Source organism: Rutidosis leptorrhynchoides, chromosome 10, assembly GCF_046630445.1.
Source record: "Rutidosis leptorrhynchoides isolate AG116_Rl617_1_P2 chromosome 10, CSIRO_AGI_Rlap_v1, whole genome shotgun sequence".
NCBI classification, from domain to species: domain Eukaryota; kingdom Viridiplantae; phylum Streptophyta; class Magnoliopsida; order Asterales; family Asteraceae; genus Rutidosis; species Rutidosis leptorrhynchoides.
In genome coordinates, this window is record NC_092342.1 from 340,341,554 (window position 1) to 340,413,642 (window position 72,089).

The 72,089-nt window shown below is 34.6% G+C and overlaps 3 protein-coding genes across 4 annotated transcripts; 1 reads left to right on the forward strand and 2 right to left on the reverse strand.

Annotated features, from left to right (window-relative positions):
- Nucleotides 1–39,215: 39,215 nt before the first annotated feature.
- Nucleotides 39,216–39,827, reverse strand: LOC139871409 (uncharacterized). The gene has a single exon (XM_071859125.1). The coding sequence runs from the start codon at nucleotides 39,825–39,827 to the stop codon at nucleotides 39,216–39,218; it is 612 nt and encodes a 203-aa protein (XP_071715226.1).
- Nucleotides 39,828–42,455: 2,628 nt separating this feature from the next.
- LOC139872120 (bifunctional purple acid phosphatase 26-like) lies at nucleotides 42,456–47,773 on the forward strand. The gene is made up of 10 exons (XM_071859940.1): nucleotides 42,456–42,634; nucleotides 43,534–43,765; nucleotides 44,272–44,475; nucleotides 44,573–44,684; nucleotides 44,794–45,020; nucleotides 45,118–45,256; nucleotides 46,036–46,256; nucleotides 46,340–46,461; nucleotides 46,583–46,744; nucleotides 47,366–47,773. Exons 2-10 carry the CDS (start codon nucleotides 43,592–43,594, stop codon nucleotides 47,445–47,447), a joined length of 1,443 nt encoding a protein of 480 aa, XP_071716041.1. The 5' UTR covers nucleotides 42,456–42,634; nucleotides 43,534–43,591; the 3' UTR covers nucleotides 47,448–47,773.
- LOC139872119 (calmodulin-binding receptor-like cytoplasmic kinase 3) lies at nucleotides 47,731–52,054 on the reverse strand. Of its 2 annotated transcripts, none has more exons than XM_071859938.1 (8): nucleotides 51,932–52,054; nucleotides 50,916–51,311; nucleotides 50,625–50,827; nucleotides 50,088–50,350; nucleotides 49,125–49,290; nucleotides 48,942–49,031; nucleotides 48,381–48,679; nucleotides 47,731–48,285 (listed from the first exon to the last, which is right to left on the reverse strand). In XM_071859938.1, the coding sequence occupies exons 3-8, from the start codon at nucleotides 50,737–50,739 to the stop codon at nucleotides 48,076–48,078; spliced, it is 1,143 nt and encodes a 380-aa protein (XP_071716039.1). In that variant the 5' UTR covers nucleotides 50,740–50,827; nucleotides 50,916–51,311; nucleotides 51,932–52,054; the 3' UTR covers nucleotides 47,731–48,075. The 2 variants fall into 2 exon arrangements, with proteins under 2 accessions (XP_071716039.1, XP_071716040.1); XM_071859939.1 differs by lacking the exon at nucleotides 51,932–52,054 and adding an exon at nucleotides 51,846–51,929.
- Between the last annotated feature and the right edge of the window lie 20,035 nt (nucleotides 52,055–72,089).

Here is a 72,089-nt window from a genome sequence, read left to right on the forward strand (position 1 = left end):
GACACAAAAGAGGGTAAAGCTCTAAAAAAATACTACTTGGGATGAACTTTTAGAATTGGTTTTGTAAAATTTACTTCTTAATGAATCCATAGCAATTTGATTCACTTTAAACGGAGTTGTAATGAATATTTGGCGAGCAAAACAAAATCTGCTAAAATTAACGTTGTATGGACAAAATTTATATTATAAAAACTATATTAACCATATCCTTGTTAACTTTTCCTATATCCTATATATATTTGGATATGTTATCAGTAGTATAACAAAATATTATAATCTTGGTTAATTCTGTGAATGTATATATGTATAATAATATTCTTGGTACGTCCTAACACAATAAGTATACAATACGTTTTGATAAATCCTAAGACAATACGTACACAATACGTCTTAGATAATTCTAATACAATACGTATACAATACGTCTCTGGGTTGATGCAAAGACAATACGTATACAATACGTCGTGGGGTAATTCTAAGATTATATATATATATATATATATATATATATATATATATATATATATATATATATATATATATATATACCGATTATTGGACTGTTGGACTTTTCGAACTATTTTGGACTACTAACAAAGGACTACTAACAATGGACTACTAACATAAAATGTTAAAAATTATTATTTAAGTATTCTATGAACTTGCTTTATTTTATTCATATATCGTATTATTATCTGAATCGTTATTATTGTTATAGGTTCGTGAATCCAAGGACGACGGTCATATTTTTAATAAGTTGAAAACTTATTATTAATATACTTTTACTACTGTGAGTATATAGTCCCATTTTTAAACTCTACAAATATTTTAGGATGAGAATACATGCATTTTATGTTTTATGCCATGGACACAAGTACTTAAAATATATTCTACGTTGAGTTGTACCACCTTGCATATCTTCCCTAATAGCTTGGTAACTAATATTTACATGTTGTAAGAACATGTAAGCGCGAATCCTATTGATAGATCTATCGGGTTTGACAACCCCAACCGGGCTAGTCACTCTAGTATCGTAAACGGTTGCATAGTACTTCATTTTTACTACACTTGGTACAGTGTAGGAAGATTTCATAATAAAGGGAATATGCCACATTAATGGTTAAGTATGGTTACCGAAGCGGTCAACAACTTATAGAATACTTTTATACACTTGCGAGTGTACATATATTTATAACTATGAAATCTTGTGGTCTATATTTATATCGATGATAAACCTATATATCTCACCAACCTTTGTGTTGACTGTTTACGCATGTTTATTCTCAGGTCCTTAAGAAAGTCTTCCGCTGTTGCATTATCTGAGCAAGCTGTGCATGGAGTCTCATACTTTTATTTAAATAAAGTGTTGCATTCAATAAAACCTTTTTCATGTATTATATTCGACTGTTACGTCACGTGTGTAGTATTTGGAAACCGATGTATTTTGGGGATTATTTCTTAAATAATCGCCCACTTGTTTAAAACATGCATTATGTATAATAATGATGTGCTTTTTATGAAACGAATACAATATTTTCTAAAACGTATCATATAGAGGTCAAATACCTCGCTATGGGACCAATGAGAACGTACTGCGTTTATAGTAATATGGACGGGTCGTTTCAGATTTGGAAGGATCGTCACATCCAGTCAACTGAGTTAGGTTTTCCTTCATATAAACTTAGCCTTTCATGGGCTTCAGTCCCATTCCCACGCACGACTCATATACTAACTCTCTGCTTAAGCCTTTTGTCAGCGGATCCGCAATATTATCCTTTGACTTCACATAGTCAATAATGATAATTTTTGTAGAGATTAGTTGTCGTGCTATATATGTCTACGTATTATATTTTTATTCATACCATTACACATTGTGATATGAGCTATACCAATTACCGATTGGCTATCACAATGTATACTTATGGCCGACACCGGTTTAGGCCATCTTGGTATATCCTCAAAAAATTGACGTAGCCATTCTGCCTCTTCACCACCTTAATCTACAGCGATGAATTATGATTCCATCGTGGGTCTAGCAATAATCATTTGTTTACATGATTTCCACGAAATAGCAGCACTTCCAAGTGTGAATACATATCCACTTGTCGCTCTGGAAGTATACAACTCCAATGAGATGTACTTAGATTACTCTTGTATCTACTCAACTTGCTTACAACATATGTTAAGTCGAATCGAGTACAACTCATTAGATGCATTAGAATGCATTATCATGTATCATGTTCTTGCTATCAAAATGCAAGACACCCCCACATTTTCAAGCTACTGTGTTCATTTTACATAACCAACTAGGGTTACCGCTTATCCTTATAAAGCTTCCCCTACATGTCTTGCAACTTGATATCATAATCATATATATCTAATATGATTCTAATCAATGAAATGTTCAAATGCCCACGCATAAGATTTACATCTTTTGTGATCTATATTTTAACACATTTGAGCAATTCTTAGTCATATTCTAGGTTTGACCTAGAGACGTCGAATTTAGAAAACTTAACAAAGTTCTCACACTCAAATTATATTTTCACATCTGAATTTTGATTAGGTAATTCAAATATCAAGATAATAATATAATAAATATTAACATCTTTATATAATAATTATCTCCAATATCCTAATTCACATAACATGCGAATAATTCACATCATCAATGATGTTCACAATATACCAAATCCTTCTACTACTGAATGAAAGTGATTTTGTCTTTAAATATATTCAACGTAATGAAATATTAGTTGTTAATTGTAACAACCCGAGTTTTTTCGTTAAAACTTCCGTTAAATACTTGACGATCGTTAGTTAAATCATACAATTTTCATACGCAAATTTTTTTTTTCCAGAATAGTTAACAGTGGCTACGTGAAACTTTTTCGTATTTAAAGTAATTAAATGCGTACTTGATCCTTAGTGGATTACTTGAATTAATATGTTATATTAATTAGTGAACTTAATTCGGTTGACGAATTAAACTAGAAACGATACGATTAAAGTTAATCGCCTAGAAAACTTTTCAGTTAACGGAACTAAAAAAAACGATAGAATAATTATTCTTAATAATTATTGAACTTATGAAAGAAATTTAATTTATTATTTACTTAATGAATTAAACACGGTGATTTTGTTTCAACGACTAGTTAACGTTCCGGAGATTCGGTACGGTTAATGGCACTCAAAACGAACCACGCGCGAACGAACTTTTACACAAAACGAGCCCGAGACCCGAGCCCGAGGCCACATGGCCATGACCTCATACCTCATCATCCTTGGTCCCATGAGTAGCCAATGCATGTTGACTATTAGTTTAGGCCCATGTTTGTTGACTTTTGGTTGTTTAGGACACTAACTATATTCTCTTAATTTCTAAGTAACAAGAGAACATGTCCCATTCTTTTTCCTATCATTCTTGCTCCATGATTGCAGTCCCATACACACCAAATAATCCCATACCTTCATCCCTACAATTCTCCATCAAGTTTTGATCTCTTGTTTTTGCTTCTTTGATCAATATTGTTGCTTGGATCGTTCTCTACGCGTTTGTATAAACGATTTTGTGATCAAAGGTATAAACACATAAAATCTAATCTCTAAAATCAGATTGTTATTAAGGTTTCATGGATTAGGTTGTCTATTGCTCAAGTCTTGATGTTTGATGAATACTAGATGCGATAAATTGCTCGTCTTGATTGTTTTATGCGAAAACCGAATTTGTATTTGATGTGTACAGTAATTTTAATTTTTCAATTGTATGATATTATATTATAATTAGATTCCTTGCGAAAAACTATTGATTTTAGGCTTTGGATTCGCTTGATTTCAGGCTTTGGATTCGCTTGATTTCATTTCCGGATGATCAAGTTATGGCAATTGAAATTAACGTTGTATTTTTGTGATTGATCAGAAATCTGGGTTTGATAGACCACAAATTGGATTGTGAAATTTATACCATTGGATAGGTAATTTAAAAACACTCAGTTTACACTAGGATATCATGTCGTTTGCTTATGTAAAACCCGAGATATGCTTGAATTAGTGTAAAAGTAGTTTTATACTGCACTTGCATGAAAACGACCTTGTATGATAAAATGCTTTAGCTTCTGTGATTAAAGCTTTGCATATTTTAAATCTACACAAAAATTAATTCATCTTTCATGCAGATATCATAGGCTAATTGTATCTAGTTATTCGGCTAATCGCGTGCGAATGTGACTAGCGAAACTAGAATCGAATCTGTAAATTGCTCTCTGTTTTATACTCTGTGGATTGTGTTTATTGAATGAGCATGTAAGCTTCTGGAATATGAATTTCAACATGATATATGACTTATTGTTAGTTTATGTCAATCTCTGAAACCTTATGCATTGGGCACAATAGGGCCATACTTTATGTAAATTCTGATTTGAGCTGAAAAACTGAATGTTCAATTTGCATGAATAAACTGTACAAATTGGCTAAACCAAAATTGCTTGATTTTTGATATGTGTTAGTTTAACTTGTTTTTGAACTATGTCCACTAGTCTTGTATCGATTGCATGTTCCTAACTCTGGTTATAGCTAAAACCAAATCAGTGCGCGGTCAGAAATTGACTCGGTGAACCCCAAATGTACCCCTTCTGATTCCTGACTTTTAATTATCGTATGAGACCCTGGCCGGACTTTTTGGAATCGATTTTGAGTATACTTATGATCTGGAGTTTTCCATGTTTAATTGAATTTTTTACTATGAGATAATATGCTAAGTTTGCTACATGTACATGAACTTTGTGCACAACGATAAACTGAAATTGTGAAATTGACCAATTATGATCTAAAACGTGTTGTTTGACTTAGGTTTGATATGTTGACCAACATTTGACATGAACCTACTGATGTTGACTTTAGTTGACTACTTTGACCAAGTTTGACTTTCGGTTTGACTTCGGTTGAATTAGTTGACTGTATGTTGACTTCTACTTTGAAACGCGTCGATTCGAGCAATAAGACAACTTATACTTTGAAACCACACTTGTTTAAGACATATTTATTGACCAACCTAAATACATATACTTAGGTTGCATTACTCGGCTATAAACCGTACAAGTAAATTGTCCACTTTTCAATCCGAGCTTTATTCAAAGGTGAGTCTACAGTCCCGTTTTTTACATGTTTTCAGGGATGAGAATACACGCTATTGTTACTTACTTTTTTTTTTTTACAAATGCTTTTGTATTGACACGAGTACTATATTTATGCATATTGAGTTTGTACACAAAGCCTCTAGCTTGAATACTTTAAATACCATCGGTGTAGGCACAATTTAGATGGACGGATCCGTTAGGTTGACAACCTCACCCGCTATAAAAACTGTGGTGCATTTATTTTGAACATAATACATTCGTACAAGTGTATAACAATTTTATGAGGTAAAGGCAGGTATAGTGGATTCTATACTTGGGTCATTGCTAGTATTCAGGTGCTCATAGATTATGCAAACGTTTCGCAACTTGGAGTTGTACTTGTAAAATCTCGTGGTCAAGGAAACTAAACTATATTTCTGATAACTGTTTTTCAGATACTATACAACGTTATTTAAAACTGTGGTTTATGAACAAATGAGATAAAACTTGACATGGTATTGTCTACGAATATTTGAAACTTGACATCGTATTGTCTACAAATGATTGAAACTTGACATGATAGTGTCAACAAACTTTTGAAATGGGAAACGGAGTTGTCTAACTTTTAACATTGAACCTTGATGGTCTTCCACTAATAACCGTTTTCGAAATGTATTTCTTAAACATACTGTATTGTTTACCTAAAACATGTAGATTCACTCAACATTGTTGTTGATCCGTTTTGCGTGTTTTATTCTCAGGTATTAATTGCTTCCGTTGTAGAATATTGCTGTTACGTAGAAGTCAAGCCAAGCACTGGGACCAGAGTTAACATTCCGTTAAATGGATTTTTGACGGGGTGTTAAAGATGGTATCAGAGCTTTGAACTAGGATACATTAGTGTGTCTAACCTTAGGGCGCATTAGTGAAGTCTAGTCTATAGCCGTGTGTCTTGGATGACTTTTATACACCATACATGCACTATTTGCTTCACAATACGACATAGGGCTACACATTACATCACGTACATATACACCCTATACCCATATGATATGGACTTGAACTAAACGTTATACTACGAATCACATACGTACACGCGACACGAGATTTAACTAAATTAAGTTGATTACGCCATCTTGAACTTATGGAGTTATGTCGAATGGAAATGTGAGATAGCGTAATGTAATGACCGGATTACATTATGGTAACTCATATAGAAGTTCCGACATCGCAAAATAAGGAATTGGGAGCGAGTCAAGTAGGTTACTTGGATAAATACCGTTTAGAACATAAACCGTTTAATTTCAAATATGAGTAGAAATTTACACCGTACGTTTTAATTGTTATTATAACCTATAAGGAGCGTGTAATCACGTCACAATTCGTCACTACCCGACACTGTCCGTCACCCCTGATTTCTACTTGGCACTACGAAGACACTGCCTGGACATACGCATCATCTTATACCACTACTCCTTGCTATTTATCGTTAGTTACTACTACTCAACGCCGCCTCTCACCACTAGTCGCGATCGATCACTACTTCTCACTGCTTATCATTTTTGATCCACCGACATCTTACTGCAATTATTGTACCAATTACATATAGGCTAATCCTGTCGCTATCATACTTATTATATTAGATTTTGTCTGATATATTTCCTAAATTTCCTCCGTAAATTACGAAAATCTTTTTGCTATATACACGCATTCAAGGAGACAAACGTAGCATCCAACACTCAATTCATATCAAACCCTATTCCAAACACATAATATGGATTTCTCATCTGATTCCTCGAGCTCCATGGACAGCGTAACCGGAATGAACGAACCTATTAGCCATCATCTTTTCTGGATGAATTGGGGGTGGGTTCGTAGTCGACTTAATCAATGGAGGCTAGAAGAAGGCGATCCCTTCCACCAACCGAATTCACCTCTTGGTGAAGAACCTGAAGCACTTACCGACGAACCAATCCGGAACACCATTTTCACCCTCATTTCCAGGATATCCCGCCACGAATATCTAATATCCAGAATTCTAGATTTTATTCATCCACTTGTCCGAACCGCCAATCATCCCGGAATAGTAGAAGAAGTCAACGAGCTTCGCGCTCGAGTAGTGGCTCTGGAGAATATGGTGCGAAATCTAAGAGCATCAGCAGCACCAGTAGCATAGCCAGCACCACCAGTACCATCAACATCACCACCAACAGCATCAGCTTCACCAACAACAACATCCGCATCCCACACCTCAACATCACACTCGGTACTTCGGATATCAACATCATACACCCCATAGATACCAAGGAATATTAGTAATTGTGAGTTAAGATGTATTGACTCATTCTTCCTGGAAAAAAAATTATATATGTATACTTTATATATATATGGTTTGGAACAATAATAAATCTTTTCGTACTAAACTATTACGTGTGAATCTTAACTAGTATGTACTACTTGGTTAAATCATATCACTAATATGCTATGATGTACATCCTTCGTTAATGACTTAACAATCATTAATCACTGCTTCAGCACAATAAACTCCATTTCATAATAAACTAAGTGTATTATTCAAATACATGTTTGATTTTTCACTTCTATTTTCGATGTAATCGAAACTTTCTAGAAAACATTATTCGTGCCTTGTAAATTTCACAAGAACTTCACGAGCATCAATATCATATACTGACGTATATCAATAAACAATGAACGATGAAGTATTGATTCATAAATTCATTAGCGAAATATTTCGCGACAATTATGAAATCTCTAAGGTTTTGGAGATTATCTTCAACCGTAAATCAAATGAGTTTAATATTATATTAACTCATTAAATCCATGATTACATCTGAAGAATATATACGAATATATATATCTTCATAAAGATTGTAATTAAAAACTCTTCTGTACAAACTGTAAATTGTAAAAATATTTAACGGGTAGGTAAAACCCGAGAAATATTTATATCTCACATTAATATGTTACATTATACATTCTTCAAATTCTGATTCAATAATCAGTAACTATACTAATTACACTCACAAGATATGTGTATCCGTTCACTAAAGAACAACTACTACATATTATGATTTTGACGTATCGGAATCTAAGTAAAGCTTTAGCAAGTGTTATCTTCCTAAAGATCACTACATTCATGAATTATATTCATTTGTATTCTATGATGAATTATCACATCAAACCATGGAAATTATCATTCATTACTTTTGAAATCAACAACGCCTATTCGTCAATCATTAGATCCGTTAACGATTACAATCAGCGTTTAATCATCTAAAAATAAAATCTCTTGAAACCATCTCAGATTGATAACCAACGATTCAGATTCGTTAACCTTGAGAATGCTGACGAAGCAGCAAAAGCTATAGATGGTCTTAATGGCCAAAAGTTTGATGATAAAGAATAACGTATTGAAAAAGGCTCAGATTTGGAACTGAAAAACGGATTGATCTAACCATGAAGGAGACCAAGGATAAATACAAGGACCAAACCCTATATTCAAAGAATCCAGGTAATTCTGGATCCGATGACATCTTTAGAGAATATCTTGCTCCGAAGTCATGCTGAATTTCTAATGGAAGATGATGATTCACAGACCTTACAATCATCATGAACCATGTTACATAACTCTTTCATTCTATTTAACTTCTAAACATATCAAGAAAATATATTTCTTGATGATTCGGTCTTTTTCGGATATTCTGGTAATTTGACAAATCAAATTGTGCTATTACCTTTCCTTTCTACTTTGTATATTATGATCATTCGAAACTCCATACCTACCAATTCTGGACCATTACTTGCTTGATTTAAAGTCGAGAAGAGAAAACAAGGTGAAAACGGATACTATGACGATGAACAGCGAATGTTTCTGCATTATCACCAGCCATTGATCCGTATTATTTGACCATGTATAGAAGAACAAGTTGAAGATCTTCTTGGATAAAAAAACATGAGTCTTCGAAAAATAGGTCAGAATATAAAAGACAACAAACATGGAAGATCATAAACCATTTATATCAATAAGTATTGAAAAATAGAGGAGTGGTAGAATTAAAAATACTGTCACCACTAGAGCATTATAGAAGAACAGAGATTCTTCTGGTGGTAGACTAAAAAAAAGAATGACTGTATACACAGTCAAAATAGTAACGAAAATCAAGAGAGGATGAAGCATCTTCATAAAATTTTCGAAAATAGAATTTGAAAGTAAGAAGATTGAGGTTGAGAAAATAAGGACGCATAGATGATTAATTTATATCAAAACTTTTTACCATAGCAACGCGTCAGCCGATTAAGATAATCGTATTAAATCAAAAAGAAAAGGATTCAAATTTCCTTAATTACCGGATCCAAATCTCACAGATTTCAAACGATTATATTCAAATCCCTTAAATTTAGGAGATTCAATAGTGATTACATCGAAAAGTCAAGGCGGACAACTATTACTTCAATACATCCGTTAGTGACATATTCAGTCGTATTTTTACACGTAACCGAATCATTTCATTCATGTTCTTGATGATAAGAAATTCTATACACTTAACTCGTATTCATTACGAAACCGAACGGACCTTAGAAGTCCATTCGTATAGAGATCTCGAAAGATTATTTAATCTTATCATATTATTTGACTAAATACTCGTATATGATCAAATTCTTTTATTAAAAGAATGTATGAAGGCTTACGTCTGGAAAGACAAACTATTCAAGCCAAGTATAAACTTTATTTGCAAACTTAGTTATAGAATTCAAGCTCACGTTGAAACGTGGATTTCTAATGATACGAAAATATTTTATTTTCATCAATAACTGCCATCATCCAAATTTCGGGACGAAATTTTCAATAACAGGTGGGTAATGTAACAACCCGAGTTTTTCCGTTAAAACTTCCGTTAAATACTTGACGATCGTTAGTTAAATCATACAATTTTCATACACCAATTTTTTTTCTCCAGAATAGTTAACAGTGGCTAAGTGAAACTTTTTCGTATTTAAAGTAATTAAATGCGTACTTGATCCTTAGTGGATTACTTGAATTAATATGTTATATTAATTAGTGAACTTAATTCGGTTGACGAATTAAACTAGAAACGATACGATTAAAGTTAATCGCCTAGAAAACTTTTCAGTTAACGGAACTCAAAAAAACGATAGAATAATTATTCTTAATAATTATTAAACTTATGAAAGAAATTTAATTTATTATTTACTTAATGAATTAAACACGGTGATTTTGTTTCAACGACTAGTTAACGTTCTGGAGATTCGGTACGGTTAATGGCACTCGAAACGAACCACGCGCGAACGAGCTTTTACACAAAACGAGCCCGAGACCCGAGCCCGAGGCCACATGGCCATGACCTCATACCTCATCATCCTTGGTCCCATGAGTAGCCAATGCATGTTGACTATTAGTTTAGGCCCATGTTTGTTGACTTTTGGTTGTTTAGGACACTAACTATATTCTCTTAATTTCTAAGTAACAAGAGAACATGTCCCATTCTTTTTCCTATCATTCTTGCTCCATGATTGCAGCCCCATACACACCAAATAATCCCATACCTTTATCCTTACAATTCTCCATCAAATTTTGATCTCTTGTTTTTGCTTCTTTGATCAATATTGTTGCTTGCATCGTTCTCTACGCGTTTGTATAAACGATTTTGTGATCAAAGGTATAAACACATAAACTCTAATCTCTAAAATCAGATTGTTATTAAGGTTTCATGGATTAGGTTGTCTATTGCTCAAGTCTTGATGTTTGATGAATACTAGATGCGATAAATTGCTCGTCTTGATTGTTTTATGCGAAAACCGAATTTGTATTTGATGTGTACAGTAATTTTAATTTTTCAATTGTATGATATTATATTATAATTAGATTCCTTGCGAAAAACTATTGATTTTAGGCTTTGGATTCGCTTGATTTCATTTCCGGATGATCAAGTTATGGCCAATTGAAATTAACGTTGTGTTTTTGTGATTGATCAGAAATCTGGGTTTGATAGACAGCGAATTGGATTGTGAAATTTATACCATTGGATAGGTAATTTAAAAACACTCAGTTTACACTAGGATTTCATGTCGTTTGCTTATGTAAAACCCGAGATATGCTTGAATTAGTGTAAAAGTAGTTTTATACAGCACTTGCATGAAAACGACCTTGTATGATAAAATGTGTTAGCTTCTGTGATTAAAGCTTTACATATTTGAAATTTACACAAAAATTAATTCATCTTTCATGTAGATATCATAGGCTAATTGTATCTAGATATTCGGCTAATTGCGTGCGAATGTGACTAGCGAAAGTATAATCGAATCTGTAAATTGCTCTCTGTTTTATACTCTGTGGATTGTGTTTATTGAATGAGCATGTAAGCTTCTGGAATATGAATTTTAACATGATATGTGACTTATTGTTAGTTTATGTCAATCTCTGAAACCTTATGCATTGGGCACAATAGGGCCATACTTTATGTAAATTCTGATTTGAGCTGAAAAACTGAATGTTCAATTTGCATGAATAAACTGTACAAATTGGCTAAACCAAAAATGATCGATTTTTGATATGTGTTAGTTTAACTTGTTTGTGAACTATGGCCACTATTCTTGTATCTATTGCATGTTTCTAACTCTGGTTATAGCTAAAACCAAATCAGTGCGCGGTCAGAAACTGACTTGGTGAACCCCAAATGTACCCCTTCTGATTCCTGACTTTTAATTATTGTATGAGACCCTGGCCGGACTTTTTGGAATCAATTTTGAGTATACTTATGATCTGGAGTTTTCCATGTTTACTTGAATTTTTTACTATGAGATAATATGCTAAGTTTGCTACATGTACATGAACTTTGTGCACAACGATAAAACTGAAATTGTGAAATTGACCAATTATGATCTAAAACGTGTTGTTTGACTTAGGTTTGATATGTTGACCAACATTTGACATGAACCTACTGATATTGACTTTAGTTGACTACTTTGACCAAGTTTGACTTTCGGTTGACTTCGGTTGACTTTGTTTGACTTGCATGAATTAGTTGACTGTATGTTGACTTCTACTTTGAAACGCGTCGATTCGAGCAATAAGACAACTTATACTATGAAACCACACTTGTTTAAGACATATTTATTGACCAACCTAAATACATATACTTAGGTTGCATTACTCGGCTATAAACCGTACAAGTAAATTGTCCACTTTTCAATCCGAGCTTTATTCAAAGGTGAGTCTACAGTCCCGCTTTTTACATGTTTTCAGGGATGAGAATACACGCTATTGTTACTTACTTTTTTTTTTTTTAAAAATGCTTTTGTATTGACACGAGTACTATATTTATGCATATTGAGTTTGTACACAAAGCCTCTAGCTTGAATACTTTAAATACCATCGGTGTAGGCACAATTTAGATGGACGGATCTGTTAGGTTGACAACCTCACCCGCTATAACTGTGGTGCATTTATTTTGAACATAATACATTCGTACAAGTGTATAACAATTTTATGAGGTAAAGGCAGGTATAGTGGATTCTATACTTGGGTCATTGCTAGTATTCAGGTGCTCATAGATTATGCAAACGTTTCGCAACTTGGAGTTGTACTTGTAAAATCTCGTGGTCAAGGAAACTAAACTATATTTCTGATAACTACTTTTCAGATGCTATACAACGTTATTTAAAACTGTGGTTTACGAACAAATGAGATAAAACTTGACATGGTATTGTCCACGAATATTTGAAACTTGACATCGTATTGTCTACAAATGATTGAAACTTGACATGGTAGTGTCAACAAACTTTTGAAATGGGACACAGAGTTGTCTAACTTTTAACATTGAACCTTGATGGTCTTCCACTAATAACCGTTTTCGAAATGTATTTCTTAAACATACTGTATTGTTTACCTAAAACCTGTAGATTCACTCAACATTGTTGTTGATCCGTTTTGCGTGTTTTATTCTCAGGTATTAATTGCTTCCGCTGTAGAATATTGCTGTTACGTAGAAGTCAAGCCAAGCACTGGGACCAGAGTTAACATTCAGTTAAAGGGATTTTTGACGGGGTGTTAAATTAATTGATCTCTGCAGATGATCATCATTAACAAATCCAAGTCTAGCATTCCATAGACTTTATGTCCAAAGCATTCGAATAAAAGACGCATTATTCATATTCCCCATAACTTTTCTCACAAGAAATGTCACACCATATCCCTTGTATCATGACAAAATCAACGTCATATACTTAAACACCGTCTTAAATATACCATTTAAGAGGGTTTAAAATATCATGTACATCTTTATACATTCAGTATTAGTTCCTCTATAAGCATAATGTGTATGCCCTTTATCGAGGAAGTTCATTTAAATATACTAGTTCCTATTGAACTAGCTCATTAGGTGTCTCATCTTGAACACCTTCTCGTCTATCCTAGACGAACTTTCACGTTCATTTGTAATGTATGGAAATACATTTTCAAAGAATGAAACGTTTCACGATTCTATTATCGAACCTTTGTGTATATCTGAAATATTGGACCCATACACAAGGAAGTGATAACTGTGTTCAGCATATCCGATAAATATGCAGTCAACAGTCTTTAATCATATCTTTTGTGCCTTAGGTATTGAAACATCTACCTTTTCTAGGCACCCCCACACTTTGAGGTACTCATAGGATGATTTTCTTTTCCACCATAAATCGTATGGGGTTTCATCCCTTTTCTTTGGGGTATCTTATTTAAAATAGTTTTCCGATGAGATGACATCCCCCCACATGTTCTGATTTACACCATAACACAGCAACATGGTAGTCACCATTTCTTTCAAGGTTCTATTCTTGCATTCAGCAGTCTCATTCGACTAGGGTAAGTAAGGTGCAGTGCATTCATGTTCAATGCCATTTTGTGAACCAAATTCAGCAAAATGTGCAACATAATCACCACCGTTATCACTGCAAACAACCTTGATTTCCCGTTCAAGTTGATTCTCAACTTCGTTTTTATAAGCAATAAACGAATGTATTGCTTCATCTTTACTTTTCAACAAGTAAATATAATAATACTTCGTCTATCATCGATAACGATATAAAGTATTTGTTTTCATTCATCGTTAGAATGGATCTCAAATTACACACATGAGTGTGGATCATACCAAGGGTTTCGGTTATTCGTTCAATCGATAAGAAAAATGATCTCGTTAATTTAGAGTTCATTTTCGCAAAAATAATCTCATTGCCATTAATATCATCAATGACAGACTCATGATAACACATACATGATGGATAACCCTGGTATAAGTTCATCATTCCTTGATATTAGAACAAACCAAGTTAACTTCAGAGATCATGCATCTGAAATTTGAACTGAACTAAACCGTTTCAACAAAATAAATTGTTTCAGTTGCTAAGTTGTTAACAAAACAACAGGTACTACATGAACTGAACTAATTTGAGTTTTCAACCCAAAATTAAAGTTCCAGTTTATCGTGAACAAACTGAGTTAAACTAAGCAGGTTTCAACTCAACCAGGTTAACCAATCAGGTTTCAACCAAATAGGTAAAACAAACAGGTTTCAACCTAAACGGGTAAACCGAACAGGTTTAAACCCAACCGCTTAAACCAAATAGTTAAAACTATTTGGGTTAACCAAACGAACTAAACGGTACTAAACCATTTCAACACAAAAGGTAAACCAAACAGGTTTCAATCCAGCGGGTAACCAAACAGGTTTCACCATAATACCCTTTTAACTCAAACGGGTAAATCAAATAGGTTTCAACCCTACAGTTAAACCAAGCAGGTTTAAACACAAACAGGTAAACCAAAAGGTTTAACTAAATGGTTAAACTAAACCGTTTAACCCAAATAGTTAAAACAAACAGGTTTTAACCCAACTATTAAATTAAACAGGCTTAGAACCAGTCCAATAACAGTCAAAACTGTGTTAATAAAGTCCTGAAGACGGTCCAAAACTAGTCTTGAATACTGTCCCGAGACAGTCAGTTTCGAAACTATGTTCGAAAACAGTTCGAAAACGGTCCAAACAACTGTTCGAATACGCGTTATATAACGAATCAACTATGTCATTCAACATAGTTATGCACAAGGAATTCGAATGATTCCAAGCCTAAACCGCGCTCACAATTGAGCATTCTCTTCCCCATCAACAAAGTTGGGGAGCGGTTTTAGTCAAGAACCTCGCAAGGTTCGGTCAAGAACCTCGCAAGGTTCGGGCAAGAACCTCGCAAGGTTCGGGCAAGAACCTCGCAAGGTTTGGTCAAGAACCTCGCAAGGTTCAGTCAAGAACCTCGCAAGGTTCAGCGTGATCAGATAAAAAGAACATCTTTCACTGCCAACGCATAAAGTTCACACTTGTGAACTTTTCAGATTCCAAAACCTGTACAAAACGAGCTGCAAAATCTGGCAAAAGAAGACCAGAAAAGCTGTCCATAACCAGCCCCATGAGCTGTCCAGAAACAGCCCCATGAGCTGTCCAGAAACATCCTCATGAGCTTTCCAAAAACAGCCTCATACGCTGTCCAAAAACAATCTATAAAGCTGTCAAAACTAGTACAGAAAATTGTTAGACGCTCTTATAATTTGGGCTGTTAGAATATGTCCAGAACCTGTCAAAAATTGTTAGATTCTGTCTAAAATCTTAAAATCACAACAGATTAATAGCAATCTGAAAATAGCGAACCCTTCTTATGTAACATCCCGCATTTTTCCGTTAAATTATTTTAACGCCCGTCTTTTTCTTTCTAAATAATGCCCTTCGTATCTAGATTCGTATCCTTTGTTATGTAACGTTTTAAATATTCTCGTTATCGAATTTCAATATCTCCCGTACTCCCGTGTAACTTAAAATATTCGATCGGTTAAATCCCGCACCCGCTTTGAAACTCGAGGGACCGGAGTTGCCAAATGGGCAAACTAGTTGACTAGGTCAACTAGTCACCCCATTTTTCATTTCATCATCTCTCTCTCTCTTTCTCTCTACCAAGAACACACACACAAAAACCCATTCCATTCATTCATCATCTAAATTCAATCTTGGAAGCTCACAACAAATCCGACTACATATTCTTGATCCTCGTTTCATCCTCTTCGATTTGATACCAACCTCATCCATTTTGGGTAACTTTCTAAAATCACTAATTTTATGTGTTCTTGAGATTTTTGAGTTATAAAGTTGTTAATTAGTGTCTATGGCTCATTGTGATGTCGTGTATGTAAATTGTATGCTCGATTCGTTGTTTTTGGTGTAACTAGTTCAATATGAAAATTACTTGCTAAATCCTTGATTTTGGATGATCAAATGTTGTTAGATTGTTAAAGTGCATGTTTTAAAAGTGTTACTAGTATCATTAGCTTCGGTTTGATGTATAGGTTGATTAAGGAAACTCCAAGAATATGATTAATGATTTTGTGAACTTGGATTAGGGTTTGATAAGCTTTACATGAACTTTTGATGCGTCAAATGCTATGAGATATTGTTGTTAAGTGTTTTGTTGCAATGTGTGTTTGATTACCTTCGAAACGGCATAACATACATGTAAATTGGTTGCCCGAATCATAAAATGCGTTTTTGGAACTTGAACTTAGATTATGAATGTTTACTTTCGGTTTTTGGTTGTTATAAGTGCAAGTTTGATTGATGATATGTGTTTAGTTGCATTCCTCGTCAAATTACCTTTCCAACGATGTATGATAGGCGTTATAAGTGTTTGCGGGTCAAGAATTGTGTTAGAATTGGTTTTGGTTCGTGCATAATTAAAAAGCAGAAAAATAGCTGAAGCAGCAGGGTGGCGCGGCGCGCCATACCCCCCGCGCGGCGCGCCGAATGGCCTGGACAGATTCTGTCCAAATTGGTCAATTTTTGAATAATGTTTGGCATGCTACGCACCTCCGATTAACATGTAACTTGGCCAACATGCTCATATATGATTTCTAAGATTAGAAAAATAGTTCGGAACCCGACCCGAACGTGTTGACTTTCGTTGACTTTGACCGACCAAGTTTGACTTTTTGTCAAACTTAACAAAATAATTATGCAATCTTCCTAACATGCTTTTATACTTGTATCTTGCATGAAACTTGACAATTTGCTTCACATGCTATATTAATCGAGTCGTATCGAGCCATAGGACTAATTGAACATCTTTGACCTATCGCGTTTACCGTTATTGATACAACCTATATGTTTAGGTCGAGACTAACCTTGTCTTTGCACGCGTTTACTTGTCGAAGTACTTTATTACTCTTGCACTCAAGGTGAGATCATAGTCCCACCTTTGCAAATACTTTTATACTTTTAAATCGTGGGCTGAGAAACATATACTTTATATACATTTATACGGTTTATACTTTCATACTTTGGATACAAATGCGAATACAAGAGCAAAGATACAGACGAGTTAGAACAAAAGTCCTCAATCCAATTATCATTAGTTCCACTTGCAGGGTGTAAGTGTAAGCGAGTGATTATGTTGTGTGGCCATACGGGTTTAACAAACCCTCATTCAGACGGTTCGCTACCGTTAGTGAATGAAATATAATTTCAACAATGTATAGTGTAAGTTCTAACACTAAATTCAAAAATTCAGAGGGAAGATTCGGTTAAGCCTTGATAATTGGGTGCTCGTGATACAAATACTATTTTGGAATGTGAACGATTCTGGTTGAACAATTCTTAAAGAACCTTGTGGTTCAATACAATTTACTTGCTAAACCTATGATTTCACCAACGTTTTCGTTGACAGATTTCTATGTTTTTCTCAGGTCTTGCACGATATGTGATACATGCTTCCGCTCATTATTTGATACTTGCATTGGATGTCGAGTATACATGCTTTTCGTGGAACGTCTTTTGACTTTACTTTAAACTGTGTCGCCTGGATTTCAATCGTACTTATAACGTTGTAACATAACTTTTGGTTGAACAATTCTTGTAAACTTTGAAACAATCTTTATTTTGAAATGAAGGCGACATATTTGGTCAAACGTTATCTTAAAGACTTATAATCAGGTAATGGGACCTACGTAGCCGACGCCGTCACTTGACGATTTGTCGGGGTCGCTACAGTTGGTATCAGAGCCTTGGTTGTAGGGATTTAGAGTTCATTTGTGTCCACCCCGAGTCATAGGGTACATAGGTGAATCTAGACTACAACCGGCATATAGACTGAAGTAGGAATTACTTGACTATTTGTGCATTTATACTCGAACTCTTCTATCATATCTAACTCGTATTCGATCTTGATCTTACGTTGATAAATTTTGTTGATGCGCCACCTTGACTTTATGAAGTAATGTTAAATGCACATGAGAATCAGGGTAATATAATTTCCGGGATTATATTACGGTGATTCACATGGACGTTCCGACATTATGACATAAAGAATTTAGGGCGAGTCAAGGAAAATTTTCTCTCTATCCTTAATCCATACTCCGGTTAGTATTGTTGAAAATACTAACCAACGATATTCTTGTGTCTTGAAGGAACAATGGCTCCTCGTCGCGTACGCCGCAATGAAACTCCCGAACAAGCTCTCGAACGGATGATAGCTACCGCCGTAGATGCGGCCATGGCCGGTCACTCATCCAACAACAATAATAACAACAACAACAACAACGACAACAACAACAACAATGGAGCCGGAAACTCAAACGAGGGATGCTCCTATAAAGCTTTCATGGGGTGCAAACCTCACACTTTTGATGGGACCGGGGGACCGGTCGTGCTCACCCGATGGTTTGAGCAAACGGAAGCCGTCTTTAGCATAAGCGGTTGTCGGGACCAAGACAAGGTCAAATACTCCACTCACACTTTCTCCGGAATTGCTCTAACATGGTGGAACACCTATGCTCAATCGGTGGGTACCGATGAAGCTCATGCCCTCTCTTGGGCCGATCTAAAGGAAAAGATGATTGTTGAATATTTTCCGCGCGAAGAAACCCGAAAGCTTGAGGAAGAACTAAGAGCTTTGAAAGCGGTCGGAAACGATCTTAAGGCTTATAATCAACGCTTCGCCGAACTATCCTTGATGTGTCCTAATCTTGTTAACCCCGAATCTCAAAGGATTGAGCTCTACATGCTCGGTCTTCCAAAAAGCATCAAACAAGGGGTGATGTCATCCAAACCCACTACTCATCAAGCCGCTATGAACATGGCTCGCCAACTAATTGAAACGGTTGACGAAATCGTAGTTCCGGCACCTAAGGCCGAGGATAAATCGGGCGGCAACAAAAGAAAGTGGGAACCCTCTCAATCAAGCAACAACAACTTTGCTAAGAAGCCTTACACCTCCGACGGCAGGAGGGGTTATACCGGACACCTACCGTATTGTAACGAGTGCTACAAACATCATTTAGGCGAATGTGGCAAACCATTTTGCTTGAAGTGTCAAAGAAGTGGCCATGTAGCCCACGATTGTAGGAATACCGCTCCCGTCGCCCAAAAGGAGCACAATGCACCCAAGACGGGTGTTTGTTTTGAATGTGGCCAACCGGGACATTTTAGGAGTGCGTGCCCAAATAAGAAAATCAACCCCAACGCACGCCGTTGAACTTTCAACATCGACACCTAGGATGCCCGAGACGACGATGGACTAGTCACGGGTACGTTTCTTCACAACAAACCGTATATTTCATACTTATTTGATTCGATTACCGTTAGACGTTTTATAAACAAGACTTTGACTCGTACCCTTTGCACTCCACTTTTTTCCCCTAGACACTACTTAGGCAATTTAAGTGACCAACGGAAAAATATTGTGTACCTATAAATTTTATTGGAGGATATACGTTAAGACTTTTGACTTGACACCTATAGAACTAGGGAGCTCGAAACCTATTCGTAAAAAAAAAAAAAAAAAAAAAAAAAAAAAAAAAAAAAAAAAAAAAAAATGTTTCCCCATCATCTTGTATAGATTATTGTGAACTGAGTAATTTTCGGTTGGAAACCGATACCCTCTCCCTCGCATCCATGACCTCATGATTTCTTGCATGAATCCCGTGTGTATTCCAAAACGACCTCCGTTCCGGTTATCATCAATTGGGGGTTAAGGGAGACGATGTCTCCTAAGCCATTTCCGAACTCGCAACGTTAATTGTAAATCTCTCTTAGTACCGTTTGAGTTATTTAGGACTCCGTCCGTACTCATGAACCTCCTAAATCACGTATGCAACTTATCTAGACAAATCTGTGATCGTATTTATAGATGACGCCTTAACTTATTTAAGTAAAGAAGGAAAACGAACAACATCACTATCTTACGCTCGAACTTTTGAGAAAAGAGCAACTTTATACCAAATTCTCCGAGTGAGAATTTCTGTTGAACGAAGTCCAATTTTCTAGACCATGATGTTAATGGTCAAGGCATTACAATCAATCTCGAAATCAAGCCACATGTAATCAGGAAACTCTCCCCACTCAGACTTGTATTCGTAAAATCTTAGATCTCGTCTGTTACTACCGAAGATTCATTTCTGACTTTTCTCGTGTTACACGACTTTTAAACTCGTTAACTCACTAAGGAAAAACTATAAACCTCTCCGTGTTCGAGCCTTGAGCGTGATTCTTCACACCAACATTTCTAGTTAAATTCGTTATTTTGCACGAAGAAGTCAAATACTAAATTGTGGATCCGATCAACTTCCTCATCATCACGTACCACACTACATACCTCTGTTATTTCACCGTTACCGTCTGATATTACTGGAACTTAAGATAACACACAATCCAACGATACTTCACTCTTCTTTGACTTAACGCCCTTGTGTTTCTGATAATCGGTCAACTATTATTCAACCCCGAACTATACAACTACGTGTACTACCTCGTTTCTCTTTCAGACTTCAACTTTTGACAATTAGAGGCACGTTATGGCAACCTCGAGATGCAAGCTCATCCTATTCTAAGTCCTCATTTCACTCCTATCTTTATCGCTCGCATTTTCGTTTAAAGAAACTCCTTGAACATTTCTCCATGGATAGAGAAATTCCTCATATTACATTAGTATTCGCCATGAGGGTGAATAGTCCTAACGAACCTTTTTCGAACCCTAACTGACTTGTTCAAACACATCTTAAGAGATTCTATTCCAACCCAATGTATCTTCGACATTTATCCTGTATCGAAATCCTCGTTTCACTTCTAGTTTTACAAGAAACCTTGGAGACCCGCTTAGACATGAGTACCGCGTGCCACCCACAACCCGATGAACCAAACAAACGAACGATTTACGTCTTGGAAAGACATGTCACGACTCGTCTTGTCACCTTTAGTAGATCACTCTTACAACAGTAGTTACCACTCGTGTGTTCGCACGCACTTTCCGAAACCCTATATGACCGCTAATGTCATACCCCCGTTCATTCAACCAAGCGTCAACCACCGAAATCTGAACTCCATCAAGAAACAACAATTGAGATCATTCAAGTCCGGGAAGGGCTCGAGGCGGCCCGTAGTCGTCAAAGGAGTTATACCAAACTTAGATGAAAACCTCACAAATTCCAGTGTGTAACCGCGTAATATTGAGAAACCGCACCTTGGAAAGGTGTAATCCATTTTGGGGAAATCGAGAAAGGCTAGCCGCAATATCGAACCTTTTGAAACCTTGGGGCGTATTGGAACCGCTTCCTACCGCTTAGAACTTTCGACTCAATTAAGCTTCCGTTTACCCTACATTTCGTGTAACAAACTGGGAAACGTGTCCTGCGGAACAGGAACGTGCAATCCTGCCAGATACACCAACTATTGATGACAAATTTCTCTTCATGGGAAAACCGGTTAAAACCGAGGATCGTAAAAACCAAACCTTAATGCAACGTAAAACCCTAACTATCTAAATTCGTGAGAACACTCAAGGACGTACCTTCACTTATTCATAGCATGGGCAACGTAAAGTCTCGAATAAGAGATATCGACTACTACTTCCAACTAAATTTCGGGACGAAATTTCTTTTGAGGTGTGGATAATGTAACATCCCGCATTTTTCCGTTAAATTATTTTAACGCCCGTCTTTTTCTTTCTAAATAATGCCCTTCGTATCTAGATTCGTATCCTTTGTTATGTAACGTTTTAAATATTCTCGTTATCGAATTTCAATATCTCCCGTACTCCCGTGTAACTTAAAATATTCGATCGGTTAAATCCCGCACCCGCTTTGAAACTCGAGGGACCGGAGTTGCCAAATGGGCAAACTAGTTGACTAGGTCAACTAGTCACCCCATTTTTCATTTCATCATCTCTCTCTCTCTTTCTCTCTACCAAGAACACACACACAAAAACCCATTCCATTCATTCATCATCTAAATTCAATCTTGGAAGCTCACAACAAATCCGACTACATATTCTTGATCCTCGTTTCATCCTCTTCGATTTGATACCAACCTCATCCATTTTGGGTAACTTTCTAAAATCACTAATTTTATGTGTTCTTGAGATTTTTGAGTTATAAAGTTGTTAATTAGTGTCTATGGCTCATTGTGATGTCGTGTATGTAAATTGTATGCTCGATTCGTTGTTTTTGGTGTAACTAGTTCAATATGAAAATTACTTGCTAAATCCTTGATTTTGGATGATCAAATGTTGTTAGATTGTTAAAGTGCATGTTTTAAAAGTGTTACTAGTATCATTAGCTTCGGTTTGATGTATAGGTTGATTAAGGAAACTCCAAGAATATGATTAATGATTTTGTGAACTTGGATTAGGGTTTGATAAGCTTTACATGAACTTTTGATGCGTCAAATGCTATGAGATATTGTTGTTAAGTGTTTTGTTGCAATGTGTGTTTGATTACCTTCGAAACGGCATAACATACATGTAAATTGGTTGCCCGAATCATAAAATGCGTTTTTGGAACTTGAACTTAGATTATGAATGTTTACTTTCGGTTTTTGGTTGTTATAAGTGCAAGTTTGATTGATGATATGTGTTTAGTTGCATTCCTCGTCAAATTACCTTTCCAACGATGTATGATAGGCGTTATAAGTGTTTGCGGGTCAAGAATTGTGTTAGAATTGGTTTTGGTTCGTGCATAATTAAAAAGCAGAAAAATAGCTGAAGCAGCAGGGTGGCGCGGCGCGCCATACCCCCCGCGCGGCGCGCCGAATGGCCTGGACAGATTCTGTCCAAATTGGTCAATTTTTGAATAATGTTTGGCATGCTACGCACCTCCGATTAACATGTAACTTGGCCAACATGCTCATATATGATTTCTAAGATTAGAAAAATAGTTCGGAACCCGACCCGAACGTGTTGACTTTCGTTGACTTTGACCGACCAAGTTTGACTTTTTGTCAAACTTAACAAAATAATTATGCAATCTTCCTAACATGCTTTTATACTTGTATCTTGCATGAAACTTGACAATTTGCTTCACATGCTATATTAATCGAGTCGTATCGAGCCATAGGACTAATTGAACATCTTTGACCTATCGCGTTTACCGTTATTGATACAACCTATATGTTTAGGTCGAGACTAACCTTGTCTTTGCACGCGTTTACTTGTCGAAGTACTTTATTACTCTTGCACTCAAGGTGAGATCATAGTCCCACCTTTGCAAATACTTTTATACTTTTAAATCGTGGGCTGAGAAACATATACTTTATATACATTTATACGGTTTATACTTTCATACTTTGGATACAAATGCGAATACAAGAGCAAAGATACAGACGAGTTAGAACAAAAGTCCTCAATCCAATTATCATTAGTTCCACTTGCAGGGTGTAAGTGTAAGCGAGTGATTATGTTGTGTGGCCATACGGGTTTAACAAACCCTCATTCAGACGGTTCGCTACCGTTAGTGAATGAAATATAATTTCAACAATGTATAGTGTAAGTTCTAACACTAAATTCAAAAATTCAGAGGGAAGATTCGGTTAAGCCTTGATAATTGGGTGCTCGTGATACAAATACTATTTTGGAATGTGAACGATTCTGGTTGAACAATTCTTAAAGAACCTTGTGGTTCAATACAATTTACTTGCTAAACCTATGATTTCACCAACGTTTTCGTTGACAGATTTCTATGTTTTTCTCAGGTCTTGCACGATATGTGATACATGCTTCCGCTCATTATTTGATACTTGCATTGGATGTCGAGTATACATGCTTTTCGTGGAACGTCTTTTGACTTTACTTTAAACTGTGTCGCCTGGATTTCAATCGTACTTATAACGTTGTAACATAACTTTTGGTTGAACAATTCTTGTAAACTTTGAAACAATCTTTATTTTGAAATGAAGGCGACATATTTGGTCAAACGTTATCTTAAAGACTTATAATCAGGTAATGGGACCTACGTAGCCGACGCCGTCACTTGACGATTTGTCGGGGTCGCTACATCTTAGCACCTAAAACATGATTCAATAACCAAACAGATCATAATCTGAACCCAACCTAGGTGAACAATTACTCATGATATAAACACGAAGGGAATTATTCAGAAGTTTATAAATGAAGTCTATGTTTGTTCGGATTATTTTGCGACAACAATTTATTATGTCTTTTGAATAAGTAGCAATATCTGTCCAGAAGGGTTTATACCAACACGTTCAGCAAAATCTATAGAAACACATTTTGTAAAGCCTTTATGTCTAAGAATCAACACAACAAACAACTGCAAATTCTGATTAAATAATCTGTTAAAACTATCAAAATGGTTTATAATACAGCCACCCTTATCATCATTCTTATATGTTAATATATGAATAAAATTAAAATTAATCTATAATCCATCCATATAAATAAATAAAATAAACGATTATTTGAAACAGAATAATAACTAATCCACAAAGCAAAAGAATCAAAGTAGCCGACTATTATGCAACAACCTCTATGTCAAACGTGTTTATAAATTACAAAAATAAACTCATATTATCCTACTCCCTAAATTAAATATAGGGTTTTAGTCTCTGAATAAATCAAGAACCGTAAAATATATCAAATCATATAAGAAGCAGAATAAATATCTCATATATTTTATATCCGCATACAATATCACTTTAATCAAAAATTAACAGTAGCATGCCGGTTAAACAAATATGTTTAGTCTCAATTTCAATTTCGTACATCGAATCTGTTTAAGTCTGTAGGTAAAATATATACGAAACTGAAACGCTTATATATATTATCACAAACGTAATAATCATATTGCTAATAAATAATTAAACAAAGAGAAGGTTGAAACGATCTAATCGATATTAGGTTGAACCGGGCTTGTGTTTGACACAATTCCCTTAAATAGATTCGACGTCTGTTCCCAGGGTACACCGGTCCGAAGCAGCGTACTGCCGGACTTGACCACTTGCCTGAAAGGTAACCGGAACGGGGAGACCTTGTTGCGGCTGAGAGGAAACTCTAATCATATAAAAATGCTTATATGATTTTTGGTGTGTATTTCTACAAACTCTATAGGCCTTTATTTATAGTGGAAATCAAAGCCTTAGGTTTGCTCCCACTTTCGATGTGGGACAATTGCAAAACCTTCTAGATCTTGCATCAAACAAGTTACTTTGAGATTCGATATCTCATTCACCTTTAATCCGTTTTGGACACACTTTAAATCATTGTAAAGCCCTCGTCAAGGACTACAAACCCCACTAAATGTTTACTAATACATGTCAATTTATCATATATTAATTAGTGTCCAAAGTTGGTGAAAACAAAAATTATTTTTTACTATACATTACTAATTAAAAATTATTATTCAGTTATTTATTATACTGTGTATAACATAATATGGAGTAAATAAAGTATTTAAGTGATACGGATAATCTTTTTTTAAAACGAAAATTTTAACATCGAATTCTCTCATTTGTACTCAGAATGTTTAGATTAATTGTTTGGCGTGTACAAAATGAATGATATGCACAATCTTGAAGAAAATTCCTCCAAGATACGGATAATAATTACCGTATTAAGGCTCTAGTTATTGAGTCGACATCAAGCGTCGATTTATTGGCGACTTGACTGACTCTTAGAGCCTAAATTAAATTTCAGACATGATTTAAAACTCATGGAAATTTGATTTTACCATTTTCATGGTGTCTCAATTTTATTTTTAATTTTATTTAATTTTATTTTTAAAAACTTTTTCCTACTTATTGGTCGGAGGTTCACTCGGAAGCAATTTTCTATCCGTCGAATAGAGAGAGGGATGACTTTAAGAAACGGAAACGTTTTGTGTAAATTGATTTCATTAAATTCTAATTGATCAATATACAACAGTTTATATAGCTTCAATTTTAGCTATTAAGTAACCTAACCGACTAATGCTAATCTAGTTCAAACGTCACATTAGCGAGAAGGTTTGTTATAGGCAGTTGGAACAAGTTGTCATTTTGTCAACTTTAGTCCCTGCACTTCTACACTTTATCACGAACGACATAAACTTGTATTAACCATTATCCTCCCCTCAAGTTGGAAGATCCTGAAAACCCAACTTGGTTGACAAGTAATGGTGTTGATTCTGACCTAAAGCCTTGGTCATTATGTCTGCTAACTGTAGATTCGTTGGAATATATGCAGTTTGCACAAACCCACCTTGCACTTTATCTCGAATGAAATGACTATCAATGTCTAGATGCTTTGTTCTCTCATGATAACAAGGATTTGCTGCAATCTGCTGAGCTGCTTTGTTGTCACAGAATAGTGTTATAGGTATTTTAACATCTATATGCAGATCCTTTAGTAAATAAGCCATCCAAACCAGTTCACAAGTGGTTGCAGCCATACTTCTATATTCTGCTTCTGTGCTTGATCTAGAAACTGTAACTTGTTTCTTTGTCTTCCAAGAAACTAATGCATGCCCTAGAAAAACACAATATCCAGTCAATGATTTTCTTGTCATGAGGCAAGATGCCCAATCTGCATCTGAGAACCCTGCAATTTTAAACTGAGGTTGAACTGGATAAAATAAACCTTTTGAGACTGAACCTTTCAAATATCTCAAAAGGTATGTAGCTGCCTGCATGTGTAAATCTTTTGGATCTGAAATGAATTGACTCAAGTGCTGAACTGCATAGGATATATCTGGTCTTGTCATGGACAAATAAAGAAGCTTGCCCACTAATCTTCTATACTTATATGGTTCCTTCAATGGTACACGCTTGTTTAATGATAATTTCAGATATTGAGGCAATGGTGTTAATGTAGGTTTACTTGCAGTTAGACCAGCATCTGTTAGAAGATCTAGTATGTATTTTCTTTGGTGTAGAAATGTGCCTTTGTCAGTTCTGCACAGTTCAATACCAAGGAAGTATCTAGCTAGCCCAAGATCCTTAATAGTGAATTTGTCATCAAGTGCTTATTTGACTTCTTGAATGTCAACTGTAGAATTGCCGGTCACCAAAATGTCATCCACATACACCAATGCAATTGTGAATATGCCATTATTGTTTTTAACAAACAATGAGTAATCATGCTTGGACTGTATAAATTCTAGCTGTACCAAAAACTTTGTCAATTCATGATTCCATTGTCTTGAAGCTTGTTTCAGCCCATAGATTGACTTTTTTAATCTGCAAACTTGCCCTGACACAGCTTTCTTGTATCCTTCTGGTGGTTTCATATAAATTTCTTCATCCACATAGCCATGTAAGAATGCATTATTAACACCAAGTTGATGCAAGGGCCATTCTTTTGCAGTGGCTATAGAAATCACAATTCTTACTGTAGCTGCTTTTGCCACAGGTGAAAAAGTATGTTTGTAATCAATTCCCTCCTTTTGATTAAAACCTCTTACCACCAATCTTGCCTTCAATCTTTCTACATCCCCATTTGGTTTATATTTGATCTTATAAACCCATTTTGAAGTAATGGCTTTGTGTGTATGTAACGACCCGTCAAAATCGCTATTGACGCGGCACGTTAATCATTGATTCCACAGTGAGGTTTTGACCTCTATATGATACGTTTTGATAAAATATTGCATTCATTAAAATAAGTGACTTTCTAAACATAGAAAGTTATAAACATGTGGGCGAGTGCTTAGGTATAAGCAAAACCCCGAAATACATAAGTCTTTAATTTACAGGTTGACATCACAGTCCAGTTATTTATTACACAACGCAGTTTTATTTTGAATGCAATAAACTTTGTACAAAGCATGAGAGACTCCATGCAGGCAACAAGCACATCACAGCGGAAGCATTCTAAGGACCTGAGAATAAAACATGCTAAAAAGTCAACACGGGTGTTGGTGAGTTATAGGTTTAATTGCTCGAGTCATAAACATATATAAAGATAGACCACAAGATTTCATCAAAAGTTTATCAATAGATTCTACGTAACAGAGCACCCTGGTAACTAAACTTAACGCTATAGTGATAATTACCCCATTCGTTTTAATACACGCAAACCAACGTGTCTTAAACTCAAATAACATACGTCCGTTAAAAGGCTAGCGCTCTAGCTCGGACGGGGATGTCAAGCCCTATGGATCCATATACAATTATTCGCGCCCACCAGTCCATATCCTATGTACTGGCAGCTACTAGTTACCAAAGCTAAGGGATTTTCGGTTTAACTCAGTGTAGAATTTTGTATGTACTTGTGTCTTATTGCGTTTAAAATAAATTGCATGTATTCTCAGCCCAAAAATATTTAAAGCATTTAAAAAGGGAGACTATAACTCACAGTTCAATATTGCGATTCAATATTGTAGGCAAATTGCGTAGACGTAATGATGGTAGACGACTGTATGGTTGGTCTTGGATTCAAGAACAATACCCCGAACAATACCCAATATTTCCTTAGCTTAAAGCGGTTTGAAACCCGAATTAAAACACCCTCGAATATACTTTATTATTATTAACTTAAATTAAAATTATAATTATAATTATAAATTAAAATTTATATTACATAAGAAAATTTATTGTGAATTATTTCGTCGAACAAACTGGCCTTTTTATAGTACTTTTCGATTTACTGTAGCTCATGCGATCGCATGAGTTTTCAGTGTTTTTGCCATGCGATCGCATGGCCGCCTTTCCCGTTTTGTTTGCTAGTTCGTCGACATCAAATAGTATTTACTGTAGCAAATAGTGTTTTACTGTAGCAATAGTGTTACTGTAGCAAATAGTGTTTTACTGTAGCAAATAGTGTTTTAATGTAGCAAATCACTGTAGCAAAGTCGTTTTTACTGTAGCACTGTAGCAAAATACGGTTTCACTGTAGCAAATAGTGTTTTACTGTAGCAAATAGTGTTTTACTGTAGGAAAGTCGTTTTTACTTGTACATATATATATACATACATATAATTGTTCATGAATCGTCGAGAGTAGTCAAAGGTAATTGTATATATGAAACAGTTCTAAAATTTTTGAGACTCAATCTAACAGACTTTGTTTAACGTGTCAAAATAATAAATCGTATAGAGAATTGGTTTAAATTAGTCGAAATTTTCCGGGTCATCACAGTACCTCCCCGTTAAAGAAAATTTCGTCCCGAAATTTTTGAGTAGTACCTGTTTCATGAGCGATATCAGTGAACAAATGTGGATACTTTTGCTTCATTTGATCTTCACGTTCCCAAGTAAACTCGGGTCCTCGTCTTGCGTTCCAACGAACTCTAACTATCGGTATTTTGCTTTGTTTTAATTGTTTGACCTCACGGTCCATGATTTCAACAGGTTCTTCGACAAAATGGAGTTTATCATTAATTCGTATTTCGTCAAGAGGAATTACGACATCCTCTTCAGCTAAACATTTCTTCAAATTTGACACGTGAAATGTGTCGTGAACACTACTAAGTTCTTGCGGTAGCTTTAATCGATAAGCAACTGCTCCAATTCTTTCGGTGATTTCAAAGGGTCCTACGTACCTAGGACTTAGCTTTCCTCGTTTACCGAATCGTACAACGCCTTTCCAGGGTGACACTTTCAACATGACTTTGTCGCCCACTTGAAATTCTAGCGGTTTTCTTCTTACATCAGCATAACTCTTTTGGCGACTCATGGCCGTTTTCAATCGCTGTTGTATTTGAATGATCTTTTCGGTGGTTTCGTGAATAATTTCTGGTCCAGTAAGTTGTCTTTCTCCTACTTCACTCCAACAGATAGGAGATCTGCACTTTCTACCGTAAAGTGCTTCAAATGGTGCTGCGTTGATGCTCGTATGATAGCTGTTATTGTATGAAAATTCTGCCAACGGTAAGTGTCGATCCCAACTGGTTCCAAAGTCAATCACGCATGCCCGTAACATGTCTTCCAATGTTTGTATTGTTCTTTCACTTTGACCATCTGTCTGTGGGTGATAAGCGGTGCTCATATCTAATCGAGTTCCCAATGCTTTTTGTAATGATTGCCAAAAACGTGATGTGAATCGGGTGTCACGATCAGATATGATGGAGATAGGTACACCATGCCTGGAAACTACTTCCTTCAAATATAGGCGTGCTAATTTCTCCATACTATCTGTCTCCTTTATTGGTAGGAAGTGAGCTGATTTAGTTAGACGATCAACTATCACCCAAATAGTATCATGACTACTTGCAGTCCTTGGCAATTTCGTAATGAAATCCATGGTTATTCTTTCCCATTTCCACTGCGGAACTTCTGGTTGTTGTAGTAATCCTGACGGCTTCTGGTGCTCAGCTTTGACCTTTGCACACGTCAAACATTTGCTTACATAAGTAGCAATTTCTGTCTTCATATTAGGCCACCAATAAAACTTCTTGAGATCGTGGTACATTTTTCCATTTCCTGGGTGAATTGAGTACCTCGTTTTGTGTGCTTCATCCAGTACTAGTTGCCTTAGGTTACCATGTTTTGGTACCCATATCCTACCAGCAAAATACAGGGTTCCATCGGCTTTTACTTCAAGTTGTTTTTCTAACCCTTTGCTCATTTCGCCTTTTTCGTTTTCTTCTTTTAAAGCTTCTAACTGTGCTGCTTGAATTTGCTTTGTGAGATCAGTACGAATTGTAATATTCAAAGCTCGGACCCTAAGAGGTTTTACTCTTTCTTTTCGACTTAGGGCATCAGCTACAACATTAGCCTTTCCGGGGTGGTAACGGATTTCACAATCGTAATCGTTTAACAACTCTACCCAGTGACGTTGCCTCATATTGAGTTGTTTTTGATCAAAAATATGCTGAAGACTCTTATGGTCGGTGTACACTGTACACTTGGTGCCATATAGATAGTGTCTCCATATTTTGAGTGCAAAAACTACTGCTCCAAGTTCTAAATCGTGCGTCGTATAATTCTTTTCATGAATTTTTAGTTGTCGTGAGGCATATGCGATGACTTTTATGCGTTGCATTAATACACATCCTAAACCTTGGCGTGAAGCATCACAATAGATCACGAAATCATCATTTCCTTCCGGTAATGACAAAATGGGTGCAGACGTTAACTTCTTCTTTAATAACTGGAATGAGGATTCCTGTTCTGTGGACCAATCATACTTCTTTCCCTTTTGAGTCAATGCAGTTAAGGGTTTGGCGATTCTAGAGAAATCTTGAATGAATCTTCGGTAGTAACCAGCAAGACCTAAGAATTGGCGAATTTGTGTTGGAGTCTTCGGTGTTTCCCATTTACTAATGGCTTCGATCTTGGCGGGGTCAACTTTAATTCCATGTTTACTGACAACATGGCCCAAAAATTGTACTTCTTGTAACCAGAAATCACACTTCGAAAATTTTGCGTACAATTCTTCTTTCTTGAGTATCTCTAGTACCAGTCTTAAGTGTTGCTCATGTTCTTCCTTGTTCTTCGAGTAAATCAATATGTCGTCGATAAAAACAATGACAAATTTGTCTAAATACGGTCTACAGATGCGATTCATTAGATCCATGAATACTGCTGGAGCATTAGTCAATCCAAAAGGCATGACTAAAAATTCATAGTGACCGTAACGGGTTCTGAACGCTGTTTTAGGAACATCTTCTTCCTTCACTCTCAACTGATGATATCCGGAGCGTAGATCAATCTTAGAATAAACACTTGATCCTTGCAATTGATCAAACAAATCATCAATCCTCGGTAATGGGTACCGATTCTTGATCGTTAATTTTTTTAATTCTCGGTAATCTATGCACATTCTCATAGATCCATCCTTCTTCTTGACGAACAGAATAGGAGCACCCCAAGGTGAAAAACTAGGACGAATAAATCCACGGTCCGATAATTCTTGCAACTGGTCTTGTAATTCTTGCATTTCTGAAGGTGCAAGTCTATATGGAGATCGGGCTACAGGTGCAGCTCCTGGTATGAGATCAATCTGGAATTCTACACATCTGAGTGGAGGTAGCCCCGGTAATTCTTTTGGAAATACTCCGGGATATTCTCTTACAACCGGCATGTCATCAATGCTTCTTTCTTCAGTATCGATCTTCTTTACGTGTGCCAGAATAGCATAACAACCTTTTCTTATAAGTTTCTGGGCCTTCATACAGCTGATAAAGTTCAGTTTTGAGTTGTTCTTCTCCCCATAAATCATTAATGACGTTTCATCCTTACGAGGGATGCGGATTGCTTTCTCAGCGCAAACAACTTCCACTCTTGTTTTGGACATCCAGTCCATGCCAACGATTACGTCAAAACTTCCTAATTCTACGGGTATCAAATCGATTTTGAAGGTTTCACCAGCGAGATTCATTTCGCAACCATGGCAAATTTTATCGGCTTTTATCAGTTTACCATTAGCTAATTCAATAGTATATTTATCGTCTAGAGGTAATGATGCACATTTTAGTCTAAAACTAAAGTCTTTACACATATAACTTCTATCAGCACCCGTATCAAACATAATAGAAGCTAGTTGATTATTAACGGTAAACGTACCCGTGACAAGATTAGGATCCTCACGTGCTTTACTGGCACTAACATTAAATGCCCTCCCACGTGCGGGTTCTTTGTTCTTCTCCTTATCAGGGCATTGATTTATAAAGTGACCAGACTTTCCGCATCCAAAACATTTCTTGACATCGGTCAGTTTTGTCTTTACTTCAGAAACGGTGGCATAACAATCTTTCGCCACATGTCCTTTCTTGTTGCACTTATCACAGACCACTTGACAATAACCTGCATGATGTGTGTAACATCTTTTGCAGAACGGATGGGGTCCCTTATAGTTTGGACTTGCAGTTGCCCCATCTTGTTTACCTTTAAAAGTTTCTTGTTTCTTCAGGTGAGTACTTTTGCCCTTATAGTCTTCCCATTTCCTCTTTCCTTCAGTTGTCTTGACTTCGGTAATTGGTGCCTTAATCGAACTCTCTGTGATCTGGTCCATGATTTGGTGTGCCATTGTCATGGCTTCCTGCATCGTATTCGGTTTGGACGATGTAACATTTCCTTTGATATTGATCGATAAACCGTCAATATACATTTCTATCTTTCGTTTCTCATTTGGCACCAATTCGGGACACAACAAGGCTAGTTCCATGAAACGCTTTTCATAGTTATTGAGATTCGCGCCGATAACCTTCAGATTACGTAACTCAGATTCCATTTTTCTGATCTCGTTTCGAGGACAGTACTCCTCGATTAGCATCTTTTTCAGTTCTTCCCAAGAGATATCATATGCCGTATCTATTCCTTCTGCTTTAGCATAATTGTTCCACCAAGTAAGTGCACCATCTTGCAACGTGCACGAAGCATACTTTGACTTGTCTCCGTTCGCACAATTACTGATTTTGAAAACGGACTCCATCTTTTCAAACCATCGGGTTAGACCGACTGGTCCCTCAGTTCCACTAAATGTCTGTGGTTTGCATCCTTGAAAAGTTTTGTATGAGCATCCGTTTCGTGAATTTGTGTTTACGGCTGCTGCTTCGGATGTTGCTTTTGCTGCTTCGGTTGCAGCAATTCTTTCATTCACACGTTTCTCGACTAGTTGCTCAAACTCAGCATCCGACATTTGAGACATGTTTCTTCAATAAACACAACAGATATAATTTAATCATATAGAATATTATATGTAAAATGAGTTGTCAATAGTTAATCGTAGCATATTAATAATATGAACCGATTATTATAAAAGCCTTTTCTTCTTATTAGCATTTTATAATTATTTCTAGGGTATTACCTACCCGTTAAGTTCATACATAATAGCTAGTACAAGGAATTAACTACTAAAATCCTAATAATATTCCACTATGAAAAATTATAGCGAGTTACTACATTATTATGTAATAATAATAATAAGAAGTAGTAATAATACAAATAATCATTCCATGCATTTATTATTAATAAACCAAAATAATACAATACCATACAATACTGATATTTTACATATGCTTATTTTACATAACAAGATAGAGTAGCACACATAAGTAATAAAATAGCGCATGGAAGATTTATGGTTGCGAGGTCGTTCATTCAGAACTATCAGAAACTTCTTCCCATTTGGTTCTCTCTGCCAATTGTTTGTGTGCACATGGTCCGACAGACATTCTGGCAGTGTATTTTATTTTTAGTTGGGGTTTTGAGGTACCCGTTACCTCAGTGGGTTTAATACAATAAGGGTGGTTACGGATTGAATGGTCCTGTTCTTTTTTAATAATTAAGGACATTTTATTATTGTGGTTGTTTTTATTATCTATAGCAAGTTGGAATTTCTCCTTAGTGATCTCTTTTATTTCATTAGCGAAATCCTCCTCCTTACTGATTTCGTCTGATGACGAACTGTCTGAGTCATGTGTAGGAGAATATGATGACGAACTGCAAGAATATGTACCGGTGGTCATGAACCGAAATCTGCCAGGCGTAATCGGCACAACCCGCCCGTCGGCGGTATATCTGGACCAATGTCCATATTTGTTTAGAAATGGACGATCCTCGTTTACTCCAGGGATCATGGGTCCATGCCAACGATACTGTGGCTCCGGAAAACTAAAGCTGGGTGGAGCTGGAACCTCCTCTGGGTTTACCGGGAGTTGAGATTGCCCGGCTAACACAATTTCTTCTTTAATAGGTATTGGAATGCCCTTTTCAGTTGTGGATAGAATAGATTCAGTGTCCGATTCCGAGTCGTACAAAATGATAGGATTAGAGGAAGTCATCTATCACATAATTGAAACAACAATTACGTTAGCATATAAATATATCACATATAATGTTTTTGACCAAATAATAAGCAAAAATCAGTGACAACAGATATGGTCATAGTCCAGACTCACTAATGCATCCTAACAATTACCAGTTAAACACACTAATGTAATTTCTGGTTCCCTATGACCTCAAGCTCTGATACCAACTGTAACGACCCGTCAAAATCGCTATTGACGCGGCACGTTAATCATTGATTCCACAGTGAGGTTTTGACCTCTATATGATACGTTTTGATAAAATATTGCATTCATTAAAATAAGTGACTTTCTAAACATAGAAAGTTATAAACATGTGGGCGAGTGCTTAGGTATAAGCAAAACCCCGAAATACATAAGTCTTTAATTTACAGGTTGACATCACAGTCCAGTTATTTATTACACAACGCAGTTTTATTTTGAATGCAATAAACTTTGTACAAAGCATGAGAGACTCCATGCAGGCAACAAGCACATCACAGCGGAAGCATTCTAAGGACCTGAGAATAAAACATGCTAAAAAGTCAACACGGGTGTTGGTGAGTTATAGGTTTAATTGCTCGAGTCATAAACATATATAAAGATAGACCACAAGATTTCATCAAAAGTTTATCAATAGATTCTACGTAACAGAGCACCCTGGTAACTAAACTTAACGCTATAGTGATAATTACCCCATTCGTTTTAATACACGCAAACCAACGTGTCTTAAACTCAAATAACATACGTCCGTTAAAAGGCTAGCGCTCTAGCTCGGACGGGGATGTCAAGCCCTATGGATCCATATACAATTATTCGCGCCCACCAGTCCATATCCTATGTACTGGCAGCTACTAGTTACCAAAGCTAAGGGATTTTCGGTTTAACTCAGTGTAGAATTTTGTATGTACTTGTGTCTTATTGCGTTTAAAATAAATTGCATGTATTCTCAGCCCAAAAATATTTAAAGCATTTAAAAAGGGAGACTATAACTCACAGTTCAATATTGCGATTCAATATTGTAGGCAAATTGCGTAGACGTAATGATGGTAGACGACTGTATGGTTGGTCTTGGATTCAAGAACAATACCCCGAACAATACCCAATATTTCCTTAGCTTAAAGCGGTTTGAAACCCGAATTAAAACACCCTCGAATATACTTTATTATTATTAACTTAAATTAAAATTATAATTATAATTATAAATTAAAATTTATATTACATAAGAAAATTTATTGTGAATTATTTCGTCGAACAAACTGGCCTTTTTATAGTACTTTTCGATTTACTGTAGCTCATGCGATCGCATGAGTTTTCAGTGTTTTTGCCATGCGATCGCATGGCCGCCTTTCCCGTTTTGTTTGCTAGTTCGTCGACATCAAATAGTATTTACTGTAGCAAATAGTGTTTTACTGTAGCAATAGTGTTACTGTAGCAAATAGTGTTTTACTGTAGCAAATAGTGTTTTACTGTAGCAAATCACTGTAGCAAAGTCGTTTTTACTGTAGCACTGTAGCAAAATACGGTTTCACTGTAGCAAATAGTGTTTTACTGTAGCAAATAGTGTTTTACTGTAGGAAAGTCGTTTTTACTTGTACATATATATATACATACATATAATTGTTCATGAATCGTCGAGAGTAGTCAAAGGTAATTGTATATATGAAACAGTTCTAAAATTTTTGAGACTCAATCTAACAGACTTTGTTTAACGTGTCAAAATAATAAATCGTATAGAGAATTGGTTTAAATTAGTCGAAATTTTCCGGGTCATCACAGTGTAGAAGGCAAATCTGTTAATTCTCAGGTTTCATTTTCTTCTAAGGCATTCAATTCTTTAGCCATTGCTTCTTCCCAACCAGGATGTTTAACAGCTTCTGAATAAGAACTTGGTTCACGTGTTGTTAAGACATGAAACAATGAAATGGTATAGTCTTCTGGATACTCCTTGAATTGATCAGAATGAAATAAAGGATGAGGTACTTTTGAACTAACAGTATTTACACTATTAGTGGTGTGAACAAAATCCTTTAACCATATAGATGGTTTGTGGGTCCTAGTTGATCTCCTCAATGGTATATCTTGAATATTGTTGTTTTGTGGCATTGTGGGTTCTATGAACTCAGCTGCTATAGCTGGTGTTGCATCTTCATTTGACTTTTCATCTTCGGCAAAAACAGGCATTGGCAGATTTGTATTTGCAGGGTCAACGTTTGACTTTGACTCTTTGTATGGAAATCTGTCTTCTTTGAATACAACATCTCTGCTGCAAAAAGTTTGATGTGTCTGCAAATCATACACCTTATATCCCTTTTGATCTGGAGGATACCCTATAAAAACACACCTTATACCCCTGGACTCAAACTTGTCTTGCAATGGTTTTGGTACATTTGCATAACACAAGCAACCAATTATTCTTAAATGAGCATAACTTGGAACACTTTTATGCAGAATCTCATATGGTGATTTCCACTTTAAAATCTTCATAGGCATTCGGTTGATAAGATAAGTGGCACTAAGAATACAATCTCCCCAAAACTTGTTTGGAAGATTAGCATGTATCTTTAATGCCCTTGCAGTGTCTAATAGATGCCTGTGTTTTCTTTCAACTCTACCATTTTGTTGAGGAGTATACACCATTGATTTTTGGTGAATAATACCATTTGATTTAAAAAGATCCATACATGTCTTGTTCATTATTTCAGTTCCATTGTCTGACCTAACATACTTGGGTTTGGTGTTGAAATGAGTATTAACATATTTAAAGAAATATGCCAAAATCATACTAACAGTATCTTTAGTATGTAACAGATGTGTCCATGTGCACCTAGTGTGATCATCTACAATGGTGAGGAAGTAGTGTGCACCATTTAAAGCTGGAGTTTTGTAAGGGCCCCACAAATCAACATGGATCAATTCAAAAGGTGTTTTGGCTCTGCTTTGACTTAAAGGGAAAGGTAATCTGTGTGATTTAGCTAAAAGGCAAGTATCACAGAAAAGAGTACAAGCATTTGTTTTTCCACAACTTTGTACATGAATGAGTTTAGACATAGAAGTATGACCTAATCTTGAATGAAAAGTATCAACAGGAATATTCCTGTATTTATTGACAACATCATTATTTACAAAGGATGTCAAATCAACAAAACTTCTAGAAGGTACAGTACTGGAAGACTTGCAGATGTACAAGTTGTTGAACCCTTCTCCAGCTGCAATCACTTGCTTAATTGAAGGGTCCTGGAATAGAAACCAAGTAGGAAAAAATATGGCAATGAGGAATTTGGTTTTTAATAATTTTCCTACAGATAGCAAGTTTATATGAAACTCAAGTATATAGAAGACTTCTGTGAGTGTCAGGTTGGGTGTTATCTGTATGCTGCCTACTTGATTGACCCATTTGCTGTTACCATCAGGTAATTTAACCCTAATAGGTCTAGTTAGTCTTCTAATGGACTGAAATAAATGAACATTATGAGACATGTGATCTGATGCACCAGTGTCAACTATCCAATCAGACTTATAATCATAACCACTATATTTATCAGTCAAGATTTTAACTGAGCAGTGGAATGATATACCTGCATAGGGCTTTGATGTACTAGCCACATCAGCTACATTTTTGCCTTTGAACATTTTCATCATTTCTTGACAAACAGCATTCACCAACCTTTGATCTAAATCTGCCCTTTCATAATTGACTTCATTTTCACTTGCCATATTGAAAGGTGTATCCCTGCTCATATATGCTTCAAAATCAGTACCAACTTGAGCAGCTAATTTCACTTGTTTCTTAGCCTTCTTTCCTTTATACCAATCAGGATAACCTATCTTTTCAAAACAACCATCTGCAGTGTGCCCTTCCATGTTACAGTAGGTGCACTTCTTGTCTTCCTTGTTATCCTTAACATACTTCTTGTAGCCATTAACATTCTTGTTATGATTTGCAAAAAATGCAGTAGGATTTGGATCAAGTTGAGTAACCTATTTTTGTTTCTCAACTTGCTGCACTATATAGTAAGCCTTGTTGATTGTAGGCAAAGGATCTGTTGATAAGATTTAGCTTCTAACAGACTCAAATTCATCATTCAACTTCATCAAGAACTGCATAAGTTTTGACCTATTCTCAATTTCAAGGAACTTATCTGTAATGCCACAAGTACATTCCCTCAATTTACCACAACTGCAGGTAGGAACACCATTTAAGCTTTGTAATTCATCCCAATACCTCTTCAATTTGTTGTAATAAGCAGCTACAGTGAAGCTTCCTTGATTCACTTTACTCAATTCTCTTTCAATTTGATAGATCAATGGTCCATTACTTTGACCATATCTTTCACTTAGTTCCTTCCACAAGCCACTTGCACTCGTTGCATACAAAAATGATTCAGATAATTCTGATATCATTGAGTTCAGTATCCAACATGTAACCATATAGTCACATCTTGTCCACCTTTGATGATCTTCATCAGTGATAACAGGTCTAACTAGGCTGCCATCAATGAATCCTAGCTTGAGCTTTGCTCCTAGTGCCATCTTGACTGTTCTGCTCCATCCGAGAAAGTTACTGCCATTGAACGGAGTTGCAGTCAATGTCATACCTGGATGATCAGAGCTCGCAAGGTAAAGAGGATCGTTAATGGTGTTTTGCTGGTTTTCAGGAATTGCCATTTCTTCGTGATTGATTAATCTTCAACCGTAGTAAACGATCGTGATGAATCTGTCAGTTGACAGATTATCAGATAATCAAAGGCGAATTGTATGATTTTAGGATTCTAGGGTTTGTGTAAATTGATTTCATTAAATTCTAATTGATCAAGATACAACAGTTTATATAGCTTCAATTTTAGCTATTAACTAACCTAACCGACTAATGCTAATCTAGTTCAAACGTCACATTAGCGAGAAGGTTTGTTATAGGCAGTTGGAACAAGTTGTCATTTTGTCAACTTTAGTCCCTGCACTTCTACACTTTATCACGAACGACATAAACTTGTATTAACCATTAGACTTTCTCTACTTTTGAGGGTGTTTTCACTCTGGGTGGAGAAATGACTTGTCTTTATTCTCGGATAGGGGAAGGATTGTCTACATCTCACCTCCCCCATACACCACTTATGTGGTATTGGGTTTTGTTGTTGTTGTTGTTGTTGTTGTAGTATAAGTGACCATCATAATAATATTGTAGAGCTGCAGTCGATTTGGAATCGTAATCGTAATTCGTAAGGTCCACGCAGATCTCGTCAGCTGAATATTAGGATTTTATTACAAGCATCTTCTCATAAGTCTCATAAATCCAACTTGTCTTTATGCATGTGATTTGGCTAAAATCTTTTTTTTTTTTTTTTCGTTTGTACATATTAAATTAGATAAGTGTTGTTGCGATTCTGCGAACTACAAGCGGACAAGTGTTTTGTACATTTTGAAACGAAAATAATATAAAACGACAATTAAAATTTAAAATGAAATATAATAATAAGAATATTAATATATAATATAATATAATATAGATAAAATTGCCTAAATAGTTCCTGTATTTTTCGAATTTTGCCTATTTAGTCACTGCCATTTTATTCATGCATTATTAGTCACTGTTTTTATGGTTTTGTTCCAAAGTAGTCCCTGAAACTAACGATGAGTTGATAGTCCGCTAAGTTGGAGACATGTGAGAATCATGTGCAATATTTATAAATCCTGCGTACATTAACTGCTAGTTTCAACTTCTGTTCTATACTACGTAAACATCAGACTTACAGTTGTTTTGACCATTCACAAACTGCAACAAAAAAGTTAACACAAGATCCGTTTGCATACTACATTTGCATACTACAATTGATAATTGACATACTGTATACTCTATTTGCATACTACATTTACAGTGAATAATTGAAAACATACAATTTCATTTCATTCCAAGACACAAGATCCATATTACAAAATAAACATAACAAAAGCATAAAATAATAATAATCCAGCTAACAATTAGAAAAACCAGTTAACAAAAGCATCAAGTGAACAATTATAAAAACCAAACTAACATTAGCTTCACCTAATCAAAAAACCAATAACATATAATAATATTCCATCTTACAACTATAATCCTCTTCAACTAAAGCAATTGTGCATCTTTGTCTTTAATAGTTGCTTCCGGCTTGTTTCTATTTCGATTTTCGAAGCAATCCGGGAATAATCTCCATAGCTCTCTCACACATGGGTGGATCCACATAACGAATAAAACCACAATTATTGGAATTTCTGAACAAAGAAAGTTAATACAAACTCGTATGGAAACGAAAACATTTTATAGAAGAAAACGTTCTCCACCGAAAGATACAAACCGATAGCATAGAGGCTCGAACATAGAAAGCGTGAGCAACAAAACTATTACTATCATTCTATTAATCACTGAACCTCAAACTATGCACGAAAAGATAAAACCACGCAACACACAAAAGATAACATCTAAAACTAAAGAATGAAATGAAGACGCTACAACAAAACAACCAATCGAACGCATTAAAGGGAACACTTTCTTCATCTTTCCGTCAATAGTCTCTCTCGAACGATTCTTTTACAATTCCGGTAAACTATCTTGTAAGTCAAAACATTTGCAGAACCAACTAGTATAGCTTCGGAAGGAGCAATAACACCCCAGATATTCTAGATTTGGGAAGAAACCATTCACAACCGGTTTGCACCCCAGTTTTAATCACCCGATTGAGGAGCTCTCACCCACATCCCCGACATGATCATCAATAAACATCTTTTGAACCGCATCACCAAAGTCAATATCATTTACCTAGTCGTGTAGATTAAACAAACACGAGACAATCTCTTCCTTCTTCTTTCTAAAATTTGACTTCTTCAATCAACCGGTAAGAATATACCTCTCCGTGCAAAACCCTCACACGTTGGATCAAATCAATCGCAATATCTCCTACCTCCCCGACCAAACTCCACCAGTTTATAAACATCATCATTAATGAGATTATTCCCTCTAGAAACATCCGAAGCGGACACATGTTTAACCTTCTTATTTGACGACAGTTTCAGCTTGATGTGATCGAACTTGACAATAGGAGCCCTATCCCCTACACTTTGCAGCCCACTACCATCTTCCACATTGGGCCCATTGTGCAACCCATTAACATCCACGACTGTGTCTTCTAGCCCAGACATAACATGACCCGGGCAATCAATAGTGATGATGATGATGATGATGATGATGATGATGATTGGTGGTGAGATAAGGTGTGTTACATTTCACGTCAAAAGCTTTTTGTTTGTGGTTTAAAGAAGGTGCAGATAATAATAACGTTAATTTAAACCACAATATCATATCATATATATTCCTGCTAACGTACGCCACCTCCATCCGGCTAATTTAAACCGCCGCGACTGCTTCTTTCTAATTGCACCATCTTCTGTATCCCCTCAGTTGGAGAGATTCTGTTGTTCATCTCTCCGTTATTATCAAGGTCAGTCAATAATCACTCCTTTGATTACTGAATTAATTTAAATTCACATATGCCGCTAAATGATTTCAAAGTATTTATTTGACCTGATTTTGTTATTAGCTGAATATAAAATGTCTACTTTCTAATTGTTATAATTGAATGTTGTTACAAATTTATATGTTAATTCAAATTGTCAATTACTCTCTCCAAAAATAAATTGTTCTAGGAATTTTGACCGTGTTGATCTATCATAATAGTTTTGAGAAATAATTGATTGAAAGTAATAGATGAGGGAAAATTGGATAAGTTAATGAGACTTGAAGTATCAAACTTTCATTGTTATTGCGTATAACCAATGAGTTTTTAATCAAGTTAACCCTTTCTTTTGCTGACGTGGCTAGCACATCTGTTGCTAGATCAGCAGTTTGTAAGTGGGTTAAAGTCACAAATTGACTATATACTTTCTCAAATGTTCCGATGTCGCCCATATACCCATTTGTGTCCTAGTGTCATCTACAAACTTTCAAAAAATGTACCAATGTCAGCATTTCGTTACCGATTACCTGCTGAACTGGTAAAGCTAATTATTTAATATTTTTTTCATTTTATATGTCCTGATGTCGCCCATATACTTTCAGTTGTGTTCCGATGTCCCCCATATACTTTCAGTTTATGTTCCGATGTATCACCGACGTGTCATGACTACTTAGAAGCCACATCGTCAATTGTTTTCGTTACGGGTAAATAAAGTATAATGGGCGACATCGGTAAATTTTTTGAAAGTTTGTAGACGAAAGTGATACGCATATGGGTATATGGGCGACATCGGGACATTTGAGAAAATATATAGCCAATTTGTGGCTTTAACCCTTTGTAAGTCATTAAACTTTTGCCAAACTTGGTCCATTCTTTGTTTGCAGTTTATACTATTCGCGAATTGTAGCTGTTTGAGCAGTGCCGATTTCAAAGTATAAGAAAATGGTATACAGGATACCTCAGTTCCTGGTTATTGGCTTAATTTGGCTCAATGTTTTGAACAATGCTTATGCTGGTGTCACAAGCAGCTTCGTCCGTTCAGCGTGGCCATCAGTTGACATTCCTCTCGATAATGAAGTTTTTGCGATTCCCGAAGGTTATAATGCACCACAACAAGTAAGGTGTTGTTTATTTTTTTAAATGTTTTTGTCTGAAGATATGCTGACCGTGTCCGTAGAGAAGATGTGGCCTAAAGGTCCGTGTGTTTGTTTTTATGTCTGCAAAATAACTTAATCCCGTCTTGCAATACTAACAAGCATATTTCCAAGTCTACGAGTTTGCATATTGAATAAGACATTATATTATCTTATATTTTCAGAATAACAAATAGTCTGCGGGCGCACACACATAAGATGTAATAAGATATGCTGACTGAAAAACAAACAACACCTAAGCTTCCGAGGGCCGTGTAAATTATAAAAATTTCTTTCATTTCCACATCTTCAAGTCAAAAAAGTATGTATGCGCGATGATGCGAAAGTATCTGTTTGCCAATTTTAATGCTAAAAGTATGTATTTGGCAATGCATTTACTTATCTTACAACAATTTACTTGAAGCAAGTTTTAGAATCGAATCATTTTTGCTGTCTTACCTTTTTTTAAACCTTGTGCTCATTCTATAGGTACACATCACTCAAGGAGATTATGATGGAAAAGCTGTCATTGTTATATGGGTGACACCTGTAGAACCAGGGTCGAATCTAGTCAGATATGGAACATCAGATAAAACGTATGATTTTATTGCAGAAGGATTGGCAGTTAGAAATTATACGTTTTATAACTACACGTCTGGTTATATTCATCAGTGTCTTTTAAATGACCTAGAGGTACATGTTTACACGATGACATTTATTTATGGTTTAATTCTTGAAATTCACTTAAAAAGACATGTTTTATGTTTGATAAGTACGTCCCTTGTTGTAGTATGACACTAAGTACTATTATGAGATCGGAGAAGGTGATTCTGCTCGTTCGTTTTGGTTCCAAACACCTCCAAAAATCGATCCCAATGCTTATTACAAATTTGGGATTATAGGTAACTCTTTCTTTAATCTATATTTTCTTTTGAGAATAACATCATTAGACTGTTCTTTTTTTTTTTTTTTTTTTTTTACTATTGTATACTTATTAAGTTCTTGTTACAGGTGACTTGGGGCAAACATTTAATTCTCTGTCGACTCTTGAACATTACATTCAAAGCGGAGCACAAACTGTGTTACATGTTGGAGATTTATCTTATGCTGATAGGTATATATATGATGATATGGGTGTACGTTGGGATTCGTATGGTCGTTTTACCCAAAAAAGTGCAGCATATCAACCATGGATATGGACAGTGGGTAATCATGAGATAGAGTATGAGCCGTATATGGTAAGTGGTTGTATTAGTATTTGACCCGTTATTTCAACTTTGTTGATAATCTATTTGACTTATTTTTTATTTATTTATTTTTTTTGAATGTGTTCAGGGTGAAGTTGTTCCATTCAAACAATATTTGTATAGATACCCGACCCCTTATGCAGCTAGTAAAAGTAGTAATCCTCTTTGGTATGCCGTGCGACGTGCATCCGCTCATATAATTGTGCTATCTAGTTATTCTCCATTTGGTAAATTACCGTCTTACCCTGTGTTTTCTTATGTTGTAGACTTGTAGTATGCTCCAATATAATTGTGAGTTCTAATAACAGTCTAAGTTACATTTTTATGATTTTGCCAAATTTTTGTTATTTCGTAAATCTATGGTTTCTGCAATTTTTTCTTGTTTTTGCCAAATTTTTATATTTTAAGAAAAATTGATGTATACATATTGTATGAGTTAATTTAAGTGAAATTATGTACCTATATACGATTTCTGCCATATTTTTTTTGTACTTTTGCAAAAATCTTGATATGTAGCAAAAATTGACTTATTTCAGTTTCTATAGTTGAAGCAGTTATGAAATTAGGTTTTGATATTATTTTAAATTATATATCTATCTATATATGGTTTTCTTATTTGTTAGGATGTGGCTAGAATTAAATGATGGGCAGTTTGGGAATTTTGGCAGGTCAACAGGCTCGGGTTGAAACATGGCATTTTTAGTATAGCTAGAAATGGGCCAGGCTGGGTTGGGTCTATCTCGAAACAATTTAGTTATCCATAGACTTTGGGAGACTATCAATTCATTTAACGCAGTACTGTTTGCTTATAGCTTTTCTGACCCGTTTGAGATGATACACAGCCCAAAAGGACCCATATAACAAGAAACGGGTTAAACTTTCCACTACTAGATGAGACCCTTTGAGATCTGTATCTAGATATCAGTGTTTTTTTTATTGTATTCTATATAAACTTGCCACTACTTGTACTTATATCTGGTTTTTACATATGTATGATCTTTGACAGTAAAATATACGCCTCAATACACGTGGCTTGAAGCAGAATTTAAAAAAGTGGACAGGAAATTAACACCTTGGCTTATTGTTATTATGCACACCCCTATATACAACAGTAATAGTGCTCATTACATGGAGGGTGAAAGCATGCGAGTTGCATTCGAGAGTTGGTTTTGTCAGTACAAAGTTGACTTGGTCTTCGCTGGACATGTTCACGCTTACGAAAGATCGGTTAGTTACTTTCCTCCGTATTAATTTTAAAAGTGTATTATAGACACATGATTAACAGTTAAACACATTTTGTACAATTTCAGTACCGGATCTCGAACATACATTACAATATAACGGGTGGTGTGAGTTATCCCGTACCAGACAAATCTGCTCCCGTTTACATAACCGTTGGAGATGGTGGAAACCAAGAAGGTCTTGCATCAAGGTGACATTTTAAAAAACAAATTTTTTTTTTTTTTTTTTTTTTTTTTTTTTTTTTTTTTTTTGTTAATCGATCAGTGTTTTGTTTTAGTGATTAATTAATTTTCTGTTGATGGATTTTGTAGATTTAATGATCCTCAGCCTGAATATTCTGCATTCCGGGAAGCTAGCTATGGACATTCGACACTAGAGATAATGAACAAAACACACGCATTCTATCATTGGAATCGTAATGACGACAGAAAGAACGTTGCAGTCGACGCATTTGTGCTGCATAATCAGTACTGGTGAGTAGCACATTCACTCATCTGCTGATGCTAATTTTGTGTTCCTGTCTATGGTTGTGTTTGATTGCCTCTTAATTGAATGGTTCAACACTGAATGTTGAATCATTCAACATTTAGTGCGTTTGTTTATGACATCTGAATGACAAATGATTCTGAATCATTTAGCAACCTGGTTAAAATACTCTCTTATCCATTCAACACCTCCATTTCCTTTAACATCTTCCTTAAATTATAACCACAAAAAACAATTATATTTTTTAATGTGTTTATTTATAAGGTTAACACATTGATTTTACTTCATTCATTGAGTTCATTTAGAATGGTTATCAAATAGCTCATTGTCGTTCAAAACCAAGTTGAATCAGAACCTTTAAATCATTCAGATTGTTAGCTATTCGGCGCTTAATCATTATGTTTTATCAAACGCACCCTATGGCCCATGCCATGTTTCATAAGTTATCTTTTTTTAGCACGTGTTTAACTAGAATAATTTTTTATTATTAGTAGAGGTATATATGGGACATGTTTAAAATTAAAACAACAAAGTTATTTAATTTGTTATTCACATCAGCAAAATGCCAGTTACATGTTGGATACTAAATGACTGTACAAATTATGTAGGAACAAGAGTCTTCGGAGAAGGAAACTGAAGAAAAATTATCTGCACTCAGTTGTCCCAACTCTTGAAGTTAACAACTTATGAAGATGAAGATGTGATTCTTATATAGTTATTACTCAACAAGATTACAAGAGCCATCTCATCCCACTCGTATCCATAAAATGATGGCGTCATACATGAAGATGTGATTATGTAATAACTATGCTGTTGCACCATGATGATGTGATTATGTAATAACTATGTGTGTTGCACCACTCAAAGCTTTCATGTATTAGCTTCTACTACATCAGAATAAGAAGTTTGTAGGTATATCTCAAACATCTTCAGAATGTGTGAATTTTGAGGACACGATTGCATTGTTACAATATATCGCATTCGATTCATGGGATAATTATAATATATGATGAATTTTAGGGTCAAGAAGTATACACACACAACATAAAGGGTACCCCAACATAAATGACCTTTTAAGACAAATATTCACATACAACAAAAATGCTGTTCAACTGCATACAACTTTCTTAAACCTTGCTCAGTCATACTTCTACTGATACAACCCAGATCTTCAATTCAAGTTTATGCATCACGTTCTTGTACCATGCAAAAATCCACGCATTATACACTTGTACTGTGCATAACTTGAGTATGCAAACTCACTGCATGGTACACCCCATCAAAACAAGCACATCTAAAACTTACAAATCTACAATACTCATTCGCTTCTTCCATTTTTAATATATTTCATTCTAATCGCCCATAACCGTTCTCCTACTAACTTCATGTCTGGCCGATCAGCTCGTGTGGGGGCCGCACATTCAAATGCCAATTTCAGCATCTTCTTGAATATCTTCTTGTCCACGGCTTCCTTCATTTGTGGGTCCACCAAATCCAACATTTCGCCTTTGTTGTATTTCCCAAAGGCCTGCACAAACACATATGGGAAAACTTTTAAACATCCAGTACAAAATATCGATCGAATAAACTGTAAAACATCTAATTGTAACCTTCAAAACTTACCCATCTAATTGTGACCTTCTCATCTGGGTCCCGCCTTTTTTCAACGGGCCGACGACCCGTTAGAATTTCTATGAGTAGAACCCCGAAAGAGTACACATCGCTCTTTGGGGTTAGTTTAAAGGTTCTCATATACTCAGGGTCAAGGTATCCAATTGTCCCTTTGACTTTGGTCAAAACATGCGTGTTACCGGAGTCATTATCCCCTAGCCGAGCGAATCCGAAATCGGCCACTTTGGCTCGCATCCTTTCCGTAAGAAGAATGTTTGATGATTTCACATCTCTGTGGATTATCTGTTTTTCTGTTGAACAAATTTAATATAAAATTAACATAAAAATAATCCACCTCAGCAACTTATATAATAGCTCAAAAACAAACCAAGCCAAATAGGTCAAAGTTATCCAAAATGTATTTTTAAAGAGTAGTCAACTCAACCTGACCAATGTCAAAAATATTACTACATATTTTGACCGAGTTTAACCTGTTATCCAACCCGCCCATTTTGCCACTTCGAGCTAATGTTTGATGATCATATAGAATGTTCTTAAAGAAAAGGTTATCACCTGCATATAAATGAAGATAAGTTAAACCATGAGCGATGTCGATCGAAATCTCAAGCCGTTGACTGAAATCCAAGCAAGTTCCATGAACACCTATGAAGACAAATAACAATATAATAAAGTTTAATAGTGAGTATAACAATCAAAAATTGGAATATGATGTCTGTTTATGTTTTATGATCTTACCATCTAAGTGTTCTCTAAGTGTACCGTTAGGTACATACTCTGTAATGATAAGGCGTTCGTTTCCTTTATCAACATAACCAAGCAACTTGACGAGATTTCTATGTTCAATTTTTGCAAGTAACTCGATCTCACTTTTAAATTCACTTCGTAGGGCTTCAGAGTGTTCCTGCATATTACGTTAATTGATTTTATAAATTTGTGACTCAACACAACAACAAATATAAGGATTTTTCTAACTACATCCTTAAGTTTGTCGTTAAAGACATACTTTTTAATAAGCATTATGTAAAAGTCAACATTAACCACTTTGTAAAACACATTAATGCATGTTAAGGATTAGAAATATTATAAATATAAATATATCTTTTCTTAGAAGACATAAGAGATGAAAATTTATGTTCCATAACTTACAATTTGGAAAATGTAATGCAATTACTGACAATTCCATTATACGGAGTATAACTTAATTTGACTAAGAGCGCTCCCAACCATGACAGGGTTTCTTTCAGGACTAACCAACCATTCAGCGCCACATCAGCACCTCTATCCCACTTTCTTCCCAGGACTAAACCTGGACTAAACACTCCCAACAGTGACACTCCTTCCTCACCCACTATATTAATTAATTAATCAATTGTACAACACCTATAGCAAAAAGTACCACAAAATTTAGCCCAGTCCATCCACAAATATGCTATGAACGGACGAAGTGGGGGACGGAGGAGCTGGGCGAGACCCTGGGCGGAGGCCTGGACTAGCTCGTGCCATCAGTGCCCAGGCTGGGAGGAGCTGGGCGGCACTCCAGGACTAACCATTGGGACATAGAAGTCAAAAATGTGACCTTCTGATGTTAAAACTGATATGTTTGACTAATAAAAGTCAAAATGTAAATCTCTTTTGAAATGAAGATACGGAGTATAATATAATCTAAACTACACACATAGATTACTCCTACTCTGTTACCTTGTTTGCTCGTTTTATGGCAACCATTTGACCATCTTGCAATTGAGCTTTATAAACGGTTCCAAATCCTCCTTCACCTAGTTTCAGTGATGGTGAAAAATTCTGAGTAGCTCTTGCCACTTGATTCATGGTCAAATGAACCGATCCGACCCGATCAAGTTTTGGCGACATTGAAAATCTGCCAGGACTTGCTGGAACTCGTAAAGGACTTCCGGGAATCCTTCCATTTACGGAATTCATTTCTACAGATGACGCGTGTTCCACTACAAAATCAAACACACATGTCTAAAAAACTACAATGTTTGATGTAAGACACTAACATGTGGCTTACCATAAATGTTTGACTATTTTCTCAAATATTGTAAACAGATGGTACATTTTCACGTAACAAAGTTGACTTTCTTAGTAACTTAAATAGATTCCAAATCAATAATGCTAACTGAGCTGTAGTTACCATAATGGGATAATAGGTTAAATTGTTGACCTAACATAAAATTAAAATTGCCAAATAAAGTAATTCAGAATAAATTGACTCACATGAATCTGACTCCTTAACAAGAACGGCATCATCTGTTTCTTTCTTTCTAGATCGAAAACAACAACAAAGAAAACTGCAACATAGTAGCAAAAGTCCTGGTGCACCCATGTTCATGTATTTTGTTCTAAACACTGATTTTGTTGAGATTCTTTTATTATAAAATCACGCAAAAATCTCCTCCCACCGATTAACTGTAAACCATCTACATGATAACAGAATATACTTGATAAATCTCAATTTCAACCAATAAAAACAGAAAAAAAAACACAATTTGCATCGACGTTATCTACCTGAATATAGATTGTTTTCACTAAGTGACAATCCAGATGTATATATGATCGGCAATTGCATCAACAACAGAAAACTTGATACAACAAATTAAATTCTGATTTGAATTTGAAGACTATATGAGTTGCATATATTGTGTAGGTTGTTGCCACATTTAGCAAGATACAACTGATCAAAACTACAGGATTGTCAATTCTTCAATTGACTTTCTTCGTTTTCGGGACTATAATAATTTAATAAAAGAAGCTTTTAGGTTCAATGAACCTTGGGGAATCTTTATGGCAAATTGATATTATTTAAGTATCTGACAATTGGGATCAATGATCATGGAGTAATGCTGTTCACACTCTGAAATTATTCCATAATCACCCTTGAAGTCAACAAGAAGTCTTTGATACCTAATCAATAAATAGATCAATAAATGTAAATCACCATGTGATAACTGAATTAAAGGTACAGAAGAATATTTGTGGTAATGACTTGAAGAGAATTCAAAACAAAAAACAGAAAATTCTTTGAAACCAAATTTCTAAAATGTCAAGAAACCTAAAGCTGAAAACTTTATAGCTTAAAGGCCTAAAAGATTCAATTTCAATACCCACAACATAAAAATAAACAAAAGTTTCAAGATTTGCAGAAAGTTTCAAACTTTATGGATCACAGCCATAATTGAATCAAATCCGTGTGATGAATCAACCCAAATGACCTAAAAGTTGCAGAAAGTAAAGCGCTACTTCAAAACATACCCCCTTTAACAACCCATGTTTTTTGATACCCAAATGACCTAAAAATTGAATCTTTAATACCCACAAAACAAAAAGAAACAATCAACCGTAAATAAACACTCCCCATTTCAAGATTAATAAACTAAAAACCCCAATTTGCTCATAGAAACAATAATTCACATCAAACCCATGTAATAAACAGCATACCATGATCGGTGAAGCATTTATGAATCAACAAATCAAGAAACTAATCAAAATTTGAGTCAATATAATTGTAAAGATAAAGGTCAAACCTTTGAGCTTAATTGAATGATTACAACTGTTGGAATTTAAAATTATTCTCTAAATGAAGATTCGTTTGCAGTGAGTGGAAGCACCTGCGAAGGCAGATAGTAAAGAGAAAAAAGTGAGGTGTGGTGGGCTTGATGATAAAACTGCCAAATTATGCAAACTGCCAATTTATAATGTCACCTTGCTCGTGTAAACAACAAAACAAGAATGTAACTCTTGATTTTGGTGTGTTCACATTTGAGGTATCAGTTTTAGAAATGTGGTAAAATTTGGTCAGTTTATTCTACTTATTTTGGTCAAGCTATTTTAATAAATCTTATGTTCACATAGTCACTTTAGTTATTAACTTATTATTATTATTATCGTTAAATTTTAGTTATTTAGTTACTTCATTTATTTAAGTTATTTACTCTCTTTTGTAAGTTGGTAAACCGATTTTTCCAAGGCGGATTATACTCTACTTTTGTAAAACTTGATTTTGAAGACACTTAAACTACAAACTTGATGATTTTTTGTGTAGTTAAAATGAATATAAGACTCTTATACACATAGTTAGGTATAAAACTAATATGTGATAACCATTCAGGCTTGCCTGAGTGGCTACCGAGTTGCTCAATGAAGCACATCATCCGGGTTCAATTTCTGGCTATGCAAAATTGTTCAAAAAGGAGTGTGACTAGAGGGTGCACATAATGCGCAATTCACCCGATACCAGGTCTCGCGCTCGGGAGGCTTGATTACCGGAAGTTTTACCTTATATGGGGGAGCTAATGTGCTCGTTCATAAGAGGGTTTCCTCGCTTACCAAAAAAAAAAAAAAAAGAGCTAATATGTGATTGATTTCTATGATAATAAAAAATTAAAACTTTGAGAATTGTGTCTTTGACTTGTTTTTTAACCAATTATATGTTGGTCTATACCCAACTTATATGTATGATAACCTCGTACTCTCCAACCTCTTTTTTGTATTGCTTGATAAAAAAAATTGATTAAAAACATTATTGATACATTCAAATATTGGATCCGACACTCGCTGCAATTTAACAAATTTTATGTTCACATAATCATTTTAGTTATTAACTTATTATCGTTGAATTTATTAAGTTATTCGGAAATTCGGTTACTTGTCATGTTACAACTTGAAGGAGGAAATATTATTACTCGTATACTCCGTATATGAGAGTTGATTCAGAATAATTTATTCAGATGATTAAATCATTCACATAACAATTAAGTTTTATCACATGTAATCTAAGCAGACCAATATTGTAACTGTTTCTGACTGTTAGTAAATATATGATGCTTGAAAAATTTGAACTTTTATTTGTCAAAATATTCGAACTCAAACCAGTAGATTATATTGGTATAGTTTATCTATATATGTTGTAAATGATAAGTTTAGGTAATATTAACAGGACGTTTTTTCTTTATAACTCGCTAAGACGATGTTATGATACACGAAATCAAAATAATTGGATATATAATATCATATACATAACTTGTATCGCATATTATCATATCATTGTTTATTACGAGTAATATGTAAGAAGATTGGTGTTGATGATTATGAAACGTTGACCCTTAATCTCTTATCTTATTTTTCAAATTATATTACAACGAGAATCAATTAAATGCAGTTGCTTAAAATATAGAAAGTTGAAATTAAGTTGTAGTAATAATAAACTGTATATAAAATATTAATTATTACTCGTAAGTTTTTGTTAGAACATTGATTTTCTTTCTTCTGAAATTGCTAACTACGGCCCTTAAAAGCTATTGTTAAGATGCATAAATAACTTATAGACGGTGGTTATGTTTGACCTTAATGTGATGGTTATTGAATTGTACAAACTTTTTATGTATCTTAACGACAATCATTAGGATTGTCGTTAGCATTTATCTTTCTTTGATCGTCTTAGGGTCGAGTGGCAGCCTCGACCCGAGCAAAAATGTTGAAAATTATATATATATATATATATATATATATATATATATATATATATATATATATATATATATATATATATATATATATATATATATATATATATATATATACATATACATATACATACAGGGCCGGTCCTGTGATTTTAGATGCCCTGTGCGAGTCGATGAAAAGATTCCCTGTCCGTATATCACCTAAAACGATGTCATTAAGCTTTTTTTGAGGTAAAAACATCAATTATCTTATCGTATAGTCAATATCCGATAAAAACTTATTCTCAATAATTAAAATTGGTAGAGTGAGTGTGTGTATAATATGTTTTTTTTTCTTTCTAAATAGCTACAGTTTGCACATCCCTTTGAGTAGTTGAAAACTAGAAATGATTAATTTAGTAAATTTGTAAAAAATACGCAGTACGCCAATGGGGCTTTGCCTCATTGGTCACCATGTTAACATGGTGTTCGAGGAGACCAGGGTTCGAGTCTCGGGGGGGGGGGGATTTTCGTGAATTAACTCTAACCACTAACATTGCCTTTCAAAAAAAAAAAAAATACGCAGTACAATAATTAAAGTAGAACAATTCTAATGTTTGTAATTTACGATGTATCTGTATTTATACTTTTATATAAGGCGCTAGATTGTTAATGATAAAATTTTGAGAGACCTTAATTATCATATTTAATAAAACACTATACTCTGTAAAATATTTAAACCCTATATAACCTGCATGTAAATGTAAATGACTCAAATATGTCGTTGGAAGCTAATGGCTTTTTCATCCCACATCGGTGGGTGAGGGAAACAAGTAACTCTATAAATATAAAGGCCCTTGTTTAAAGGTAAATTAAAAGTAAGTTGGACCTGATTCTTAGATCATGTTTATCTTTCTTCTAAGATTATTGGGCTTGCTAACTTCATTTTATTTATATATACAATTATTGGGCCCCATAATTATGCTAACTTCATTTTATTTATATATACAATTATTATTTATATATACAATTATTGGGCCCCATAATTATGCTAACTTCATTTTATTTATATATACAATTATTGGGCCCCATAATTATTTAGGCCCTGTACAAGTGTACTACTTGTACCCTCATTGGGCCGGCGCTATATATATATATGAACATTGAAAATGTTATATATAGACTACTAATCATGAGCTAAAAAATTACAAAAGCTTCTTAAGCTCATAGTTCTAACAAGTAAAATTGTTAAGTGATTGATTGGTTAAATTATGTATTAAATGTATAAGATAAACACTAATTTCACAAAATTTCTTTATTATAACATAAAATTCATTTACTTTTCTTATATACATATACATATAATATTGATTACACATTCAAACCTTTTATAAAACACACAACTACTTGTTTATATTTCGATCAATAACATCTACATGAAAAAACACACATAAGAAAACTAAGTATTAGAGAATGTTGAAAGTATGGCATGTGTTGTCGAAGAAACCAACGGTAACTTAGCCTGGGTGGCCAGAGTGCCCCGCAAATGCTCAGTTGACTTAGTCAATTGGCAATTCACTTCTAGATGGCGAAGGTTTGAATCTCGATTCGGCCACCAGTTGTATTAGGCGCTGAGACAGGGGTTGGTTCCGACCACACTTGTCCGGGGTTGTGCTGACCCGCATACAGTTGTCATCCAAAGGGTGCATGGGGTTAAAGGTTCCCCACCATGATAACCTTTTTTCACTCCTAGAAACCAACGGTAACTTATCGTTACTCTTATTTATGTGTCAATATTATAAGATTAAGATTCTATATTTTTTGATAGAGTATGTTGATGCCAATAATAATACAATTATTAATACTCCGTAATAAATAATGATAGTAATTTTAAGTTATCCATGAATTTTCTTTTGTCATTCTAAATAAATATGCGAAGACTTGCTTGATAAAGTTATTGTAAGACTACCACCGAAATTTATCCTCCAATTTAGATGTGTTTCCAAATCTTGGTGTTCTCGTATCGATTGCTCCAACTTCATCCCTAAGAAATCTATTTAATCAGCTACACGAGTTAGGCGAACTGTTAATGTCGCACATCAAGTTCATATAGAAAAAGATGTTTATAAATGCTACAGGGATCAAAGCAAGGAGGACCATTATTGAAATTAGACTCACTCAAGTTCCCTGTGGTTGCAATGCCTTTGATTCATGTTATGGAATCTTATGTCTTTATAACATAACAAACATCCATTCATTTAGCCTGTGGAATCTTTCACTTAGGAGCAAACTAAACGTTCCAAATGTTCCTTATGTTCCCTGTCGAAACTATTCAGTGGTATAGTATTTGGTTTTGGGTACGACCCAATCGCAGATGATTACAACATTGTTGGTTTATTTTAAGGAACCACCTTGCAAACTTTATTTCTTTACTCAACAAAGACAAACGCTTGGAGCGAGATTGATCTCCCTAAAACTCATCCGCCTTTTAGGGTCCGGTCACCAGCTTGTTTTGTCGATGGAGCAATGCACTCGTTGGTGCAGAATAATTCGCCTAAGACGACAAACGATCCTTATGTTAAAATATGTAAGTATAGCAATCTTAACTTGTAAAGTATCGGTGTTTCTGTTATCTAACTTAAGTTGTTTAGTGCAGATTCGTATTAGAGAGTTATGGACTGCAGTAGAATGGACTTACATATTTTGGGCTTATGGACTTATAATGGACTGGAGCTTTATGGACTAAAGAGTTTAGTGCTGTTATTTTAAAGATGATAAGAAGAGGGACTAGAGTGCAAATTACAGATGACAGGCTGGAGCATGCTAATAAAAAGGATCTATTTCTTTTAATTTATTCATTCAACTATTTTTCATCGGAATTAACTCTCTCTCTCTCTCTCTCTCTCTCTCTCTCTCTCTCTCAGATCGACATTCATCCTAAAAATCCTAATTTTGTATTCTCAGAGTTACATCTTGTAATTCTTGATAAATCTTAGTATTACAACTGGTGTTGATAGTTTCCATCAGATTATTGTTCTTGTTCTTTGTGAGATTCCGTTTCTTTGGAGGTTAATAAGATTGATTTGGTTATAGTTTGATATCATTCAATTGTTCATCTATTAGATTCATAAATTTGTTCATGGTATCAGAGCTATCGATTGATACTTTGATCTTCTGTTGATTCGCCGGTTATTTTTTGGATTGAAACTCTAGGGTTTCGATTGGTGTTCGTCAAAATTAGTTCAGATTGTTTAAGATCTTGATTCTTTTGGGTTCGGCAAAGACGTGTGGTTGTTATTTGGGGTTATTTCCACTGATTTCAGAACAAGTTGAAGATTAACCCTAATTTTTCAAATTGGGGTTTTGTGAAACTATGATTATCTTGATTTCTCTTTGTTCTTGTTATTCCGCTGTAATCTTTAAATAAATACGCACCCACTGTGAGTCTTCTTTCGTGTTTTCTTCTCTAAATGCTGGTAAGTCAACAAGTGAGATTGATTATCCTTGACCGGCTAACTTTGATTAGCTTGGAATCCTGTCACTGATCAATTTCATATACTTGACGACTTACGTTGTAAGAGTTGACTTGTTGGTGTTTATCACAAGTCCATATAACTCTTTTCTTTTTTATTGCTTTCTTTATTAAATATTACAGATATTGTGTTTTTTTCTGTGTTGCAGGTGCTTGTGCTTGTTTCTTTTCTTTATATATTCTTACTGATTAATTTTTTTCATTAATTACTATCTGTTTATTGCTTGTGATTGTTCTTTCTTGTTTTTTTGTTTATTTTACATATTTTGCCTGTTTATGTGTTATTTCTTTTGATTGCTATCTGCTAATTGTTAAATATGAGTGATCAGAGTGAAAGTGGTGACACTTTAATTAGCAAATTGGACTTTGGTGACCCTCTATACTTGCATCCAAGTGATATTAGTAGTACTCCTCTTGTGAGTATTAAACTTGTGGGGACTGAGAACTATAGGGTATGGCAATGTGCAATGACACTTGCTCTAGAGACTAAAAATAAAATTGGCTTTATTGATAATACTTGTGAAAAATCTGAAACTGATGATACTTTGGCAAAACAGTGGGATAGGTGTAATTTTGTGGTTCTTTCATGGATTTTAGGTTCTTTATCTGAAGAAGTCTATTTGGGTCAAGTTTTTTCAAAAATTGCTTCTGATGTGTGGTTAGAATTAAAAGAGACTTATGATAAGGTTGATGGTTCTGCCATTTTCAATCTTCATAAGAAGATAAATTCATTGACTCAGAATGGGTCATCTCTTTCTGAGTACTATCATAAAATGAATGCATACTGGAGACAATATGATGCCATGGTTAAATTACCTAATTGTACTTGTAATGCTGCTAAAGAACATGGTGATCATAAAAATTTGACTAAATTGTGGCAATTTTTAATGGGACTTGATGATACATATCAACATATAAGAAGTACTTTGTTAACCACTGATCCTCTTCCTACTGTTAAAAGTGCTTATGCAACCTTGTCTAGAGAAGAGTCTCATAGGGCATCTGTCTATTCTTCTACTAAAACTCAGGCCACTGCTTTTATGTCCAAATCTTCTGCTAATAATAATAATGCTTCATCCAGTTCAACTTTTAATGGCCTGATGTTATGCGAGGGGTATATGAAATAGTATTAATTTTTGCTAGGAAATACTATTAAATACGATACAATTTTACACAAGTTATTTATTTATTTATAGAATGGGATATACCTAAACCTTGCTACAACACTTATAGGCAGTGTACCTAATCGTACAGTAGTGTAGTTTTTAGTAAGTCCGGTTCGTTCCATAGGGATCTTAGCCAAGTTTAACGCTATATTTTTTTAAAACTATATTTGTATAAATATAAATATATATATAAGTAGTATTATTATTATAAAAGGGGGATTTTACCGTTTAATGACCGGTTTGTAGATTTTAAAACTTTAGTCGCAGTTAAAACCTAATGTAAAATATTGAATATATAAAAGACTTAATTTAAAGCGTAAAGTAAATAACAATAATTAAAGTGCGATAAATTAAAGTGCGATAAATTAAAGTGCGATAAATAAAATGACAATAAATAAAATTGCGATAATTAAAAGTGCAATTAAATATGAAATAAATAAATTATGCTTATTTAAACTTCCGTAATCATGATGTTTGACGTGTTGATTTTAGTTTATTACCATGGGTTAATTGTCCTTTGTCCTGGATTATTCAATATGTCCGTCTGGTTTTTGTCCATAACAGTCCATCAGTCATAAATATAAAGTGCGAGTGTCCTCGTCAAATTATTCTTATATCCGAAGTCAAATATTCCAACTAATTGGGGACTTAAACTATAATTACACCAAGTGTCCTTGTATATAATTCACCCCTGTTTTAATAAGTCCATTGACTATTAATCCATTCCCTTGTCCGATTAAATGAACGATTATTAGTACTTATAAATATCCCGCCCATCGTGTCCGATTGAGTGTATGTGGTTATTTATAGGTACGTTCAATTATAAATCTTTATATTAAATTAACAAACTATCATTTAATTAAACAAATATAAAGCCCATTAATAGCCCATAGTCTAATTTTCACAAGTGTCGTTCTTTTGTCCAAACCCCCAGTTATGGTACAAAGCCCAATTACCCAATTTTAATATTTAGCCCAACATCACGATTACTTCGACTTAAATAAGCATACTAATAACTTAGCTACGAGACATTAATTTAAAAAGGTTGAACATAACTTACAATGATTAATAATAGCGTAGCGTTACACGGACAGAATTTCGACTTACACCCTTACAACATTCGCTAACATACCCTTATTATTAAAATTAAAATTAAAATTAAAATTAAAATTAATATATATATATATATATATATATATATATATATATATATATATATATATATATATACGTTGAGAGTAAGAGAGGAAAGAAAAAGATGTGTTTACATTCGCTCAAAACTGCGCTTTTTATAGGAATGTGGCATGACACTGTTCACCATGCGATCGCATGGAATTATAGCCTCCAGGCCATGCGATCGCATGGCCTGCTTTTCCAGCTCACATGAGTTTGTTTGCTTTCTTGCCGACGGTTTAATAAATAAATATAATATATATAATTTTAAGAATTAATTATATATTATATTATATTCATGTGCATAGTTGACTTGTAATTTTTAGTCCGTTGCGTCGAGCGTTGAGAGTTGACTCTGGTCCCGGTTCCGAATTTTCGAACGTCCTTGCGTACAATTTAATATCTTGCATTTTTCGTTTCGCGTCTTGTACTTTTGTAATTTTGAGACGTTTCTCATCAATAATTTGAACCACTTTGATTGTACTTTGTACTTTTTAGCTTTTTGGTCATTTGCGTCTTCAATTCGTCGAATCTGTCTTTTATCTTCACCTTTTATTATTTAAACGAATATCACTTGAAATTAGAACAATTGCAACTAAAAGTTTGTCTTTCTTGAGGGATAATGCTATGAAATATATGTTCGTTTTTAGCATTATCAAATATTCCCACACTTGAGCGTTGCTTGTCCTCAAGCAATATAGTCTTGAAATACAAATACTAGAATCACTTCTTTATTCTTCACAGTTTGTACATCAGTGATTTCTATACGGCGGTATGAACAATGGTAGTAACGTTGTGGTTTACAGTCCCACATGACTATGAAAATTTAGATCATTAAGGAAATTGGATCTTTATGAAAACATTTGATCTTTTGAAAATTCGATCTAGCTTTTACCCTAGATAAGTTTTCCGGAATAACCCTTCACCGATGTTTGCAAAATGTTTTTGTGGGTTTGGTGGGTTTCAGATTTGAAAATTTTAGCTCAAAACTTATGGTTTTGTGTAACCTACTTGCTAACCTTGTATTGAGAAAGCAACACGTCCAGTATACTTGCTCCGTATATTACCTTTAGGTAAACTACCGTCCGGTTGTAAAGGAAAGCGTTGAACAAGCAACTGTTAAGGCAATGTCCCGTGACATGCTTTTAATTATGGTCTATATTGTGTCAGATGCAATTACTATCCTTTGTAGGAGCAATAGTAAAGCTCACCCTATAGTTTTTCGGTCTGGCACAAGGTCCTGTCTTCGACCATGCTATGCAACCACCGTTGTTACGGTTGACACCCGATTTGGTTCATGTGACCTAATGAATTCTAGCTGAATTCCTAGGATTTTACTTTCAATGGTAATGAACGCATTAAAAATGGGTTTTCAGAAAACAAATCGGTTTGTAATTTGATCAAAATATTTTCTCGTTCAAGCTCGAGTTTAGATATCATTGAATTCCATGAGTTTGTAATTCTCAATCTTTAAAGTCAATCTCTAGGATTGAGTAATATCAGGCTTAAATGCTGATTTTTGATCTTTTAGGAGATTATCCTTTCTGGGGATCTGATTCATTAGTCTTATCAAGCTAATTTGCACGGTGCCCTCCCCATTTTACGAGACAGATCCTCTCATGGTTAGGATAAGTCTGACCACTTGGCGACCCTGTTTTATGCTGAGGTCCGTGGATTTCCAGCTGATTTTCGAGAAAACTTTTCAAGGTTTTTCGTAGACTCTACAACTGGTCTGGACGACAACTTCCTGACCTAAATCAAGAAGCGCGTGTCTTTTTTGGAAGACTTTACTTCCTTTTAATGATGGAATTGATTCATCATGTAGATCCATCTTTTCTTTCAAATATATTATAAGAAATTGGGTAAAACTGATAAAATTGTCCAAAACAAAAGTATCTTCAGTTATTTGTACAAAAATATGTGATATATGTTTTAAATAACTTGATAAATTTTTCCCACACTTGACTTTTATTTTCCTTTCTTTGCTTTTTTATTGTCCTCTATTCTATTTTAAATGAATTCTAACATTTTGGGTTGTTTCTCAATTTATGTCCTTTCCGAGGTAACAATAATTTTGGTGTTAACATCTAGTTTTATCGTTCATAAATATGTATAAACATGATTTTGAGTTCATTTATTTGAAAATTTTAAAAATTTTTACTAGAATTGGGTAGTCAGTATATAAGACTAGGGCTGTTTTTTATTATCAGAGAGCACTAGATTCTAATACAACTACTGCGTTACTAGTATTTTTAATGGTAACCAAGTGTATAAGTTAAAATTTTTAAAAATCCGAAAGAATTTAACCCCTTTCCACACTTAAGATCTTGCAATGCCCTCATTTGCAAGAAATCAGTAACAATTTAAATTATTGAGGGTGATTAGCGTAGAAAAATGATTAAATTTTACCAAAGTTTCCAAACATATTGGCGTTTGTTTGCTGAATGAAAAATGGTGCACATCATTTGTTCATTCTGTCTTGTTGTTACATCACATTTGTTTTTCATTTTGTCGTCAAAATTAGTAGCTTTTGCCGAACTTAATGTCAGTCTTTGAAAATGCGTTGTTTTACCCTGTTGTGTACATGAAATAAAATACATACAATACAAATATAAACATGCATGGTAATTTGAAATGGGACTTAAAATCCCACTTTCAAATCAAATATAAAACATTAGTACAACATAATAAAAATATTAAACAATACATTAATGTATCACAATATCATATGTTTAAACATAAATAAATAAAAATAATCAAAAGATAAAAATCAAAGAAATCACCAACGGGAACTAAATCAATCTGGATAGGGGTTCCAGTTCATGTCGTCGGTCGGGTTCCATGGTTGGTGATAGGTGTACTGGTAGGCCTGGTTAGGGTCGTAGAGAGTATATGGTGGTCTCATCTCGGGCTGGTGTGGAGGATAGTAAGCAGGTCGGGTCGGTACGTAGTGATCATGAGGTGATAGCCGACTCATGATCTGATGCTGATGATAGTCCCATCTATCATGTTGTCGTTTCTTAGAGTGCTCGTAATCATTCCGGGCTTGCCACTGCTCGTACCGTCTATGTCTCTCCTCGTTTGTCATTTTTACCTCATCTACACGCTGGTAGACGTCAGTTATAGCCTCCCTAATGACATCCCTAATGTCATCTGCTTCCTCCATTTCCTCATCTGAACCTCTCTCTACCTGAGGATGATTACCAACATATGGTATTGCCTGATTGTGTCTGCTCTTTAATACCTTAGCACCCTGATAGACCCTCAATCCTAAAGGCTCAACCTGTTCCCTACATACCAAAAGTGGACCTCCTTGATCCCTATCTACACCCAAATACTCTCCAATGAGAGTAACAAAAATACCTCCTCCTATTATTCCCCCTTCCTGTATTCCTTCCACCATCTTAGACAAATAAAAACCAACACAGTAAGGGATATTAACAAAGCCTCTTGGGTCTCGAATACACTTTTGGTAAAATAAATCATGTAAGGTCATTTTCTCCTTGTTGTGACCTCTCTGTGTAATCGATTAGCCAGAAATCTATGAATTATACGAAGTTCGGCTTTGTTAATATGTAAGTAGGTATGTGTTCCTGCCCGCCCAAAAACATTAAAATCTGACATACGCCTCCAGACGGCGTTAGCATCAAAATTCCTATCTACCCTTTCACCATGATAAATCAAGTTTGTACAATCGGGTAATAGCAATTCAGTGGGCGTATATATCTGTAAAGCCTTGGCCATGTCCAGCATGGACATCCTGTACATCCTACGGTTAAGTATAAATCTAAGAAAACTTCTATCATCTAACCTATCTACATTCGCATTTAACGCTATAGTACTCATAAGCTCAATGCACCATTCCTTATATACAGGTCTACGAATGGTGAATAAACGTTCTCAATCGGGAAAAGAAGAGCTGCCATACCTTTGGATCAGATGGAGTCTAAGTCAGTTAGCTAGTTGGACTCTTTCCAAAGGATCCCAATCGATTACCCTTGGTACTTCTACATTTTTCGGTACCAGTTTGAATTTGTTACTTTGATATGATGGGTAATCTCTCCAACTCCGATCAAATCTCAGATTAGGATGCAACTGTTCTTCATGAATCGTTGGGTGTTGTACTATCGGATGCATCAAAAATACTATGAAGGCATCAACATATTCTTGTTGCGGATCATAATAAGGTACGTGTTGATCAGGTTGTTGTTGTTGCTCCTGTTCAGGTTCATATTGCATTTCTGGTTCAGGTTCTGGAGCAGGTTGTCTAGATGATGATGATGCACTATCAGTATTGGTAAATCTCTGCAAAACACATTAAACACAAATTTTGTGCATCCAAATATGTATTAGTGTTAGCAAAATAACAACTTGAAACAATTACAATAACATGTTTAATCAAAATTAAACTTATACACATTTTCACAATTTTAACAATTCTACACTTTTTCAAATAAGCATATATGAAAATGTTTACAAAGTTCATAATCATTCAACTCAAATAACATGTTAAAATAACCATTACTAGCAATTAAACAAGTTTCAAATGACATTTACATCAATTTAATCAAGTTCAAGAATTTTATACCTAAAAAGTTCAATTTAATTCTCAAAAATCATGTTTAGGATCAAAGTTTGGATCATTTAGCTACCTAAACATGTTAAACTACTTAATTTAGCAATAATTCATGACAAAAATCGGTCATAACCTGTTTATATCAAAAAGCCCCAAATTGCTCAAGAACACAAACCCTAGATTCCTAAAATTTTTGAAGTTTTTGGCTTCAAATCATGTTAAATAGCATCAATCTAGGTTATACATGCATAATATACTAACAATTTAACTCTAATTACACTAGAAATTAACAAAATCAAATCAGGAAAAATATAGCTCAAGAACACTAAAAATCAAATTTAAAGAGGTTTAGGGGTGAAATTGTTACCCTTCTTGATAAACTTCTTATCAAATTCATGATTAGAGCGGATTATAGCAAGAAATTTGGTTGATTTTGGTGAAAAATTGATGAAAATTGAGAGAGTTTGGGAGTAGGTTCGTGTGTGTGTTTGAGGAGCAGCAGTAGCGAGCTGAGTTTTAAGTTCCTGACCAGAAATTGGTCCTCATGCGATCGCATGAGGTTGAAGGCCAAACCCCATGCGATCGCATGGGGGTCTGGTATTTTTTTTTTATTATATAAAACCTTATACTTATTAAAACAAATAATTAATTAAATTTTAAAAATTTTGTTTCTTTTTAGGAGTGAGGGCGTTTCGGATCGTTGTCCTAGTCCGTCCCTCGACAAAATTTTAAAAATTTATCACGTTTTAAGCGTTGTTTTAAAAGCAAAGATTTTTGGGTTTTTTTAAATGTTTTTGGCTTACTTTAATTCAATAAGATTAAAATAATGATAATAAAAGTTCTCGTCCCTCCCTTGGGTAAAGCAATTTCGGTTCAATGACCTAGTTTTCAACTCACGATGAATTTTAAAAATCATATTTTTAACTTAGTGAAATAAAGTAAATTTTTGTTTTTAAATTCACACCAAACTTAAATTTAAAATGCATAAAATTAAAAATTCATATAAATATCATTTTTATACATACAAACTTATATTAAAAATATTAATTTTTCAAATATTTACAAACTTAAATATATTGATTTTAAAAAGTTTACAATAATAATTTAATATTTATATTAATTTTAAAAACAAGGTAAAAATTAAAAATTCAAAATATTTTTGGTCTTTTATCCCACTTTAATCAATCAAATATTATCAAAAATATACGCCCCTCTTTTCGGTAAAGTAATTTCGGCTATATTACCTAGTTTTACTCCTGACGAATTTTTGAAATATTTTGGGTTGATTGATTAAAGATATTTATATCTTAAGAATAAACGGTAAATTTCGCAGTGATGTAATAAATTTTTGTATGATATCAATAATTTCGGTTACGCATACCTAATTTTATTGAATACCAATTTAATACTTTATAGCGAACGATTCAGTGTTTATTATCAAAAGGAATTCTTCATCTCGTAAATCCTTAAAAAATAAAAATTCAGAATGGGGGGAGAAGACTAGTTCTTTAGGGTCTGCTAGGGAAAGACCATTCGGATTCCATTCTCGGAAACTACACAAAAACAGAATATCTAACTCTAACAAAAATATATATTACCCTAAAAAGATTCGAACCTTCCCACACTTAGTTAGTTGTGGTGTCGAAATTGTGATTGACTTCATCTTTGTGATGACCCGAAAATTTATGACCAAATTTAAACTTAATCTTTATATGATTAACATTTCCGACACGATAAGTAAAGTCTGTAATATTGAGTCACGACAGTTTTGGAACTATATTCATATATACAATTATTCTTTGACTGTTCCCTATGATTCACGAACAATATATATATAACTTAATGTGCATATATATATATATATATATATATATATATATATATATATATATATATATATATATATATATATATATATATATATATATATATATATTTTCAAGTTATTTAGTAAACGATAGTAACATTCGTTTGTTAATTCGATTGATATTTAGATAAGTGAACTAAAACGTTTAAAATAAACAAGTAAAATACTAATTTGCTACAGTATTTTCGAATTGCTACAGTACCCAAAATGCTACAGTGTTTTCGAAAATCACTATTTGCTACAGTGAATTACTACACTATTTCAAAATAAAAAAAATGTATATATGTATATGTATATACTACGAGACGATAATTTATAGAAGTAAATGACCAAAACACTCGAAAGTTTAAGATACACTTTGAGTGATATAATTTAGGGATAATTTAAGTTTATATTTTGACAAAGGTACGAGTCACGAAACAAAAAGTACTAGTTTTCTCAGCGTACGAAAGGGCGTTTGAAAAACCGAAATCGGGACATAAGTCGAGTGACAACGTACGACTTATCGGAACAAAAATTACAAGTCAACTATGCACGTGAATTTAATATAATATATAATTAATTAATTTAAATTATATATATTATATTTATATTTTATTATGTCGACAAATGTTAGGACAAAAACATGTGGGCTGGAAAAATAGGGCCATGCGATCGCATGGCCTGTGGCCTTCAAACCCATGCAATCGCATGGGAGGTCTGGCCAGGCGAGGTCTATAAATTTCATCGATTTCGGCTCAGTTTACACACATATATATTCATCTTACTCCGTATTATTATTATTATTATTATTATTATTATTATTATTATTATTATTATTATTATTATTATTATTATTATTATTATTATTATTAAGATTAATATTATTATTAATCTAATTATTATTAGTATTATACCTAAAATACTACGACGAGGTCATGAGCGTGTCACTTTCAAAATATGTTTTCAAGCGGGATAGAGTTAAGGAAATTATGGGTTATTGCCATGGAGGTTATGGGTAATGTTCGGGGGTATATTTATGAATCAAATTTAGTGTTTATTATCTCCGTTACGTCTACGTACTTTTCTACAATATTGATATGTTGAGATCTACAATTATTTGGTAATCCGTGTTTCGATCACATTTTGGCGAACGACTTTATATGCTGCTAAGGTGAGTTTATAGTGTCCCTTTTTAAATACTTTAAATATGTTTGGGCTGAGAATACATGCAATTTTTTTTTAAACGCGATAAGACACAAGTACATACTAAATTCTACACTGAGTTTGAACCGAAAATCCCTTAGCTTTGGTAACTAGTAACTGCCAGTTATAAGAACTGGTGGGCGCGAGTAATAGTATATGGATCCATAGGGCTTGATATCCCCGTCCGAGCTAGATCACTAGCCTTTTAACGTACGTATGCTATTTGAGAAGCGTACACGTTGGTTTGCGTGTATTATTAAGATGATTATACAAATGGTACAAATTATATATACGTTAAGTTTAGTTACCAGGGTGCTCAATTTCGTAGAATATTTTGATAAACGTTTCTGGATGAAACAACTGAAATCTTGTGATCCACCTTTATATACAGATTATACGAAACATTAAAACTATGAACTCACCAACCTTTGTGTTGACACTTTTTAGCATGTTTATTCTCAGGTTTCCTAGAAGTCTTCCACTGTTTGCTTAGATGTTAGACAAGCTATGTGCATGGAGTCTTACATGACATATTTTTCAAGGAAACGTTGCATTCACCAAATCATCACCATGTATCTTATTTTGACTGCATTGTCAACGGAAGTACTGTTGTAAACTATTATTTATGGTGATTGTCTATATGTAGAAATCATCAGACGTCGAAAACCTTTGATTTAAATATTCATTTATGGTGTGCCTTTTCAAAAGAATGCAATGTTTACAAAACGTATCATATAGAGGTCAAATACCTCGCAATGAAATCAATGAATGACGTGTTCATCCATATGGATTTGGAGCGATCGTCACAGTTGGTATCAAAGCGTTGGTCCTAGCAAACCAGGTCTTGCATGAGTGTGTCTAACTGATAGTTGTTAAGATGCATTAGTAAGTCTGGACTTCGACCGTGTCTGCATGTTAAAAGTTTTGCTTATCATTTCTTGTCGGAAATTACATGCTTATTATTCTTAAGTCTAGACACGTTTTACTGCATTGATTGCATGAATAGTGTATAGACAAAATTCATATCTTAGCGTATCTGTTAGTATAAACTTTGACTGCCATCTTCTGAAAATTTCTCCGTAATTTACGGAATTTTGGTATTATATATACATATGTAAATTATGTATTGAAGAGTACCAATCTAAATTCTATTTCATATCAAAAATCATCTATCTAATTATACAAGATGGATCCCGTATCCAATTCAAATTCCTTAAATTTCGACAGCTATTCAGATATGGATATTCACCTGAACTCTGAAGAAAGTGTAACCAGAATGGATCAACCAATTAGCCATCATCTATTCTGGATGAATTGGGGATGGGTTCGTAGCCTACTTAATTATTGGAGACAAGAAGAAGGCGATCTCTTCCATCCACCACATTGCCCTCTTGGCGAAAAACCTGAAGCACTTACCGGCGAACCTGTTCGTAATACCATTTTCTCTCTCATCTCCAGAATATCTCGTCATGATCATATACTCTCTCAAATTCTGGATCTTATTCATCCGCTCGTCCGAACCGCCAATCATCCCGGTGTAGTAGAAGAAGTCAACGAGCTTCGTTCTCGGGTAGTGGCTTTGGAGAATATGGTGCAAAGGTTACAAGCACCAGCAGCATCACCGGCATCAACAGTACCACCGACAACAACACCAACAGTACCATTACCACCACCAACAACATCCGCTTCACAATCTGTTCCACGAGCATCAACGTCATATGCACCGTAGTTACCAAGAAATACCAGCAACAATAACCGATGAAGTATTAACTCATTTCCCCTGAAGAAATTTTATGTATATTTAATATATATGAATTTTGAAATCAAAATAAATCTTTTCGTACCAAGTTATTACGTGTGAATCTTAACTGGTAGGTACTACTCGGTTAATTCATATTACTAATATGCTATGATGTACATCCTTCGTTAATGACTTAACCATCATTAACTACAATCTCTGTTTCCAACTTAATGAATTCCAGTTCATAATAAACTAAGTATATTATTCAATTATATGGTTGATTTTATACTTTCATCTTCGATGTATTCGAAACTTTCTAGAAAACATCATTCGTACCTTGCGAAGTTAGCAAGAGTTCCATGAGCACCAACATGATTCACTGAGAAAATATCAATAAAACTGAGTATTGATTACATTAGTGAAATACTCCGTAAAGATTATTAAATCTTTAATGTTTTAGAGATTATTCATTTCTAATTCAAGTCAAAAATCAAATGAGCTTAATATGATATTAACTCATCAAATCTGTATTACATCTGAAGAAAATATACATACATATATTTTCATAAAGACGGTAATAAAAATTCTTTTGTACAAAATATTACTTGTGAAATCTTTAACGGGTAGGTAATTCCCGGGAAATATATAAGTTCACAATTAATATGTTATACTATACATTCTTCAACTTTGATTCAAAAATTATTAACTATGCTCACAGCGATATACAATCGTTTCCATATAAATTCAATTACATATTCTGATATTGACGGATCAGAATCCAAGTCAAGATTTAACGGGTGACATCATTCTTAGATCTCTACATCTTTCAAAGCTATACTTTGACTTTAAAAATGTGAAAGATCCTTTAGCATTGTTATTACTGAAAATAACCTTGCAATTTCTTTTCAAAGTATCCAGTATTATCAACCGTTCAATCAGTCAACGACGACCTTTCAGACTTGTAACTTTGGCATATACGTTTTTGTTATCGGGGAATCTTTCATGTTCCACCACATTAGCAGTAAATTTACCAAAAACTTCATTGATCTTTGACCTTCCGAAAAATCCTTATACTCATTGAAACTGTATCATGTACTCATCCACATCTTGTAACGGCAATTGCCATACCAACTATCGGGAATTAGTAATCAGTATCTTGAAATCTTGTAGCACGTCTACGCCAACAGTTATATGTGTACATATAACGTCTACCTCCTGGACTTACATACTTCGAATGTGAAGTTTCCAAAAAACACCCCAAACTACGAAACTAGTTCTCCGAATTTTGGAAAAATGTTGATGAAGCAGCAAAAACTGTAAACGACCTTAACAGTCAAAAGTTTGATGATAAAGAATAGTATGGTGGCAAAGCAGAGAAAAAGAGAAGGTTTGGAATTGAAAAACGGATTGAGCAGACCATGAAGGAGGCTGTGGACAAATCACAAAGACTAAATCTACCTTCAAAGAATCCAAATGATTCAGAGTCTGCTGAAATCATTAACGAATACCTTGCTCCTTACACTAAAACCTTTGCGGACAATATTCTTCATCATCATCTTATCTTAAATATTCTAAGATATCATCGTATCTCCCATTATAAATATCCTCCATATTTCTGAAGATATTTTTTGAAACCATTCTTATCTGAAATCATTACCTCTTCGCGCTATCTGTGTTACATCATAAAAGAAACTATTTTAATTTCTAAAATCTGAAAAATTCAAAAAAAATGGATGTTTTGAAGTAATGTTGGGAACTGAAGCATGAGTTAGTATAATATAATGACACTTGATCAACGTGATTATATTACAGTAAGTCATGTTGAGTTTCTAATGGAACGTGACAAAGGTTCACAGATCACACCCTCATCATAAACCATGTTACATAACTCTTTCATTCTATATAATCTCTAAATATATCAAGAAAATATATTTCTTGATGATTCGGTCTTTTCCGGATATTCTGGTAATTTGACAAGTCAGATTGTGCCATTACCGTTTCTTTTTTAGAACATTAATTATGTTTATTCTGAAATTCATACCTACGAATTCTGGACCATTATTCGCTTGACTTAAGGTCGGGAAGAGAAAACGAAAGAATGAAGCTCCGAAATATAATGGAGAACATAAAGCCCGATAACAACCCCGAAATTACAAACCGTGTATATCAATGCGTATAGCAATATAAATACACGGGAGAATGAAAAACACTATAACCCCAAGGTAATAGTAGAAGAAAATAACTTCCTCTGGTGGTAGATGAAAAAGAAGAATGACAGATATGAAAGTTAGGAGTATATCAAGAATCAGAACTGGATGAAGCATTTCACAATCTTTTGAAAGTATGAAATGAGGAAGAAGATGTAGGAGTAGTGAAAACAATGAAACGGAAGAGGTCAATTTATAGCAAATTATTGGACGCAGCAATAGAGGCAGATTACGTATTTAATCAAAGAAAATCCTAATTTCCGCAAATTCCTAAAAATCAAATCTTATTTAAATTATAAAGATTTTCTATTCCTTAAAATTCGGAAATCAATCGTTACTACATCAAGAGATAAGACACATCTCTATTCTCCATTTCACTTGATTACGATAACTTCTCTCATACGCTTCGAGTAATTGGATTATTTTATCCATATTATTCAAACATAGATAAAACTCTATTATCAACTCATATTCGTCATTAAAACATTTTTATTGATAGCCATGACGACCTCACTCAAATTTCAGGACGAAATTTCCTTAACGGGTAGGTACTGTGATGACCCGAAAATTTCTGACCAAATTTAAACTTAATCTTTATATGATTAACATTTCCGACACGATAAGCAAAGTCTGTAATATTGAGTCACGACAGTTTTGGAACTATATTCATATATACAATTATTCTTTGACTGTTCCCTATGATTCACGAACAATATATATATAACTTAATGTGCATATATATTTATATATATATATATATATATATATATATATATATATATATATATATATAT

What these genes read in the sequence shown, in the direction of transcription:
- LOC139871409 (XM_071859125.1), bottom strand. Translation starts at nt 39,827, where the DNA reads ATGGCAATTCCTGAAAACCAGCAAAACACCATTAACGATCCTCTTTAC.
- LOC139872120 (XM_071859940.1), top strand. Translation starts at nt 43,592, where the DNA reads ATGGTATACAGGATACCTCAGTTCCTGGTTATTGGCTTAATTTGGCTC. An exon ending in TAGAGTATGAGCCGTATATG is followed by an intron (nt 45,021 to 45,117) that starts GTAAGTGGTTGT and finishes GAATGTGTTCAG; the next exon opens with GGTGAAGTTGTTCCATTCAA. An exon ending in GTGCTGCATAATCAGTACTG is followed by an intron (nt 46,745 to 47,365) that starts GTGAGTAGCACA and finishes CAAATTATGTAG; the next exon opens with GAACAAGAGTCTTCGGAGAA.
- LOC139872119 (XM_071859938.1), bottom strand. Translation starts at nt 50,739, where the DNA reads ATGAACATGGGTGCACCAGGACTTTTGCTACTATGTTGCAGTTTTCTT. An exon ending in CCATAAAACGAGCAAACAAG is followed by an intron (nt 49,291 to 50,087) that starts GTAACAGAGTAG and finishes CGTAATATGCAG; the next exon opens with GAACACTCTGAAGCCCTACG. An exon ending in ACTTAGAGAACACTTAGATG is followed by an intron (nt 49,032 to 49,124) that starts GTAAGATCATAA and finishes TTGTCTTCATAG; the next exon opens with GTGTTCATGGAACTTGCTTG.